This window comes from Uloborus diversus, chromosome 1, assembly GCF_026930045.1.
Source record: "Uloborus diversus isolate 005 chromosome 1, Udiv.v.3.1, whole genome shotgun sequence".
NCBI classification, from domain to species: Eukaryota; Metazoa; Arthropoda; class Arachnida; order Araneae; family Uloboridae; genus Uloborus; species Uloborus diversus.
Genome location: NC_072731.1, coordinates 173,292,679 through 173,364,767, shown reverse-complemented (window position 1 = coordinate 173,364,767; position 72,089 = coordinate 173,292,679). Strand labels below are relative to the sequence as shown.

Below are 72,089 nucleotides of genomic sequence, written 5' to 3'. Positions count from 1 at the left end.
TATATATATATATATATATATATATTATATATACATATATGTGTTTGTGTGTGTGTGTGTGTATAAAAGAAGTAACCCCCCCCCCGAAAGTCGCGTCTAGCTACGCCCCTGATTTAAATTTAATCTCCGAGTGCTTTCTCCTGCGTTAAAATTGCTTTGAATGTAATACCCCCAATAGCTGTACTATGATACAATACTATAACTTTAATTAATGTGTTTGTTTACCGATTGTCGAATATCTAAATTTGTTTACAATTAGAGCGCCTAATATTAAAGTACCGTCAATAACTCGAAGTCCCAAGAGACGGGCTGAATGGTTCGAGTTATTGATAGTTCGAGCTATGGGAAGTTTTTTTTTTCATGAGGTAATGAATAGTGGTTCTTTATTTTAATCACACAAATCAAACTGTTTGAAACTCGTCAAAACACTGGAAACTTTCAGCTTTGCAGGAAGCAAATAAAAAATTGTTCAGGTTGAGTTTTTCTAATAAATCAATTTAATATAGATCAATATAGATCTTCACACATTACAGTAAAAATACAAAGCTGATGAAATTAAGGTGATTGTTTCCAGCTCGTAAATACCTCGCACAAAGTGTGTTTACTACATAATATTCATTAAGATTCAATCCTTTCGCTTTAAAGCATTGGCTTTGATTCGACGATCAGGACCTTTAGAAATTTGAACATCTTTATTTCTGACATCTTATTTGCTCCTGTCCTCATGCTGTACCCGAAAGCAGAACAACCCCCTTCTTTTTACGAAAATTTTGTGCCTTTGAAATTCATGATTAATTTAAAAAATTCAATCAAATTACAGATACGTAAACAGAGCAATGGACAGTATTCACCTGACGTCACTGCGGGTAAAAACCCCTCACTTGCAGTGCATTGTGGGAACTGTAGCAGACGAAAATCCGGAACTACAGCGTATAATAACACTTGCTTTTGTGTGGCTTATAAACTCTTCTTTCTATTTAAAAATGGGAGGTTTTTTACGTTTTTAACTAAGAAACGTTGTAAAAGAATGATGGATACAAATAAGACTTCCGCCGGAAGTTTTGAGTGACCCCGTGCAGCCCTAGTGTTCAAAAGAGTAAGCGTGGCTTGGAATTCGGTGAATAGATTCTTTAGTTCTAAAAAATGTCTCCAACATTTTAAATTATATTCAATCTCTCAAACGCGGGAGAGGGGGGGGGGACATTTGTGCCAGCTGACAGCCTGCTGAAGAGTGACACCCAAAATGTATTTTAGAATTTCTGAAAAATATAAATGCTGAAATCCAACAATTCCATTTTCCTCCTCACTTTGCTGCCATCGGCCCTACACGCGTCTAAAAGGCGAGTTAGATAAAAAGCTTACAAAACTTTTATTTATTTTTTGTGCATTAGCCAAACTTAAAATTTCGTAAAACACAAATGTAGTTGTTTCTGAAAATTTTATAAATTCCATGATCACATAGAACATTGAAACCTTTTTTTTTTTTTCTGCGTTTGCGGGGGAGGGTTATTTCATAAATTACCCTCCTGGTGTCACAAATGCTAGGTACGCCACTGGTGTACATATGTAAAATACGGGCGATGCCCATGCCCCCCCCCCATGGTATTATACCCACTCTTTCCAAAAAAGAAAATAATATCCCTTCAAATACTCGCAAAGCAAGTTGATGGCACAATCTGCACCATTGACCTCCCCTCTCTCCAATAGGCGGCTCGTATCAAGGAGGAGGGCATCTGTTCCCACACTTTTCAAAGTTAAAAATTGATGACTAATTGAAAATTAGATCTCATACAGGGTCGATTGAGTTTTTTTTTTTTTTTTCAATTGATAATTCAAAATAAGTGGACTTTTTTAAATGTCATTCATGTGAATTGAACTTTGAATTTTTGGAGGGTCTAGAGGTGCCTATCTCCTCTAAGAGCAACTGTGAACTCCCCTCCCCCACCCCCAAATACCACAATGACCTCAACAGAAGAATGAGAGCGAGAGCTCCCCAAAAAAGAAAAATATACTCCTATTAAAAGCACCCCCTAAAAATTTCAATAGTAGTCTGCTCCATGCCCCCCCCCCCGGATGGGCACCCCTGAGAGTGTCTACGGTCGCCATGCGTCCCAATTTTTGAGGTCAATTAATCAGTAATGTTAAAATCTTATTATGTCTCCAAATATTTTTTTTTAATGGGGGCGCTCCCCTATACTCCCATTTTTTGTTCCCCTATTGTGACCACCTCTAATGATATCCATGATGATATATTTTCAATCTTAGATAAAGATGCTTCACAGAATTATTTCCAGTGATTAGCATAAAACCCCAAAATACGCATACATTGTGTTGTAGTAACTAAAGGCCACCCGAGTTTTGTCGGATCACTTTTCATCAAACAAAATGAACCACGTGTCGACAATTTTTGGCATATTTATATTTTTGACATTGTTTATATTTTTTAACTAGTCGCCTGCGGCGACCAGCTGGTCCACCTTTTTACGCCATTCGCCGTTTTGCGCCAGAGTTGCCGCCTTCGGCGACTGCTTAGACAATTTAGCGACGGTATTAATCAATGTTTTTCTCTTTTTTCTCAATATTATCATTCGTCTTTTTACACCGATGTTGCCGCCTTCGGCGGCTGCTTAAACAAATTTCGTGGCGGTATCAATCAATCTATATCTATGTATATCATTAGTAGTTTGAATAAAATATTTTCTAGATCTATCTCCAGTTCCGTCGTTTGGAATATTTTTAAAGGAGGGGGTACGACGTACTCTTCATGCAAATTTTGTCGAAAAATAACAAAAAGCACTTCCACTTTTATGTGAAAGCATTGTTTTTTCAAAGTCATGGTGTGTGTGGGGAGGGGGGCACTGACACTCCGTTGAAATTCCTTAAATGACGGGCATGCCTATTTCTTGCTGTCCATCTGCTATATCGAACTCTATATTTGTCTATCTATCAATCTATACGATCTGCGCATATCTACCTCCCGACAGTACAATCTTTTTTTATTTATATAAGTATTAATTCGAAAACAAAAACATTTTATGTCCACTCAACCTCTATCTATCTCTGTATCTACCTAACCTAACCGCCAATTCGTAACAGAAACGAAGATCATGCAAAAAATCGCGGACTTTATTTATTTAATCAAAATAGCTCTCAAAAATAAAAGCTCTATGTTCCCCGTAGTGTTCAAAAAGTAGCGCTTGCAAAAAAAAAAAAAAAAAAAGTGAAAGGCAAACGATTTCAGTTGGATCACGTGATGAGGTAAACTCGGAACTCAGCCGGCAAGCGAACAGCGCGCGTTGTGTTCTGCCATTAAAAAAATTGTAAAAAAAACTATTGCGTATTTTTCAAAACTTTTTTCTTCTGAAGGGGGCGGAATGTTTTTACTATTACCAACTAAAATTTTAAAATTGAGGGTTCAATACTTGTCGCAGGATGGGCAGTGGCGGATCATGTGATTGTGAGGCCCCAGGCGCAGCCTGATCCTGAGGCCCTCACAACAAAAACGATACAGTCTTACTAATATTAACAATGCTGGAAATCATAACTTTTTTATTTTTTGAATAAACGAACAAACTTTTTTTTTTGGGGGGGGGGACAGTTACATTTTTATTTAAAAGGGAAAAAACAACATTTCTGACCCCCTCCCCCCCAAAAAAAAATTACAGTGAAAAATTTTGCCTACTATATTTGTATGTAATTTAGTCAGTACAGGGGGAGAGATCCTCCGAGCCCCGCTTTCTGGCATTTACAGGGGTCGGAGTGGTGATTTCAAAAATTTTAGGATACAATTTTGATAAAATTTTAAGACAACAGATATCAAGTTTTTTTTTTTTTTTAACTTAAACGTAATGTATAAGCTTGATTTTCGCAGTGGATGATAAAACGTTTCAAATTCAATCTTGAAAATTACAATACAATGCATTCAATCTTTTATTCTTTAAACACAGTGATCAGTATGAAATAAAAATAAATGTACATATGTCCGATTGCTTCTTTACTTGCTTTGTTGTTGTTGAAAAAATGTCCTTAATAAGGAGGGTTTAAAAGCAGAGTGCAAGGTGCAAGTCCAAAATTCATTGCATTTTTCTTTTTATCAGATAATCTGATACTTTTTGATACCTCAAAATCATCAAAAATACCCCTATAAATTCCAGATAAATCATTTAAAGACGCAAATGAATAATTGTTTTTTATGGCCACTAAAACTATAAGAAAACCTCCGCTTACGAAATTTTATCTTGGAGTGAAATTGAAACAAAAACTTTGGATTGCTTCATTATAACCAATATGTTTTCAGTAAAAGACAAAGAACATGGAATTTAAAATACGGCTTGATTTTTCAAGCTACTTGTCAACCTCTTATGTCTCGCCGCATCAGCATGAGACAATATCTGTGAAAATAAAATTCTTTAAATTCATCCCTGTCTGCATGGCACCATGTGCTAATTTTGCACCTATTTCTCTCTGCCTTTTCAACCACAGGGAAGAGAATTTCGTTTCCCATGTCATTTAAATAAAACAAACTGTTATTCACATTTTTAAAACAAAAAGTTAGTGACTAAATTTAAAAATTATATGTGCAAGAAATAATCCAACTTCACTGAACAGAAACACAAATAAAAGCAAACTGAGTCTTTGTATTGGAAGAACAAGCTAATGCTCAAACTATAACGCAAGATAAGCATTATAAAAATAAATATTACTTCCCACCTGGGGACGAACCATTTAACTTTTGTTCTAAATAAGCTTTTTGAACCAAGTGCTTACATTTGGGTTCTTATTTTGTTGTATAGCTTTTTTGTAGAAGAGGAATGACTGCAAGATTTAGAAAGTATAGATAAAACAGTTTTATATTGAGCATTTGTTTTTGTTAACTGCACCCCCCCCCCTTCTCTAGAAAAAAAGTAGCAGCCGCATAAGTTTTTCTCTTTCTTTAAAAAAAAAAAAATTAAGGTCTACGAAGTTTATTTTGTCTTAAAATACAGGCATATCAGAATGAAAAGTTTTATTTTTCTACACAAGTAAGGAATATAGTGTGCACATTGTAGAAATTTTAGGAATTTTAGGACAATTCCTAACCCTGGGCATTTAGCAAAATCCGAGTTTTCCTCAGCTTACCAATGCAAGTATAATTCAGTTGTGCAATCAGAAAAAAGTCTAAGGAGGGTGATGCACTTAGCAAAAAGAAGAGAGAGAAAACTTGTAATCTGATAAGGAAAGGGGGGTTCGGGAGTTCTCCCCGGGAAAATTTTTGAAACTTGGAAGGTTTAAAAACGCCATTTTAGACTTTCTTTGCTGATGTTTATGGACAAAAAGGTGAAGTTGTCTCAGCTGAAAGTGGTAGAAATTGAAACCTTAAAAACGCGATTATAGGCCTTTTTATTAACGTTAGGGTAAGGGATGGAGCCCAGGGAGTGCCCCCAATATATTTTTTTTTAAGTAGATCGAAATAAATTCTCTGCCCCCCCCCCCTTTCCAATTTCAAAATTGAACTTTCAAAAACACTATTGCTGACAAAATTTACATGATAAACAATTTTTACGGGAAAGAGGTGCTGGGGCTCTTCCATGAAATTTTTTTTTCAAAATTATGGTCCTAAAAACTTCAGCAACATTTTATATTCAGGGGCTATACCATTTTAATTTTTTCTAAGTGTATTTTAAAAAATTTAATTTTTTATGATATTAAAGAAAGTCTGTTCGGGGACCTTTGCTCGAATATTTTCTGAAATTCAAAGAGTTCATCGGCTTTCGGAGTCCTGGTGGTAATCCTAAGGCGTACGCTAAGAAGTGGGGTGATAAGGAGAAAAGTATAATGAGTTCGCGCGCGCGCGCATGCGCAACTATGAACAAATCCAAGTGAAATTCTTACTCTCATATTTTACTTTTCCTGAAATTATTTATATACTTCTGAAATTCAAAATTCGTAATTTAATTTCCTTTAATGTTTGAAAATCCTAACTCTTCAGAGAAGTTTTCAAGCAAATCTTAAAGCCTATGTTTTTTTTATATATAATCATTACCATCATTTTTTTTTTTTTTTTGAAGCCGTAAAACATGCTTTTTAGTACATGGCAAATGTTGATGTACTCCTGAAAATAAAACTGAAACACTTCAATAGTTGGGGAGAAACTAACCTGGCAGCATTAAGAAAGCTACGCAGATTTTAATTATAGCATTACGACGCTGTCAGGTTAGGTTTGCCACAACTAGAGTTTTTATATAAAACGTTTGTCTTTAATAAGTAAATCAATCTTAATGAAGTTGAAAATGTAAAATATATTACAACAAATGGCACCAGTGAAAGAAGGAGAACACTCAAGGCATTTAAAATTTTATAGTAATTTTATAAAGCGTATTTGTAATGAATTGACAAATGGTTCTTTTCTCTGTAATGGAAATATGATTTAAAGAAGAATTAACAGTGTATTCTTTTTTTCAAAAGCAATACCTTTGTACAACTTTAATTGTAGCCTATTATATTTCAAAATTTAAACACCAAGATTGCAGCATAATTCTAAAAATAAAATAGTTATTAAAACATATTCAACTTATCTCAAAAGGAATGACGGTCTTGTCGTTGATTGGAGACACAGAGCAAAAGCACGAGCACGAGTGAATCCATAGGCGTCGGAACGGGGGGGAGCTGAGGGAGCTTGAGCTTCCCCTGGAATATTTCAGACCGGCTTAGCTCCCCCGGAAAATTCTTGCACTGCTGCTTTTTGCCGTACATTGTTTACCTCAAACCTGATTTCAAAAATGTGATCTGCCTTTTTTGGGAATTTCGGAATTGCTACCCAATGAGCAACAAAAGCAGTGAGCAGACGGAATAGTCAGTGGACTTGAATTAACCTTACATTTTTTTTTCACTGTTTAAACACTCTTGATTGCCGAAATGCGAGAAAGTGGACTCCACTCCGCGGTCTGCGAAAATCAGTACCAGTCAGAGGCGTAGCATAACCAAACATTTTTTTTGGGGGGGGGGGCACCAGAGCCATCACCAAGAAGGGTTTTGCTACCCCCCGCCCAGTTTTTCAGAAATGGCGTAACCAATTTCATATTAGTAATGAAAAAAAAAAAAAAAAAGCAGAAAGGAAACCTTTACGATTTTAAGAACATGTAATAGAAATGATAAGTGAACAAATAGAATAAAAGTGTCGAAAAGAGTTTTTTCTGCAAAATTTGAAAGCAAATGCAATCTCTGAGTGTTATTTAGGAACATCCAAGCAAGGTTGTGCATTATGATTTACCTCCGAGGAGCGCTGAAACGAACGTTTCGAACATTTTTTAACGAAGAGAAAGTATTCAGTGTTTAGTACAAATCTATGACAAGCGTCAGTCAAGTAAAAAATGAATACGTAAATAAACATAACTTCATAGGGGCTGCTGGCATTTTTAAAATTTTTTTTTCTTTTCTTTTCTTTTCTTTTTTTTTTGTAAAAATATCATGAAAATAGTGATTAAGTAGAGAAAATTATACGTGCCACCAAAATACATTTTAATTAGAGAAAAAGTTGAAACAGAGTAAGGCGAGATTAAAAAATGTCATGACTAGTCACACCACTGCTAGTGTGCTAGTTCTAAGTGTTTAAATACAAAAGGCGAAATTAAACGAAAATTTTATCGCGATGTTCTGGAGACATGACATCTAAAACAAAAGAAAGTGAAAGTGTAAAAACTAATATAAGTTTGAAATACCAAAAAATTCAAAATGTTTTTTTTTATTGACGGGGGCCGCAAACGCTTGTATTTCAAACAAATAAAAATATAAGGCTAGAAATTGAAAATTTCATTATGGAAAAACCATACCACTCAAATAATTTTGGAAATGAATAGCACCTGAAAGCGAAGACACATTGGCTTGGTTGGATAAAGCAGCGTGCTAATGAGGAAAAGGGTGGGAGTTCAAATCTGGGCCGAAAAATATCGTTTTAATGGGTTTTTGTTTTTCACCAGAATTTTAATCCAAGTTTCGAAAATTTTATTAATGAGCTTCAGCCCCCCCCCTCCACCTCCGCCAATATAATTTAAAATAATCTTAAATTTCGTTTAAGGTCTTACCTTTCAAAATAATTACTGGGGTAAAGCACCCGAAAACTCACCCCTAACATCATTAAAAGTCAAATAAAATTGTTTTTGGAGCTCCAATTTGGAAAAATTTCCAGTCTTCATAACGATATCAAAGATGGCACACAGCTGCGTTTCTTAGATTGTTCATTTTCGACAAATTTCTGGAAGGGGGGCCCCGGATTTCTCCTCTAATTAACATCTCCGAATAATGTCTAAAACTGCGTTTTCAGAACAACAATTTTGAAAAATTTCCAGGAAGAATCCTAAAATACCAACCTCCTTAACGTAATTAGAGAAAAAATATAAAATTTTTCAAGTTTCAATTTCGAAAAATGCCGAGGAAAACGCTCCCAGGCCACTTTTCCACCCTAGCATTAACAAAGATTATCTAGAATACATTTTTAAGACCACACAAATTAGAAAAAACATCCTATTTTTTATTTCTAATTTCTTTATAATTCTGGAACAAAAGATTAAGTGTCTAGCAAGCTGGGAGTGATGAGTCAGTTTGGCATTTAAATATGAATAGCATGGGTACTCCAGACATAACTAAAAAAGATTGCTAAGGTTGTTTGTACTTGTTCAAATAATTTCAACTTTCCAAAAACTTATCTCATTTTAAGTTATCTGAGCCCTCAGATTATACTTTACGAAGTTACAATTATTCTTGTTTTTTTTTGCTTTCTAAATTACGGTTTTTTCGTCACTTACAGATATATTTTCATGACAAAATTGTTACTTTTCATCTACTATTGCAGAAAAAAACCCCAACAATATTATTATATTAATATTTTATAGTTTCTATCAAAGACTTTTACAAAAACTTATCTGAACAATAAAATATATAACGAACACTTCATTTTAACACATTTTCAACGTTCTGTTTCTCCGCCCTCCTGTTTCATCTATTCGCCTTTTTCTAGTTCTCAGAAAATAAGAAATTCTTCTACATGCTACGCTGTCGAAGCCTCCCCTTTCCTCCAAAATTATTACAGAGCACCTCAAATTTTCTTTTCAAGGCTCCGATTCCTTCAAAATTATCGGAAGAGAGTCCCTGCATACCTTGCCATCCAACAACATGGGAGATTATGTAATGTTCCGTTTTTGGGACTTCAACTTAAAAAAATTGCTGGGCCCCTAACACCAACAAATATGATCCACAGTCGCGTGTTTTAGCGATTACAATTTCGAAAAAAATAACGAGAAGGAACCTCTGAACCTTTTCTGATAACACCATTGAAAAACGCTCTCTAGTAAGACTTCAAGTTTAAAAGTTTCCAAAGTAGAGCCCTTGTACAGTCTTTTCCTCTGACATCATTGAAGGTTGTCTACAATTACGTTTAAGACTTCAAAATCGAAATATTGGGCGGGAGATGTAAATCGATTCGAAAAATCGATCGAGGACAATCCTTCGAGTCATATTTTCACTAAAGTCAACAAATATGATATACAATCGCGTTTTTAAGGCATTAATTTCGAAAAATTTTCAGGGAAGGTATTCAAAACTTTTCTCCCCTTAACATTACCAAAGATCGCCTAAAAATTCATTTTTAGAACAAGACTTCTGAAAATTTTCTGGGGGAGGATCCCCGAAACTCCTCTATTTCTACGTGCTCATCATCGAGTACTGACTGATCTTCTTTCAAAACCAGAAGTTTTATCACCTCATTCTCTCCGCAAACAATTGATACAAGATAAAAAAAAGAGATGGAAGGTTCGAAGCTAATTTCATATGTAGAAAAAAAAATTAAAGTCCCCCCCCCCCACCAATTATTTTAAGGGGCCACTGCTTCTGCCCCTTACATAAAAGACACTTCTCATAATGTGTCCCAGCTCCCCCTATTTCTACAAAGTTCCTACGCCTCTGCCGTCAATAACACCTTCTGGGGGAAAATATAGCGGTTAACAAGTGTTTAAAGTTATATGTGTGTATAGAGTGGTTTTTGAAATCCTTCGAGGTTTTATAGTGTGTTTTTGCGTATCACGGCATAACATTTGAAGTTGTTTTTGAATATCAATACATATATATATATATATATATATATATATATTTTTTTTTTTCTTTGTTTTTTTACTTCGACAATCTGTCATTCTTCTGAAAGGGCGATAAGTTAAAATCTCATGTTCTGTATGGTCCCTTAAAACTTTGAAATGGAATACCTCCTTGAGTTTTGGTCGCACAAATGTCAAGTTTTTTGTCTCGGTAATAGTTTTCAATGGAGATTATTTCTCTTATTATTAGTTAGGGACCTAGGGCCCGTATAAAAAGTTAAATCTTGTATTCTTTGACTCATTTTTATTTTTGCTTCAAACTTTCAAGGTCTTAAATCTGCGTCTGCTTTTCAACATTTCTGCAATTGGAAGTATACATCTAGGACTAACGCTTGCAAAAATAAAGGTCTTGCAGGTTAAAACGGAACACCCTGTATATGTTTTTCTAAAACTCCAACATGGCCAAATATTTCTTAGGCATTTTATTAAAACACATGCAAATCAGTATCTTAAATATCTATATAATAAGTATTTTTTAAAATCACCTTCGGCTCTCGAATCTCGACGAGATATCTCGTCTGTTTAACATGTACGATCTGGGAGTACCCAGGGGGCGTATGTAATTTGAATTCAAATTCATCTGTGAAATTTGGCAATTGAACCTGCAGCTTTGTTTGGCCCTCTTGGCTTCCATAAGAGGTTTTCCATCTCCAGCTCAGTCACTTTCCTATGCCGGGCTGTTGAGTGCTAATAAGCACAAAACTGCTGTCCTCGGCTGGAAATGACTGAGTTGGCGGTGTATTTCATGTAAGGTACTACCTAGTGTGACCTCTCAATGATTCAATTCTTGTTCTTAATCGTACGGTTTTGCAAGTTTATTTTTTAACAGAACGCATAAGAATAATGTTCGAGCACATTCTGATTTAAAAAAAAAAACTTAGCGAGATACAAATACCTTCTGCAATAAAGAAAATGTCCTTCGTGTTTTCTGTACTGTCTGAGTTTTAAACTTGACTGAACATTTTGTAACATTGTAATTGAACATTAAGCACATAAAAGAGCTGGCTTAATTGTTTCCGTAATTAATTTATTAATGGTCAATTGCAGAAGTTATTTATTACATAATTGTTTCACCAAAGTTTTTTTTGTTACTGTAATTATCGTTAATGTGATCAATCCGTTGTTGCGGGTGCGACATTTTTACTCATGTAATTGAGCTTCAATCCAGCAATTTTAAAATTTGGCTTTTAATTTTCAAAAATGTAAATAGTTGTAACTTTTATGTATGTTAAGATGAAATATCAAATTTCTAAAAACATGTCTGCACTTAAAAAATAATAACTTGTACATGTTGCGGGTAAGACATAAAAAAGACATACTTTTTATTCCTTTTGAATGAAAACATCCAACTTTCTGTAAATTATTATGATGGAAGTGTGGGGTAGAATTTCTATTGAACAAAAATGCATAAAATATCATCTTAAAAAAATAGTAGCCATGTTATAATATTTTTTTAATAAAAGTTAAACCCTACGTTGCATGAATCGCATTAATTTACAGTAATTGCTATCTACACTATTAATTTCTGTTCGCGTCTGTCTGTGTGTCTGTAACAATATCTCCACTGGACTGGAAATGTCTCCTTCAGGCCATTACTGGTACCATTGGATTCAGGATATTCGAATAGGCCATTCTAATATCCTCCTCCTCTAAACCTTTACGAGCCGGAGATATAAATGGAAAACTATAACATTAAAATCCTTAAATGTTATACCGGTATCGTCGAATTTGGTAACATGTACCCGTTTCGGCCATCAAACTGGGCGAGAAATTATCAGCACTGTCGCCAAGTGACAAGCGTTATGCCCAACCACCGCAGGCAGTGAGGCGAAGCCCTCGATCAGCACCACCGAAGGCGGATCGGTGAGCAAAACGAGCAGGAAGTGAAGCCCCTTGTTAAATGAAAATTTAATTGTAGAAGAAAGCAATTTGGGACCGTGGTAGTTCGATCGGTAAAGTGTCGGATTCGGGGGGTCCTGAGTTCGAACCTCGATGGGCGAAGACCCACCGTCGTCATTAAAGGGGACTGGGCGACGTTAAATATGCTCGTGGTCTCAATGTCCTCCAAGTGAAACGATACCTCTGGGGATGAACTAGACCAGGTAGCTATTAGCTCCTGGTCTAGTTCTAAATTCTCATTAACTTTTCGATCCGGTGATGGTGCTGCCATCTATCAGTATAAAAAATAATGGAGGCAAGGCACTTAGTATGCAGTCCTCGACATAAATACAGTTGTAGTCAGTTGTGAATCGGAATCGGAATCAGAAGAAAGCAATTTGAATATTATACTTTAAGAATTACATTTTCAATCTTCAATTTATAATGCTTGTGTTTGTTATTATTTTTAAGGGATAATTTTTGAATTTTCAAGATTTCTCTGTTTTTTCTGACAAAACATAAACCATGGCCCCACTGAATAAGCGCCAGCGCATTCAGTGGGGCCATGCATAAACACAATAAGAAATTTGCTTCAGGTAGTGTAATTCAAACTCTTGACCATCAGAGTTTTTGTAGTAAAATATTTTTTTTTTCCTTTAAGACGAGATAATAACGCCTCCACAAAATGTCCTTGTCAATTTCATCTTTCTCACACTTTTCGTTTCATTCAACAAGTGTTGACCTTGTAGTTTTTCTTCTTTTTTATTTCATTAAACTTTATAATTTAGACATCAACAACTATCCTCCGGATATGTAGTAACTGATGTGATGTAGTGCGTGTTGTGGATGCATTTTGGACCGGTCTTATTTTCATCCCCCCACTCTTCAAACCTTTCAAGGACTAGGTCTTTCAATAGATTTTATATTTGGGAGAATAGAAAACCTGTAACTTTTTCTGTATACACTTTGCAATATCTGAAGCTGTTTTTGCGGCAGATTTTCAAACCACTGCTGTGGGAGAAGTTTCTTTGCGGTTGCGCCTACTCCACTAGTGCTTCCTTAACCATGTGATGCGGAAAGAAGGGTTTTATTAAATGCAGTAATTTGTTTGGAAGTGAATTTCTGAAGATGCACCGGCTCCATTGTTTATCACGTCTTGATATAGTAATACACAATGTCGGCAGTGCACCCCCAGAAAAACAAAAATACATTAATGCTTTATTATTAGCACATATAATTACAATAAAATTCTTAGTTATATCTGTGAAAAAACTCGAATAACTATAAATAATACAGGCAGTTTCTTTACGGAAGATCTGCCGCGCGACGCGTATGCAACATGCAGAGTTTCCAAGATTATTTAAAATAAATTCTTACAACGTGAAAATTTTTTCGGAAATGGGATTCCAATGCTGTAGTTTTACACCTAAAAATACGGGGAAAATTTGTAAAACAAACTCCTAGGGGGAAAAAAGATCGTTTTTTGATGGTCTTTTGAATATTTAAGGAAAGAAATATTACCATGAGTTTTCAATTTTGCTGTAAATGTTCGTGCTTTCGAAATGTTCTCCTCCTCAGCCCTTCAGAAAAATGCTGATGATTAAGATAATGCTCCCTTCCTCTCCAATGAAAATTGAAAGAAAAAAAAAAAAAAGAAAAGACGGATGGGGGGGGGGTCTATTTCTAAATGATGAGGGGTGATAGGGGAGTAAACCAGAAATGAAACCGTAAAACGGGGCAACTTCGGGAGTTGGTGGCTAACTTTTGGCAGCGAGTAATTTTAAGTTTACGGAGTTCTCTGTGGGATACTGCTTTGGTTCAGTCTGAAATCACTTTTGTTGAGTAGACCTGTATCACGGCAGTAATCGATCTTTTGTTTCAGGAAGGGTTTTATCAAACACATTTCTCTTGAAATCTATATTATCAATCAAAATTGGTTTCATTCGAATATTTTATTAATATTTTCTAAATCGATTATTTACATAAGGGGAGATATTTCTGCTTTATGGGCATTAACATGAGCAAATGTAGCAGATGTTGTACGTATTTTAAAAATATAGAAACAAATATACTTTGCAAAAAACAAGAAACTGCACTCAGAGGGTTTCTTTCTTTTGGAAAAATGATGATAGGGAGTGACAGTGAAGAGAATGTCAACAATAGAAATTTTCGTCCTTAATAATAAGTTTTGAATTTCTTCTGACGATTCAGTACCAAAAGAATATCTAAAGTCTATTTCAGAAAATGTACAATATGCAAATGTAATAATTACAAAATAATTTATGTTTGTGAAAATGCCAATAAGGAAGAACTTAAAAGAAATAAACAGTGTATAATATTTTTAATAGTAAATAGCTCATGAAACAACTGAGATTCCTCAAAAAAGAAGGCACAGATACAGCAATAGTGTGTACAATTTTTCAATAAAAATAATTTCAGTTTCCGAGTGAAATTGAAAATGACCTTCATATACATAATAGCCAATGATCGAGTAACGCTCCTGACGTCATCAACAATGAAACTCGCGCCACGACATGATAATTTTATTACATGTTTTGGTGTTAATGTTTAACATGCAGGGAAAAGCTTTATTGTGACAAGGCTGAACTGGATCCGGTAACTTAACTGTTCTACTGGTAAGATTGTCATTTAAGGAGAATGAAAAAACGAAAAAGTGGTCCACAATGAACGCCATCTACTAGAGTTTAGGGTTAATCCACTGAAGTTAAGGTTAAAACTTCAACTATCGACATATCACCAAACATCAAAGAGGCAATTTTTTCGTTCAAATCTAGAAGCAAATTTTCACCCGTCGTACCTTGACGGGAGATTTTCTAGTAACAATAATAATAATTTCAGATTTTTTTTTCTGTTTTGTAATAGTTTTCAAAATTTTCGGTGGAGACTTGAACCCTAAAAAATCTCCCCCCTTGCATACGGCATTGACATGTATTCTACTTCTACCAGTCAGCAGTTTTCAGAATCCTAGTCCACTGCATTTACTGTGACAGCAAAGATATTCTCGCTATTGATTTTTCAAAATTCTTATTTTGGTGCAACTTTCACTTGTGCCTCAAGAACTGCGCACACGAAATTACATTCAGTCTGTATACACATTGATGCACACCCCCTCAAGTGATTGATACAGAAGTAATCATGTTCTTATAAGTTTATGTTTCATGAAATCTCTTCATTGCAAATTTCCATCTTTTCAGGGGTAACCTTGAGTTGAGCCTGAGAAATTTTCAAAATTAAAGAGCTGCAAATTTACAAAACCTGAACTTTACAAAGTGTTTAAATAACATTAGTTACGCTATATGTTTGTTTAGCAATATTCAAAGCACAATTTGAAATAATATCTGTAATCTCTAGTTTTACCCATTTAGTAGAATGCACTGTTCTTATGACCTACTAAATATAGTATCCTAGGATTGATTTAAATTCCTTTCTCTTGTTGTTTCTAATGTAGATAATGAACTTATGTAATAATAATGCGGTGCCATCGGTACAAAGTCATGTCACCTACTGTTGTTCATGGGTATGAAGCACTGTACCCAATGTTACCCCAATCAATGATTTAAAATTGACCCAAATTAGGGATTTTTATGAAATACCGTAGAAAACAGAGGTATTCTTTGGACATATCTTTTAAGAGGAAAACTCAGCAGACATATTGGTGATTTTTTGAGATTTCTACTTTGAAAATAAAGATGGGAACAGAGTGAAACTTTAAAAAGGGTCCCAAAGTTTTAACCCGGGAGAACTTGCGGTACTTTTCGTCACACGAACGCTCGCGGGGGGCTCCGTAGGCCCGGAGTGGTTATTTCAGTAAATTAAGTTTGCAAAATAGAAAAAAAACTGTGTTTTCAACACTGAATTATAAATTGATAAACAGCCTCTATAATATGTTTTAAAAAGTAAAGTTTAAGAAAGTTTTATGATACATAAATCTAAATCTTCTTCTAAACATTACTGATGATCGCTTTACTGTTCTGTGTCAACTTCTTCTTCATCATCTTCATTAAGGGAGTTGTCATCAGTTGAAACCTCAACCAACAAGGTCTGCAACCTCTTCATTTCATCTTTGTAGCTTAAATAGCGATGCATTTCACAACCTCTTCCTTTACATTCACAATCTGAAATGAAAAACGTGAGCGCTCGCTCCGGGCCTCTGAGGCCCAAACCGGAATTTTCTGGGGAAAAGTGGGAATGTACATTCCTGAAAAGCATGTGGTCAGTATGTAGGTCACCTCGAACGCTGCTACTGTGGACCTCATTCATTTCCGTTTAAGGGGTGATTTTTGGCAGCGTAGTTTTGTAATGACCGGGCCTGAGAGGCCCGATGCGAGTTCTCCCGGATTAAAGGAAAAAAAAAATCATTCAAATAATATTTTTTGTTTAATGGAGACACGAACTCACGACCTAATCATAATTAGCCCGACGTTCTAATCGACTGAGCCAAACGGTCTGCATTTCGGGATGCTATACATAAAAGTAATGCAGAATGATATTTAAATAATAATAATAATAATAAATTCGTTTCTTTGATAAATCAACTAAACTGTGAACTTTCCTTTTGTTTTCAAAGAAAGTGGTGAAAAAAAATCTTTAAAATGATGCCTTGCTTAAGAAGTTTGATGAAGTTTCAAATAAGTTATGGCGAATGGCGTTCTCACAAAAAAGCACCTTTGTGAAATAATATGCACGATGTTATGGAGCTTATACGCACACACACGTACAATAAGTATTCAAAATGAAAGATGATTTTTTTTATTTAAATTTTCTCAGTACATAAACAAAGACAGTTATTTGAAACTTTCGATTATACTATTGCATGTTCCATTCCTGAATAGTTGAGATATTGCGTTTGCCAACACATTGCTGTTTATGAATGTCCTCAAAGATATATGAGCATAGCGTATTATTCTTGGGTGCGAAGCAACATATTTCCGTAATTTTACCCACTAATTGTGCGGATTTTAAAACAATCCGCTTTCATCAGAGAGAAACTTTTTTACTTCAGCCACAAAATCTTTCTGTCTTTCAAGCATTAAAAGGTGCGTAGTATCATCAAAAGTTATTATCCGAGCTTTCGGGTTATGTTTGAGGACTGCTTGAAATTTCAGGTCACTAAAGGGAAGAAAAAACAAAATGGCATGAATTATACACTAGTTGGAGCAGTACATATTTCATGATAATAAAGCAAAGAAACACCACTGAAAAGCATCACTCCAAGTTTTGACCCTGTATTTTTTAAAAAGTTTCTTAACTTTTTAAAGTAACTTTATAAACGTGACTAAAAATCAATTTTAAAGTTATAACTCCAGTTTCTTGGTCCCTCACTGATTTATTGGACTAAGTACAATGACCCGGATAAGATATTTACACAAAAAACGCTCAAAGTTGGTCTTACTGCCCACAAAATTTGCTTCATCCCGAAAAAATCAAATAAAAGCATCACTTGAAATGCATGAACATTTTTTAAAACATAAACTAAACAGCCAAAACTTATGATACAATAGAAATAAGAGTTTGTTTGAAAAACCTTAAATTATAGTCATGAATATAGCATAATTATTTTACACATATAAATTAGAGATAAAGTTCTCAAAATATTTTTTATGTTTAACAAACAGCAAATCTGGCTGCGCAGAGTTGATTAGGTCTTGACGGGACACCTTGTGTATGCTTATAAAACTGCTGATCTTTGGTTTAATTTCAAAAAAGGTGAATTACACCTTATTTTGCAGATGGAATACTTTCAAACGACGCTATATTTTATTTGGAGGGAGTGAACCGCAAAATAAGAAATAACTCTGAAATCAGAGAACAACTGAAAGTGTAATGCAAAGGCAAAACGGATGCCACTTACGATATCCTTAATGAGTCTTTACACCTGATGATAAGTATATCGTGATTAGACGAACCTCGGTGAGGCACGGTAAAAGCTCCTTCTTTATATCTGTCGATTAAGAATTGGATGTCCGTTTTCCATTTGAATTTGTTGCCTTCTTTAGTCAAATCATGGGCCACTTTCTCCAGAAAAAGGGTTTGCTGGAAAATAAATTATTTTTAATGATACTCAGGCTGAAACATGTATGTTCATATTGTTTACTTCAAAGTTGTTGATTTATATTTGATGCATCAAGCACAAGAACTGTTTAATGGTGGGAGAAGAACTACGTTGGGGCTATTCCCAGATATTCTCCGCTCTGTCTAAATAGGTGCAGTCCACGCCATGACCCCGTCTAGCTGGGCACCCCTGCCATAAGCAAACAGTAACTCTGTAACATGGTAATTTTTTAGTTGTATATACATTAACACATTAACTACGTCGTCGACAGTCTATATATGGACTCCCTGCGCTAAGCTAATTATTTGAAACAATTTGAAGGAAAACAGTTTCATTGGACTTTTTCATGAATAATACAGCATACAAAACAAATTCTATATATGTTTTTCTAGAAATTTTCCACACTGATATTTTTCAAAGCAAGTTACAACACATAAGGTAGGTTTGGACGCAATTGTTTTGCATTGATAACGCGTTTCTTTTCGAATGTTCAGAGAATGGCAGACGACGACACATTTCCTTACATATACTTATATGTAAAACATATACTTACGTTTGCTCATTTTATGTTTTTATTTACTCCACAGACTACAGCACAAAAAACTCGCGCGCTATCTCGTTTGATCGCGTGCACGCCTGCTTGCATCAAAAAATGTTTTCACAGCAAACGCAGAATGACGCCATCTTGTGTTCTCTTTTTAAACCTTGTCTAAATGTTCGTCTATGCGCGGCAGAACAGCCTGGAAGGCCAATGGAACTCGCTGAAAAAATATAGCAACGTGTTGGCTGGAGGACGAGTTATCTCGTCCCTAGCAGTCAATGTGTTAAAGGGTAAGAGAAAGCAGTTTCTAAAACAGCGAACGCTTGATAAAAAGCAGTTGCCACGACAAAGATTCTTTACCTGGAGATTTCACGGAGTTCTTCCGTAAAATAACTTGGATTTTTATTTCTTCAAAATATTTGGTATTTGATTTCATGTAGGATGAATTTCAGAGATAAATGTTTTCAGCGAGATAAAAAAGAATTACTATGCCGTGACCAGGATTCGAACCTGGGTTATTGCGGCCACAACGCAATGTACTAACCACTATACGATCACGGCTTCTATCAGAAACAATCAGAGTAAAAACTCAAGAAATCTTCCATTTTAACGACCGACTTCCAAATTCCAGAATAAGAATCATTGAAGCATAAAGAAAATTCCGCTAAGGTAAGTACTGTTTTTTGTCCCTAGATGTCACCACTACAAAAATTTCTACCTGTGGAGAATGAAGGAAATTTTACTGTGATGGGCAAAAAAATGCTTTCGTGTATTGCTGCATCTCAAAAACAAAGCGCATTTCGTCAAACGGAGGTCTCTACAACATTTCTGCACATGAGCACGGCGTGAACTCCCCCCCCCCCGCCTCCTGCCCTAAATGAAGGTTTCCAGGATATGCTTCTCTCCTCCTCCTTATATTAAATGACTAGAGCCCCCGAAAACGAAATACATCTGGATGCCGCAGTCTTCAAATTTTGAATGTTTTAAACTTGTTCCATAGATAATGAAAGGATGGAAAATCTTCAACCTTTGTTACCTTACGAATAACTGTAATGAGGAAATGTTAGCGAAATGATTTTTTAAATCATTAAAAAAAAAGCTAGTAACAGCACTACCTATACGTTTCTTGGTGGTCTCAACTTGCGAAAATAAATTTTGAAGCATCACGTACTTTCCTACCTTTTTCATCAACACACATAAGTAATGAGTGAAAATAGAATGAACATAAAATTTTAAGTTGAAACAAAATTTGTTTTTTTGAGCAATCACATTGCTTATTGTTCTCATTTGACTGTTTTGAATACCAATGGTTTTATTTTTCTCTCGCCTCCCTCTGCAGCACCACCGTCGACCGGCCTCCCGATGCTGCTCCTCTAGCGAAAATCGTCTCCATGTTGCGTCACTTACTTGCCTACACTTACACATACACCTACACACACATACACCTACACACACATACACCTACACACACAAACACATACACACACGCATATATTCAGACACCTACACATACACACACAAACACATACACACACACCTACACATGCATACAACTACTCACACATACACATACCCCGCACACAAACACACATACATTTACCCTCCACACACAAACAATACCCCCCGCACACAAACAACACCCCCCACACACAAACAATACCCCACACACACACTCAAACATACACGCCTACATACACACACACACACTCGTGACTGCGAAAAACGTAATTTGAATTCAAGATGTCAAAACTGAATTTTTTATTATTATTATTATTATTATTTATTTTTTATTTTACTTACACCTTTGGTTGCTCCTTTGGAAAGATCGAGAATTTTTCTTTTTGCATCAACTAAAGATAATGAAGGGTCCAAAGATTTCAGGAAGCGATTTTGTGCAAGAAACTGTGGATTCACATTGTCCCTGAAGAAGGTGATTGTGGGATCACTAAACGGTGGATGATCTATCATTACGATTTTTTCAACAACTTCGGGCTAAGAGGAGGAAAAAAGGATCATTAATGGCTGCGTAAACAGGCAAGAGGGAAAACAATGTTAAAATTTGAGCATGTTACTTCTTTAGAAAAAATATTTTTTGTTAGTTTCACATCCAGTTTTTTTGTATTTGTTAACTTTGCATTTGTCTTTGTTAACTTTGCGCCACTTCAATTTCTTCTTTTTTTTTCCTATATACTTAGAAACAAATCCCCCAGTACTTTACTTTCCTTTCACGGTTATGAAATAAGTTTTTTACTCTTTCATTTTACAAGAAAAAATCAACAATACTACATAATGCATTTATTTGCACATTCAATTTGCAATAGCACATATAGCTCATTGTATCTCTCAATTATTCTAAAGTTATGCTATTTGGAAGCTATTTGTGGAGTTGAAATCGCTCTTCTTGCATCATAGTTCTTTGCAATATTTAGCTGCGGAAGGCGACTCTATTATATATATATAATAGAGTCGCCTTCCGCAGCTAAATGGTTCGAGTTTTTTATGCCATTCACCTTTTTACTATATCTCTCTCTGTGTCTATCTCGATACTTAGCTATCTGGGGTATCTGTCTATATTTATCAATATCTACCAAGCTATAAAAATATTATTTCCAGAAAAATATTTTCTATTATCTTTAACTACTAATCTGAGTATATCAAACTTTAGATTACTTCTATAGTTATCTATTTATCTATATCTATCCGTCTATCTACAAGGTGGCGCAAAAATAATGTCATAATTTGAATCGGCTGACTTTTAACTATAAATGAAAAAAATAGAGCTCTGTTGTCATCAAAAGTTTATTTTGATAGTGCAAAATTGGTGACATTACTTGGAAAAAATTATATCGCTCAAATGGCTACCTCCCGAGTTGATGCATGATTGCGCTTGTTTTAAGGCCCTTTATCAATTGTTGCTCACAAAACATCCGGCTCCAAATTGGCAATTTCTTCTTCAATGCTAGCTTTCAAGACTTCCAAGGTTCACGGTTTGTTATGGTAAACCCCTTTATTGTTCGAGCACATGGAACACGATGACAGGGATAACGACGACGAAATTCACGTTGCGTTAAAACAAGAGACTTAAAATTATCCAAATAAGCAGTAACAATAAATCCACGTTCTTGAGGTGTGTATCGCTCCATGACTTGTCGGCAACTAATTCACTATGTATCTACATCATAAATATCAAAGCACAGTGTCATTTGGCGCCATCTGAAGAAATAGTGGTCAATTCAAATTATGACATTACTTTTGCGCCACCCTGTATATTTATCCATCTATCTTTGTAACTATCTAATGAATCTATCCATCTAGCTATATTTATCTAACTATATGTGTATGTATAGAAACCTATCCTTCTATCTATATTTATCTGTCAACCTATATTTATCTAACTAGCTATATCTATATTTATATCTACCCGTCTATCGATATTTATATATATATATATATATATATATATATATATATATATTTCTGTCTGTCTCTATTTACTTATCAATCTACATCTATGTATCTATCCGTCTATCTATATTTATTTATCTATCTACATCGATGTAATCTATATTTATCCACTTATCTCTCAGTGAAAATCTCTTAGACTGTTCCAAATTTGTAACTTCCTATTGCAAAACAGTCAAACCTACTTAAAAGGAAATCAAATAAACATTTAAAATCAATTCGTCTGAACCGTAGTTTGCCTGTCCGAACAACAGTTAAAAAAAGAACGGGGATCGCGATGTATTTTGTCTTAGCAGTAATTCGTTTTTAGCGTGTTTGAATTAACGATGTTTGACTGCATTCAGCCGACGATATGAGGGATAGTTTAATATGGGCAAATTGCGGATCTCTGATCGAATGTGGTTTAGAGGATTAATTGCTGCACTTACATGCTCCAAAGCTATCAAGTATCCAATAGTGCAGGATAAGCTGTGACAAACAAAGGTGACTTTAGACAATCCTTCATCTCGAAGAAACACTTTGACATCTTCGACCATCAAATAAAGATCGCAGTCATCTGAAGATGGGGTCTCTCCATGGTTCCGAAGATCCAAACTGTATACCTATGCAATTTAAGACAAGAAAGAGAAATATGAAAAATGTTTTTTTTCTTGTAAAGACTATTTTTAGGAGCTATGCTCGCATTAAAAAGTATGAAGTAAAATAAGCATATGATTTCTTGATTACACCATTCAAAAATTGCAGTTAATCTTCATGTGGTTAATCATATCCAATCAACCATGCAACTTTTCCTCAATTCCTTCAAACGCATTCAACCATCTGATTGAACTGCTTTGAAAAAATTATTTGTTTATTTAAATTTGAAGAAAAAATGTATTGATTTTCACTTTGAAATTTTCCACTTGTTCAAAAGAATTATAATGAGAGTTCGTTGGTTTTACACATTACTCCAGAGCTGCTAACTTTTGAAAATCTAAATTCGTAGCACAGTTTTGTGGTGGATGGGGTGGGGGGGGGGGGAGACGCTTTCATAACAAATGTGACAATCGTAATAAATAAGTTACGTTAGTGAAATCTAGAAAGTACCTTCCCCAGACCCTATTTTCAAAACCAAACTGAAAAACTTAAGGATGGGGCGGGGGGGGGGGATCATTATCGAGATTTTTTTTAGTTGATTTTAGTATTAGGATGTTTCTAAGTTTTGTGACAATTTTTAAATAACGTGTTTTCCACATGACGTCAATTTGGAGTTTGTTCATTTTTGTGTACGTTCCGAATTTGATCGTTCCAAATAAGTTCCTTTTGTAACACATATGAACGGGAAAAAAAAGTGCCCTATCATCAAAATGGGCCAAGGCAAATTGGAAGGAATGAATCCCTGGAACTGGCTATTTTTTTTTTTTTTCGCATGATTAAAAAAAAAAAAAATGTGTGGCATTGTTTCTTTTACTTTGTCTTTTTAGAAAAGAAAACCTGCTCATGGAGGGGGGAACTGAAATTCTAAAAACGTTCTGACAAGCAGAGCTGAAATTGTTTGGTGTGTGTGTGGGGGGGGGAGGTATATAATCGTTGGAATGGTTACTTTCGGGATTTCACGATAAATTTACACTAGGACAAGTTCCAGCTAATTTTGAAAAAAATATTTCATTTTTAATTATTATATCATTTAGTATGATAAATTCTTTTTGTTTACTTTTAAGCAAAAATTTGGAACATTAGTTAGCACAAAAGCATCATTAACTAAATGATTACTAATGTGGACAATATCTGTATTGATGGAAAATTTTTTAGGGTTATTAAAAAAGGGGAAATCGTAATTTTTGGACTTGTTTTCGTAGCGTCGTAGTTCAAGGCTGTAGTTCGTAGTTACTACGATTTTTTCGCAGCATTTGGCAGCTCTACAGTCCACAGATTCAAGCAATGATCGTAGTGCTGCCATCTAGGGACAAAGTAATGTTGTACTTCTGCAGAGGATTCTAGTTACGCTCCAATTGTCTTATTTTTTCCTTAAAAATTCGGGAAGAAATTGTTAAAAAGTAACACTTCTTGAGTTTTTGTTCTGATGGCTTATTTACGAAGCCGTGATTGTATAGTGGTTAGTACATTGCGTTGTGGCCGCAATAACCCAGGTTCGAATCCTGGTCACGGCAGTAGTATTTTTTAAAATTTTATGTTTTATTAAATTTTTATTAAATACAATGCATTAAATTAAAAAGTAAGAACTCAAAAGGTTGTTAATAATTCTCTTTTCGCAATAACACATGTTTTAACATGCATAATTTATTTTGAATATTGTTTTTACCGTCTGAGGATGGTTGAGAAATTCGAAAAGAAGAGTTATCGAGGAAAAAATAAAAAAGGAAAGTACTTTTGTTAATTAGAGATGTTAAATATGTGAGAGGATCTAACTAAAGCAGAGTTTTCTCTTCGTAAAATAAATTGTTACCTAACGGCTTTTAAACTTAGAGCAATAACATGTAATAGCAAAGAAAAAATATTTTTTTAACGACAGGAAGGAAGTTCTTTGTCGATTGAGAGATTACTTAATTGAGTTGTTGAATGGGAATACACAGGGTGAGGTTGCACTCAACACGTTTTCTCGCTCAAACTATGAAAACGCTCCATGGACGTCCTTTATAGAAATTAAAAAAGGGAACAACAAATTTAAAAAAAGAAAAAAAAAAAAAAAAAGAAAAAAAAAACAACATCTCCATACTTCTAGCTTCCATCCAGTTCAAACTCATAAAAACTGAAGCATTTATGAATATTCAAGAAATCTACCTAATTTTTAAGTTCAAATGGAACCATAAAGTTATATACCTGAGGACTGGAGGAGGATTATTATCTGCCTAGTGCGTAAAAAAAAAAAAAAAAAGACGTCGTGGAATGTTCTAACTCAGGGGCGGATACAGAAAACAATTGGGGGGGGGGGGGTTATGATGAAGATTTCCCCCCTTCATGCATGAATCTACGGTTTTGAGTGCGAAAAATTTCTTAAACTGCTTTGGGGTCAATAAAAAGCACCAATTTGGCCAGAAATAAGGCATTGAATTGGAGATAAACGTTGCAAATTTAAATTCATAAAACAATGAAACGAAGTAATAGTTCAAAGATTTACTTTCAAAAATAATTAACGAATTGAAAAGATATTCTAATCGTTATCATTTTACGCATAAAAAGTTTGAACGCAATGTGGACGGATACTGTTGTTAACACTTTAGGGGGGATATGACCCCCATGACAGTTCCCTTGTATCCGCCACTGTTCGAACTGACTGTTTTCACAAATGGCTCCAGACAGGTTAATGCACTGGTTAGCCATGTCTTTCATTTTGCTCTTCCAAGAGATTACAAAGGATTCTATTATTAACACTTTTTATTAAATCTTTGCAGATTTTGGCATTGGCTGATGATATTACTCAAGAATTGTTCAAGAAGGCTTTCCCTAGAACCTGAAGCGACTACCACTGCACCTTACCATTAACTAGAATGAAATCAAATATAGTATTTCATATAAAGACTTTCTAATAACGAAAATTTTGCAATAGGAGGAGATGACAGATTTGAAACTCTCTATGGCTGAAATATTTGAGCTTTGAAATAAGAACACTTTTTGATATGACACCAAAAAGTCACTACAGAGTCACAACTAGTAACAAACTTTTCTTTTTCTTTTGGACCACAAGTATTCAAAATCTAATTTCATTTGCAGAAAGACCATACTACTTATGTACAAGACTTTGGATTGTCTTCGAACGAAGAACACGGTTCCAATTATAGTTCAATTAACTTGATTAAATGAAAAAAATACTTCGATTGTACAGAAGAATTATAAAGAGTGTGTTAATTTTACCCTAGTCCACTAAATCAGGCAATTTTCATAGTGGTGCCATCTACGGACGAAGCTATGTACTTCTCGAAGGTTTCGGTTCTGCTCCAATAGTCCTCATTTTTTCCTCAAATTTGGAAAAGAGGTCGCTGAAATGTAACATTCCTTTCATTTGCATCCTCATTGTTTCCTATCGAAGCCGTGATCGTATAGTGGTTAGTACATTGCGTTGTGGCCGCAATAACCCAGGTTCGAATCCTGGTCACGGCAAATGCTTTTAGTGAACTTTCTTTGTTTTTAAAAAGTTCCATTTATTACAGTGTATAAAATTGAATAAATATTTCAAGAGTAATGTTAAATTTTTCAGCCTCAATCACTGTTGTTTAACATCCAAAGTGCATTGAAATATGCACTGAACTTATTGAGGAAATTTGAATAGGCTTGGTTTTTCTATCTAAAAAAGGTATTGTTTGTTTTATGTGTGAGCAGTAAACATCGAAGCAATAACAGAAGTTTCGGAAGGAAACTTTAGAGTAACCAATAAAGGCTTAATGTACGACAGTCACCATTAGTGAACAGGGAGAGTTCTCCAACCAGTCGGCTTTGAACCCGCGATCTTGCAGCCTCTAGTACGGCACTTTTTATTCGGAAAGAGGGAAATTACTGATAGAATCATTGAGAGATTTTAACTTGCTTGAAGATATGATAAAACATGTGTCGATTAGTTTAAGCGAAAGTAAACCACGAGTCGAAATTCAGAATAACTTGACCGAACTTACTGCTTTCCCAAATGGACCCACATAGGGTGATTCTCTCCTTCATCTTATGTTTAGCCATATCCATCATGTTATCCATTAACATATTATGAAAGTGAATCTATTTTAACACTAAAGAAACAGTTTTTAATAAATTTCTACAGATTAATGCATTGCTGATGATATTGCTTTTCTTGCTTGAACCAGGGGTGCCCACCCAGAGGGGTTTGTCATGGCGCAGATTGCGCCATTGAAACTTTTAGGGGAGGGGGTTATTTCGAGAGGTATTTTTCTCGTTTGCGGGGGGGGGGGACTCTTGGTTTTCGGGATCTTCACGATATTTAGGATAGTGCGCCTTTGCTCTTGGGGGGGGGGGGGTCCCCTGCTTGAACTCAAGGAATGTTTGAAACAGGCATTCCCTTCGCTGGGAAATGAAATAGATTCAGTGCAACGCGTCTTAAACCAGAACGAAGTCTTATATGAAAAGGTTCTAATGAAGAAAATTTAGCAAATAGAAGGGGATTAAGGGTTTGAAATTGTGAATAGCTGAAATATTTGGGGTTTAAAGAACCCACATTGATTAAGGCACCAAAATTTTGTAAAAAAGTCAAGACAATTAAAAAACTTCTTTTTTGACAGCAAAAACATTAGAAATCTTGTTCCATTAGCAGAAAGACCAAACTCGTGTACCAGGCTTAGACTAGACTCCCTCTCACTTATGTTACAGAAACATGGGCAATAACTGGGCAGCATTGAGAGACATTTTCTGTACTCGAAAGAAGAATGTTGCTTCAAAATTTAAATCACTTAACTTTATTAAATAAAAAATACTTTGATTGTAACTGAAGAGTTATAGTTCATAGGAGTACAGTCGACGCCCGCTACAACGCGTTCCGACTTACGCGAAATGGCTATAACGCGATTTTTTCACCAGTAAAGAATTTTAGACCTAACGCGAATTCCTCGCCCGCAACATGAAAATTTTCGAAAGGGAATCGCGGTATGTAAGTATCGACCTCCATATTGGCTACTAAAAATGTATTTTTGGTGAATGCACCTTCATCCTTTTAGCATCACTGGCAGCGGAAGTTCCCACACCGTACTAGTCTGAACATCGCTTACACAAATTTCTACTCCTCATTTTCCATTTATTTTTTCAGTCTTATTATAAAAGTTAATGAAATATAGTGACACCTATGAGTTCTGTTTCATCTAAAGTTTGAGAATATAGAAAGAAAAAGAAAAAAAAAATCCGACAATTAAAGAAAACTAAGGATTTTATTTGCTTGAGCAACTTTAAAATGCGTCGAAGATAGCACGACAATTAGGTATGAGTGAATCTTCTATATATATACAATTAAATATAAAAAAAAGGAAATCCGTAACGCGTAGTATCAAGCAAAATGCAAAAATTATAAAAATGGAAGCTGTGCTCTTGTATTGTGAATTTAAGAAACCAGAAAGAGGTGTGTTGCCACAGATGGAAACGTTATAAAAGAACAAGTGATGCAACTCTATTGTGTGTTAAACACTGTATAAGAATAACGTTTTGATCACACAGCATAAATCAACATCATATTCACTTTTTTTAATAAACAAATATCATTACTGGATCTACTATACATTGCAAGTATAGTGCATTTGTTTTTCTTATACATACTTTACGTACCGTGCTGGTTTGATTTAATTTCCCATTGATCATTGAGTTTGTGCATCGTAGCAGTATTTTTTGCGGAATAAAACGATTTTTTTTAATACAAATAAAATTCAGTTTTTTATTCAAGAAACAGTAATGTATAGTTAAGAAATGGTTTTTAACAGTTTGAGGTGGTGTTTACAAGTGTTTAAAATAATTGGGTATGTTTATAATAGTTTTTACACATACCCTTTTCTACAACGCGAAATTTCAACTTACGCGAGGGGTCTTGGATAGATTACCAGAGTCCACCAAATAAGGCAATTTTTGTAGTGGTGCCATCTATCGATGAAGTAATGTACTTCGTTAAAGTTCTGGTTATGCTCCAATACTCTTCTTTTTTTCCTGAAATTAGGAAAGAGGCCACTAAAATGTAACACTTCTTCAGTTTTCACTCAGATAGATTCTTTTCGAAGCCGTGATCTTATAGTGGTTAGTACATTGCGTTGTGGCCGCAATAACCCAGGTTCGAATCCTGGTCACGGCAACTTTTTTTAATGGACTTTCTTCATTAAAAAAAAATCCATTTAGTACGATGTATAAAGCTGAATAGTAAGCAAATGAAATTATTGAACCTCAATAACTTAGGTTTAAAGTTTGAAGTCGATTAAGATTTGGATTGAACTGACTAAAGAAATCTGAATAGGCTTTTTTTTGGGGGCAATCGAACCCAATTCATTGTGACTATTTGAGGACGAGTCAAAGGTAAAAAGAAAAACACATGTATGTTCCAATCTCGGAAAAAATTTCGACAACTGTTAAAACATCTTTTTATCTTGAATTCTGAGCATGCGTACCAGTTTTCTTGAATTTGTAGTTGCTAAATTAGATTCCGATAACAGTTTTATACGGTTACGACTGCGATTGCTTGAAAATCGAATAAAAAACTACGGTCGATTATGATGCGGAAGTCTCAGTTACTTCATACCTTATCCATGCACTACATACAATCAAAGAACCTGAAATTATTTTATCGTAGACCCTCGTTTTACTCAGTTTAAACGCGGTTTCAAATTTGACCCCCTTATTTTATTTTACGAAGATGAGTTCTGTTTTTACGCGGATGCGGCAATGTAAACAGATAAAATTTTCCCCTCTTTCAAAATAGAAACTCCTAAAGATTGCGGGTTACACACAATAAATTGCATTTGACGTGCTAAAAGTCGAGCCTGGGCCACTGGAGACATTTCATGCGATTGTTTTAGAGTTCTTTCCAGAAGTAAAGTCATTGAACTCACACAGTAGAATTCATTGGAAAAAGAGCTTTTAGGAGTGACAAAGGAGGACAAAACCAACGAGGATACCGATATCAATGACACACAACCAAAAACGTGAATATTTTGAGCCATTCCTAGACAATAGCAAATGATCTTTCTGATTTGTTAGCGAAGGAAGATTCTATCATAAAAATAACGCAAGTGATCATGGATTCGTTCAAATGCTCAGCAAAGAACTACAAAGTAAAAATTCTTATTGACTGCCCAGCTCCTCTTTATAAACAGAACAATTAATTTATGTTTTCTTTATGCATGTTGAGCATAAAAGTCGATATAAGTACATATTAAACTAATTATACAACTAGTCACCACTAGCAACCAAGCAAATAGGAGAAATACTATTAAAGTATCAAAAGAGGTTTGTTTTCAATTAATAAATCCTTATTTTTACTATTTTCACAAAAATGCATGAGTTCTTTTGCGCTATGCATAAATTTTTAAAAAATTAGGGGCCCCAGATCCAGGCCTAGCTTAGCCTGTGCGATAATCAGGCCCTGGAAGTTAAAGAGAAAATTGTTTTTCCGTTGTCTGAACTTTTCGAGCTGCAAAGAAGTGCTGAACTAAGATCCTGCAATTGTATTTGCTTCCACCTATCAAAACATTGAGAATTAACATGTCACTTTTATTTTCGATGAATCATCGATAACATGTTATCTTTTGCTGAATTGTTCTTTATCCAGGTACAAGTACAGTGATGATGCTACGATATCAAAAGAAAGGCAGTGATAAAAGTTTTTTCTCATGCAATTCTCATCCAAATATTGTTCGTGGCATTGTAACCAATTTCGAAGTAGATCAATCAGTTGACAACGGTATCTCTTGAGAGATTTTACTGATATCTAAACCTTCAGATAAATATATTTAAAAGTAAAATTTTATCACTGTTGGAAATAATTGAGTCAATTTTAAATGATACTTGAAGTTATTTCATTCTTAAAATTTAAATCAATTAGTTATCAAAAGTTAATAATTTTGCAATCAGATCTTTCCATTGTTTGCTTTGCTCTGTGTCTTTTTGAGTCCTAAAGTTGGGCAAAGTAGATTTGTAGTTTTGTTTTTGATGTAGAGTTGCCTTCATGAAGGATACTAAAGGGTACATCCCTAATTTTCCATATTTTGAGGGAAAAAGAGACAGGGTTCCTAATTTACTTTCACTCAGTCAAATTCACTTCACTCATTTGGGATCAGCCTCTACTTCACCTAGTATGATGAATAAAGCAGCTTGTTGCCACCTGGCTCAAGGGTAAATCTATATTTCCGTCATTGGATGTATTTAATATTTTGTGGACTGCATTGATTATAACAAGCAAATAATTTCTTTGTAATAAAGTTAGGCATTAAATGATAAGGAATGGGATACGCTTGTATCCTTATTACAAATGGAGATTGGGGCGAACCCTTTGGCTCCTTTTGCTGACGTTGGTAAGGCGAAAATTTGCAGTCAATGAAAGAAAAACTTCTACAGCTAAAGTTAGATTAGAATATTATGCTGTGCTGTGGAATGAGAAACGGAGGAACCTGGATGAAAATTAACAATTTATTAACAATAAAAGTTAGGCATTTGATGATAAAAGAATAGGAAACGTTTGTATCTTTGTATAGTCTTTTATCAATGTATAATCATCGATATTTCTTCGTTTGACGCTTGCTGCTTGAGGTTTAGATGCTGCCTGCTATGATGTTTTTCTACTTTTTTATGAATCAGACTAAAAAAAATATCAGAGTTTAGTGCTGCCATCTAATGACAGTGATATAAACAAAAATTGTTTTGAATCTTTTCCTTGTTTTTATGCTTCAATAACGATAGGAAACTATTTTGCTAAAAAAACAGTAAATGTGTCATTAAAAGTAGAACAATTTCATTTGTGGATTTTACTTTCTTGTTCATACACATGGCCGTGATCGTATAGTGGTCAGTACATTGCGTTGTGGCCGCAATAACCCAGGTTCGAATCCTGGTCACGGCATTTTTTTTAATTGTCTCTCTCAGAGTTTTACGAGATTGGGAAGCAGCATGAAGAGTGAAACTTTTAAGCAAGGCAAACTTTTCCTCTTTTAAATATTTATTTTACAAACTGAAACGCCAAGAAACACTCGACATTATTCACTAATCAGTCTTTTACTGTAGATGATTAGAAAAAGTAAATGTTATATGATTTTTTTTTTAATGAAGTTCGTTACGCAGGGGTGCTCACCTACGGGCGTCATGGCGCAGACTGTGCCATTGAAACTTTTAGAGGAGGAGAGGTGTTTTGATGGGTATTTTTCACTTTTTTTTGACTGGGGACTATTGCTTTTGGGGTGGTCTCAGCGATACTTAGGGGGGGGGGTGCCCTTGCCCTTAGGGGAGTGGGTACCCCTGCGTTACGTTTGCATAGTTTATAGTAATTCAAATACCACTTTTTAAGCCCTAAGAGCAACTGCTATTTGAATTTGACAGCATTCTTAAATGTATGTTTTACTTTTGAAAGATGGCTTAAACTTCAGCTTTTATTTTCGTTTGAATTAGTACAAATCCGTTGCAAAAATACTTCAAATATGCTTAAACTTGACAAATTGTTATTAAGATTGTCACAGAAGACGAATAAAGATGCATTGATAGATATTACGGAATCCGAACTTTAGACACAGAGTGGTTCGAAAGTGGACGGACCCCGAATTGATCTCCAATATTATGTCAGTTATAATGGAATGTTTGTCATACACTCTTATCTTGGAGTCTTAAAAGTCATAAACATGGGTAGAGCACCATCCATGTCGTAGCAAAGCTGAATTCTGCGCGCATTGACTAGCAGATGTTTTGCGAAATGTAGGAGGTTTGGAGATGTTTTGCCACAAATCGTCTGCGAGATCAACGCACACAAATTAGTTGTGTTACTACAAGGTTACTAAATGGTCTGCGTTACCCATGTTTAAGGCTTTAAAGACTTCAAGGTAAATGTTTGTCGCAAACATTCATCCATAACTAACATTATGTTGAAAATAAAAGGGGAGTACTTCCCCTTCCGGACCACTCTGTACCTTAACTTTGCCAACGAATACTGATATAGTTTTGTTACTAAAAGTTTTTATCCCCTCCAGTTACTATAGTTACCAAAACAATAAAAAAATTTTTACGGTTTTGGTGTACAGGTTTGATATCTTAAAACACAAACAACGGTTTCATTGAATGAAGTTTCCTAGCAGGAATTTTTAATGATAAATACTGTTTACTGTGTACCAGCTTTGCACACATATGATTGAATTTTTTCAGTTAAAGAATACATTGTAGTAAAATTTACTACACCACTTGAAATGTGTAGAAGTTCTACAACTTTCTTAATGCTTCTTGACTTGCCATAAAATCATAGTTGTTTTTTCAAAAAGAATAATTTAAGCACGTCTATCTGACGGTATCAATTGTATTGGTCCCTTTATGGTATGGAATTTGTTTTTAAATTCTATTATCGGCTGATTTTACATCGCCAAAAACCATGCAAACTCGATCAGATTCTTAAATTAATTACTTTGGGCCTGATTGTACAGTCAAAGAGACACATTTTGGCTTTCGTTGTGCTGGTTGCACGAAATTAAAAGTATACTGCGTGTAGCACATGGATTTGTTGGACTTCAAATCAAGCGAAATACATTGGTAGGTTCGTCATTTAGTGTTTAATAGTTTTGAAAAGTTTGAAAGATAATGCCCATTGAATGACAATCATTCTATCGATGGATTCTGTCTTTAAATAAGTTTGGTAGACGACTTATTGCTAATACATAGGGGCGTAAGAATAGGAGAGCTCATTTACATATTTCGTGATTTTAAAGCTTCTGCCATTCCTAATGTTCAGTTAAGTGCTATTACTTAGCTGATAAATCGTTACTATCCTTTCTCTGAAAAAAATTTAAAATTTATCTCTTTTTTATTATTTTCAAATTCTTCCCATGCGTTCAAATGGTATTAGTTAGTTTAGCTCAATTGTTAATAGTCATTAAGCAGACCATTTAGTTAGCAGCAGCGTTAATACTGGACAGGAGAGATGCTCTTTGAATAAATTAAAAATTCACTAAAATTACGCATTATATATATATATAACAATGCCCCATTGTTAAAAAGTGTTATTCTGAAATTTCAGTGCAGACACATTCATGAGTTATCTAGTTCTATAAAGACGCATGGTGAATTACATGCTATATAACAGACAGCCCGCTTACCTCATCCAGAAACTGCAGTTTAGTTCTAGTTGGAACTCATTAGTCTGCAATAGTGAATAATCGCACAGGAGGCAGATGTCATTGAATTAAAGCTGAGAGCGTCAACAAACTGGTAGATAAAGTAACTTACTGCAAAATATGGTGGATTGTTTGCAACTATTTTCTTTTTGCATGTCACTTTTCTTTTTTGTCACATTTCTGGAATTAAAGGTTACAGCACGGAAAATAACAGTCAAAATGCGTCTGTCTTAAGAAAGCAAGTTTCAATATGTCTCAATATTTTACTGGGGCCGCAATAGATGCGTTTAGGTTAAATGAAAATATCATCAAATAAATAAAACGTTGAAGTATTTCACAAGTGATTCATGTAAGAAGACAATACAAAACTGTTTGCAATACTTTCTTCTTTGCTTGATGCTCAAATGCAATTTTTTCGAGGCGTTGGTATAGTTTTTGTTGTTTTTTGTATTTTATAATTTTAATTCTGCGAAATGAAATGGATCTCCAGGATTTAGTGCTGCCATCTAGTGATTTTACACTTAAAACAGTGGAATTTGATTTCTTTCTCAATTTTTATGCTTCAATGTTGATAGGCTTTTTTCCTTAAAAAACGAAAACGTGTCAGAAAGTAGGAAAGATTTCGTTTCAGATTTTTACTTGCTTGTTCTTGTACGCAGCCGTGATCGTATAGTGGTTAGTACATTGCGTTGTGGCCGCAATAACCCAGGTTCGAATCCTGGTCACGGCAAACTTTTAATTCAAAAGACACAGAACAAAAATATTTTATTTCCAATGTAGGTGCAGTCTGCCCTAGTATCCGTTTTACTAGCTTAGAAACTTTTCATTCGTGAAGCAATCATTTCTTCAGAAGAATATTTTGTTATTAAAAGGAGAAATTGACCTCCGCATATAAACTAGCACTTGAACCTTCTTATAAACTGAGAACTTGATGGGTTTTAATTTAGTATTTAACAAGTTTAGAAACTGTTAAAAGATAACTCCTAACGGTATTTTTTCCATCGAGTGTGATCTGTTATTCCGTGCATTTGGCAGACGATTTTTTACTAAAATATATATACGTAATAAAGGAACGCTCATGTGTATGCTTCGTCATTTTAACGCTTCTGTCCTTTTTAAAGTTAATTTAATTGATTAATAGTTATTGTTTTGTCTTTAATAAAAATGTAAATTAAATTTCTTCCATTTTTATTGATATCAAATTCTTGCAAATCATTAAAATTGTGTGGGTTTATTTTGCATAGTTGTCGGCTGTCGTTTAATTAGCGTTTTCATTTGCAGCATTGTTAGCAAGGAACACGAGAAGAGCTAAAAATTGATGCTCTACTGCTACTATAGTTCAGTGCTTTAAATTGTGATTTATAAATTTTTGTACACGTATATAGAGGGTTATTCATGTTTTATCTAGTTCTCTACCTTGAATTTCATTCTCTAATTTCGTTTTCTTTGCCACGCTTCTTGAATATGAGAGCGAAAAATAAAATTTTAAACACTTTTTCTTACAGCAGCATTTTTTTACATGTCGTAGTCATGGCGGCGATATATGCATTTAGGTTTGGTTTATAAAATTAAAAAATCAAAAAAGCGTTACACATCAATGTATTTCAAATAAGTGATTGACGCAAGATAGACAGAGCAGAACTATTCTCTTTATTCTCTTGGACGCTTGGTCAAGCATCAAAGAAAACCATCTCTTTTTACCCGACTGCGCGTGCGCGACGCGAAGGAGGGTGATGTGTTTATGAGTCTATGTATGGTATGTATGTTTGTTCCTATGTGGCGTTGTAGAGGCAAAACGCCTTGCAAATTTCGATGATTCTTACGTCAATCGATTTGTCTTAACTTTGAGAAAGTCACTAAACACATGACAAGAAATCAAAATTCACCATATCAACAACCAGTCGCGATATTGTCAGTTCGGAATCGTCTTGCGACACAGCGTGCGACAAATGCAGATAGCGTTTTCACTGCGACCGAATTTTTTATTTACTAAGTCTACTAATTCAATTTTCATCTCTAACATGTTGCATTTGTTTTTACCGTGATTCAGGGGACTGAGTTTCGCGACATGTACTTTCTGGACGGGCTTTTTTAGTTTTGCGAGAAAGATTTGATTGACGACGTTTCCGAGATCGCGTCATCATGAGTTAACAGGCTATTTATATAGCCGTGGTTAACTTATGTTCGCGCATTTTCTCTAAAGTTCAAGCTTTTGTAGCTTTAAGTCGAGTTAGGTTCCTGGAGTGACTAATAATCAGTAGTTTAGACCATCGCAAATTATTTAATAATTCTCACGAAAAAAAAAAAAAACTCTCTCAATGAAATAACAAGATTGCGAAATTTACCGTCTTATAATCGTAATAAATAAGTCAATGAAAATTAACTAAAAAGTGTAAAATAAATAATAATTTTTAAATTAAAAAAAAAAAAACCTCCGACTGCGTAAAAACCAAAAAAAAAAAAAAAAAAGAAGCTAAAATTGAAAAAAAGAAGTAAGAACAGTAGTTTAGAATGTTATTAAGTACTACTGAATAACTACACCACTGAAATAGTTTTATAATCGATACACCAGGGCCGTCGACAGGATTTATGGGCCCCTATGCAATTTTCTTACAGGCCCCTAATTTTTTACTTTAACCTTTAACCTAATCTTCGTAGTCTTCGCTTTCACATAAATATCATAAATATTGTCAGTGGATCTAATAAAAAGATTTTTTTTTTCTGAAAGATTTTCTCAATTGATATCTTCTCTTCTTGATTCCTCCTAATCCAAACTGTAACATTTTTTAAAAGAGACTCATGTATTCCCGGTCGGAGATAGACTTAACGAAACTTAAAGTTATTTCAGGTATGGGGCCCCCTTCTTGTAGCTGGGATAACTTTATGTCAACAGCAGAACAGACTAGTTTTTAAGTCCCTTCCTTTTCCGCCCGCCACTATGTGTCTTTTCGTACATCTGTGTCCGCGCGCGTGAATAAAAATGTGTTTTTCCGCACTGTCTTTTTTTAAATACCTTTGGAGAAGGAGGAGTATTAAAAGACTGATGCAAGAACCTCCTTTGAGTTGAAAGTAGAATAATTCCAATTTTAGGGCGTCCGGGATTTAAAAAACACATTAAAAATTTTTGCAGTTTGAGATCTTATACAGGGTAGTTGGAAATATAAAAAACATTAGGGGAAAAAAGGAAAACCAAAAAATTTTTATGATTATACTCTTTTGCAAAGCAAGACAATACACAATAAAAATTGCTCTTGATTCGACAAATCGCTGATATTAATCGACAGAGAGGAAGAGCGAGGGAGGAGAAACGATGACGCATCGTCACTTTCTCACATCGACTTTCGCTATATAGTTAGTTTTTGATCAACCCTTCAACCCACTGACAAACACAACACTGAATTTACTGAAAATTGATCAAGATTAAAAAATGCATAAAATACTTTAAAAGAAATAGTGGAAATATTTGGAAAATAGGTTATGAGAAAATAACGCCCTGACATTCGAACAGTTCATATTTTATACACTTGATAAGAAATAAAATTAAAGCACTTTTCAAGGAGTTTCAGAAACTGTTTAAATTATTTTGAAGGTCTCTAGAACAATTCAAATTATTCAAAGCACATCATTTGTACTTTCCAATCTATGATATGTTAATACTTGATTGTATAGTTTTACATAACTGTTCTAACTTAGTAAGAAACACCTATTATTCTGCTATAATTGTATTTTGTAACAACAAGTAATGCAGAAAACGAAAAAGAATGGATAATAATAACAAAAGAGCTTTCAAAATACGGAATTCATGGTTAAATAAATAGCAAGATTAGAACATGCGAGTCACAAAATTACATCTCAATCAAACAATATGTTACAGAAACGAGATAACCACGCTTTTTACATTTTTGATGCAGAATGTAGCAAAGAGCTGAATTTGGCCCACTTTTGTATCCCCCCCCCCCCCCCATCCTCTTCGTATTTGAAGAAGTGTAAAATTTCCAAAATGTTCAAGGTTTTCAAGCACATGAAAATGAAATATATTTTTTAAAGTACAACTTTTAATTTTTAGGATCGAATCATGCAATTTTTCGAGATTTGGGTGCCCGAAAGAAGCGAGGATCAAAGCTGTAGCTTCTTTAGTTTTTGGGTAAATCCAGCACTGATTCTAATTAATACAGTGACATAACGTGCCCCTTTTAGACATGTAAGGACGTTCTACACACTTTGATAAGGAATACTTCTTTTAAAATGTTCCCCATTGGGCAACCGTTTTTACTCTAGAAACAACACTAGAGTTAGTTTGAGTTTGTATCACTGAACTTAAAACTCAAATCAATGCACATTTTTAAAATCATTTCTTGGAACTGCTCCATTTGCTTACGTTTTGAGTTCCGAACGCTGAAAATACAAGCGCTTATTTTTAGTCTTTTATTTTTTTGTCCCATATCCATTTCCCTAAAGTTCTGCTCAACTTTAAAAAAGACACGAATTTTTTTTAGACTTAGAATTCAAGCCAAAAAAAAAAAAAAAAATCTAATTCCTTTTTGGTTGGTAGCGTCGATAGGAGGTTATGGAAGTAAGGACAAATAGAATTTCTCACTTCAAACTTGATCACTTTCACTGAATTCACTTCTATTGAGAACTCGTAATCTTAACTCTAGGGTAAAGAGTTAATTCAAAAAAAGTAAAAAAAAAAAGGAGGGTGGAGGGATTTTTTTTTCTTTTAAATCTCTCATCGGCCCCTATGAAATGCATAGACTTGCCCCCCCCCCCATCCCCCTCTCGACGGCCCCGTGATACACACAAAAGACAAATCATAAATTCAAAAGCAGAATAGAAGGATCAACAGTCGGGGTTAATTCAAACTTTACGGGGTTCCTTAATTGATGGGTCCCAGCTGTTGATCCTTCTATTCTGATTTCGAGTCACAACTGAATACAACTGTATTTATGTCGAGGACTGCATACTAAGTGCCTTGCCTCCATTAATTTTTATACCGATAGATGGCAGCAGCATCAACGGATCGAACAGTTAATGAGAACTTAGAACTAGTCCAGGAGCTTATAGCTACCTGGTGCTAGCGCCCCCAGAGGTATCGTTTCATTTGGAGGACATTGAGACCACGAGCATATTTAACGTCGCCCAGTCCCCTTTAATGACGACGGTGGGTCTTCGACCATCGAGGTTCGAACTCAGGACCCTCCGTCCTCGAATCCGACACTCTACCGATCGGGCTACCACGGCCCATACTTCTATTCAGCTTTTGAATTTTTAATTTGTTTAATGTATGTATCGATTATAAAACAATTTCAATGGTATAGTTATTCAATAGCACTTAAGAGCATTCTAAACTACTGGGCTTGCATTTTTATCTTTTTAGGTTTTTCTTTTTTTTAGTTTTTACGCCGTCAGGTTTTTTGTTTTTATCTAATAATTATTTTTTATTAGTATTCATTTCAAAATGGAAAATATTACTGGAATTTAGTGCTGCCATCTGGCGATACCAAGCGCAAAGTAGTGACATTTGATATGATTCTCTGGCTTTATGATTCAATGGTAATAGGCTTTTTTCCGTAAAAAAGGAAAATGTGTCAGAAAACAGAACAAATTTGTTTCTGCTTTTTGCATAGTTGTTTATTGACATAGCCGTGATCGTGTAGTGGTTAGTACATTGCGTTGTGGCCGCAATAACCCAGGTTCGAATCCTGGACACGGCAAACCTTTTAAAAGTAAATATAATTTTTTCTCCTTCCAAATCTGCATACAGAATATTTTTAATTTTAAAAGAATGGAAATATTACCTTCTAAAGATATTTGATTGATCATGAAAGAATTTGGCCACTTTAGAAATTATGCATTGACGGAAAAAAAATATTGACAGAAGAGTAATTTAAGAAATTTTTAGAACACACCATAATTCATATTTTCCAGCACAAACTCAGCGAATTGGGCGTCTACACTATGAGGTACCAATATCAAACTAACAGAAATAAAACATAAATTTCTTTTCAACGCTCTTGATAGCCAACCTGAAAATCTGAAAATATTTTCCAATCGCTCAAGCCCTCGAGGAAAAAAAAAAAAAATAAATAAATAAATAAAAAAAAAAAAACCTAGAAGGGAAAAGAAGGAAGTTAAATGATAGAGAATTAATAATTTAAAATTTTATCATGACTTTTTGGTCAAGGGGCTCGAGATTTTCTTTTAAAAGTTACAAGCATCAACAGCTAATATAGGAACATAGTATCCTAAGTTTACAATGAAATTTTATAAGTACACATTATAAATATTGGCAATGTTTACATGGGAAATAAAGTTTTCTTTAGGGGTTGTCCACAAATGATGTTACGTGTTGGGGGGGGGGGGGGACTCGTGAAACGACGACTGTGAGAAGAAAGGGAGGGGGTTGGAAATGTGACATCACGCATTTTTCATAAGGATAGGTAAATAAAAAGTTGCATGACACGTAACAAGGGGTGGGTGGGGTCGGTGTAAGGTGAATGGTGACAGTTTTATAAAGGAGGGGGGAGTGAGTCAAAAATTATGAAAAGAGAGTGCAATCATTTATGTACAGTTTTTGACTTGATTTGAAATAAACACATTGAATTTTGAATGATTCCGAGAAATTGCATTCCAAGAAAAAAAATTTCCCAAGAACAAAATATGTAAAACGTTTCTCACTCTCTCTAATTACACATTTAACTCTCAAGGCATCATTTAAAAAAAGATCCAGTCGAAAACCGTGGAATTTCAAAAAGATATCAAAGTTATAGAAAATCATACTTTTATTACACTCTGAAAGCAGTTGGTTGATCTGAGGTTTTTCCAAAAACCATTAATAATAAATGACTAGATAATTTGGTTCTCCACTGGGCGGTAAAGAGGTACTAAAGTTCTCTCCGTGGACCTACTGGTACTGGTAGAAGTCCAGCCTCTCGAAGCAATGGCAGCCCCATTTAAAAATCAGCTAACAATGTAGATCTAAAAACCAAGTTTCAAGTAGTAGTGTAGATCTAATACAACAGCAACTTGCGCAAATTTAAAGCGGTAAGATTATATCAAAAAATCTGGTTTAAACTAGTCAGGTTTTGGTGACTTTGGGAGGTTTGGTTCATTTGGTCCTTAGAAGGGACCAAACCTCCCAGTGAAGCGACACCGCTAGGGTAAGGCCCCTATAGTGGAGGAGTCGACGCATCCGCCATTTTGGAGCAAACTTGATCCAGTGCTTCGTAGCGATATCATTGCTGCTGATGTTTACATTTCCTTAGCAAGTGTTAAATTGAGTCAAATGGGTGGTTGTTCGGCTGTTAATTGTGTAAACAGCTCCAAAAAAGGATTTCAGCTCTTCAGATTTCCAGCAGATGCAGAAAAGAAAAAAAAAAAGAAGGATAAATAATAGCCCGCGAAGTAACTGGCAGCCTGGAAACTACGCCAACTGTTTCCAAAATTTCGCCAATGTTCACCTTCGCTCTCCGTCTCTATCCTTCCGTTTGGCGAATGATTGCCGATAAAGGTAGCTTTCCTTGTTGTACGCTTGCTCCAAAATGGCGGATGCGTCGGCCTGCTCGTTTCTGGTCTCGATCAAAAAATCAGAGCTGTCTTCAGAGTCCCATCCAACTGGTTAAACCACAAATAGTGGTAGGCTTCGGGGGATCCTGGAGTGAAAAGTGTCATTGGAAGGGGGTGGAAGAAAGAAACCGAAATGTCTAAAAACAGATTTTGAACTTATCAAATGGAGGCATTTATCTACATTCAATTTATCTTAAATTCAAAAAAAAAAAAAAAAGAAATATTTTCTTTTTTGAAAGTTGGAAGAACCGTGGAAAATTTGCCCCATGGATTTGCCGCCCGCAGATAATCGGAAGTTTACTGTAAGTGTAAAACATAAATATATTTCCCAAATTAGTGATTCATAAAAAAGAAATGATGTTGAGCAACAATAAGTATTTCCTTCCTTAATGTTTGATTCTCAAGTGCAGCTTTTTCGAGGAGTGGATACAGCTGTTTTTGTTTTTTCAGTTTAAATTCTGTGGACCCGTGAGCAGAAATTTTTCAGGAGTCTGCGATGCAATTTTCAAAAAATGCCTGCGAGATGAACTGGCATTAGGTTAATCATAATATCTAAATCGACTCCGAAAAACGTTTAAAAGTTAGATGCTAATACAAGCGCATAATACTTGTGGATTTCATATTGCAGAAAATATGATACTAATCTTCATAAGCAGAAAAGTAAGACTTTTTTTACTTTAAAAGCATGGGGTTCTTCAACCCAAATTATGAAACAATCTGTAAACTTTCTCATCACAATCAAGGTATTGATCGCAGTTTCGCGCTGTTTCTGCTTACGGGTTTGCGAAAATATAAAAAGTTTTTGAAACTTTAGTGCTGCCATCTAGCGAAACTAAACAGAATATAAAGAAATTTGTACTTATTCCTTGCTTCAATGGCGATAGATTCTTTTTTTCCTTAAAAATGAGAAATTGTCACAAAAACAGAAAGATTTCACTTGAAACTTTTACTTGCTTGTTTCTTTTCACAGCCGTGATCGTATAGTGGTTAGTACATTGCATTGTGGCCGCAATAACCCAGGTTCGAATCCTGGTCACGGCATTCTTTTTATTAAAAAAATATGTAAATAAATTTAAAAAAAATTAAAATATTAATTTGAATTCTGAAATTTTTAGTTCAAATTATGTTTTTCGCAATCATGACAGGACCCTATTTATTGGAGTTATTGTTTCTAGAAACGGCTCCTGTCCTCCCAAACCTGCCCCTTCTCCTGGCCGGTTCCGTGTGTATAGTTGCATGTGTGTGTGTGTGTGTGAGCAAGCGTGTGTGTGTGTGTGTGTGTTTGAGCAAGCGTGGTGCATGTGTAGGTTTGTGTGTGTGCGTAGAACTGTGTGTATGCATTTGTGTGTGTGTGTAACGGCGCATTTGTGTGAGTGTATATATGTGTGTGAGCGTGTATATGTGTGTGAGAGTGTATATGTGTGAGCGTGCGTGTGTGTAGGACATGGATGCCATCGACCTGGAAAAGCGGATTCCGGGGGACAGTGCTCAGGACCAGAGGAGCCCGTGGGCGGCGGTGCTGCAGATGCCCCTGGTCCAAGCTGAAAAAGGAACCACAACGCCAAGGACGGTCAACTGAGAACAATAAGCAATCGTGATTGCTCAAAAAGTTCACCTGAAACAGGTAAGGCTTTTTATTTATTACAGAAAGGAATAAAAAGTACGAGTTTTATTTTTTTGAATATATCTGACGCAAAAAAGGAGACAATTTCCATTGAAAAAGTTGTATTTTATCTTGTTGAATTTGATTCAACTAATATGTTCTACAAATCTATATTTATATGTTCTTTTTCTTTAAAATAAAAGTATACTTAGACTCTATCAATGTTTCCTAATCAAGACCCTAGAAATCTGAGGCCCCAGGTCATCCCGGCTAAAAATAGTTCCTTGGCGACTAGTTCTTTAGAACGAGAGAGAAAAAAATCCATTAGGAATAAATTTTAGATCTAACATAAATTTCGTTTAATTTTGACTTCAAATTTACAAGCATGTTGATAGATAATAGTATCAAAGTAATATTTACCCTAGTAAAACGTAAAGATTTTCATTCATAAAAATTTTCTACTTTTCTTCTGCGTTACTACATATTAATTACTTATGGGCGCCCAACTGAGGAAAGGGAAGGGGTGTAGACTGTCCCATTGAAAGTTTTAGGGTGGGGAGTAATTTCAGGAGGGAGTCTATTTCAAATTTGGGGGAAAGGGCATGGGCACCTTCGACTAACATCCGCAAATGATATATTTAATATCTTTCGAAACATTTAAAACTAAATCATTCCTTGGTTCTTTACACAAAATATATTTTTCTTAGTTTTTGAAATTTCTGAAGATTTACATAACTTTCAAATACTTGCAGGTAAGATTTTTTTTCATTTTTTTATTTATTTTTTATTTTTTTTAGTATTTTTAAAATTTAAAAAAAAAATTAAAATTTTCTTCACAAAATGATGCGTGCATTAGCCATATGACACGAATTTTCCTCTAAAAGCGATAGATTCTGAAAAATAATGTGTCATGTGTTATTACTGTTTTTGTCGAATTTTGTTCCCAATGTGCACAAATTACACTGAAAAACAGGAACATCTTTGTTGAAAATTTTAAACAATTTCAAATTTTTTTTTTAGCCCTACCTGTGAAAGTAAGAAAATATTCATAAAAAATTGAAGTGGGTTCTTATTTCAATGATATCCTTACTTAAATGTATCAAAAAAGCTATTTTTGGTCCTTAAAATGCATTGTTTTTTTTTTCAGAAAAATGATCATGAAAGGGATTCGTGAGTGCCATTAAGATGGGTTTGGAGTAACCAGGGCCGGATTGAGACTTAACGGGGTTCTAAGCTATTTCAGGTACTGCATTTCAGCAATACCTGATTGCTGACAGCAATACTTGATAATGACAGGCAAGCTATTTCAGCCCTCCTGTAGTTTGAACAACGTTTCTCTCGGTGGTGTAAGAGGCATTTTTTACATTTTCCTCCCTTTTACTATGTGTTGTCTTTTTCCATTGATACATACAGCAGTACTTTTACTTTGTTTATCGTTCTTAATGTGTTTTCCCTGATGTCTGTTTAGATTGACCTTATGAGGAGAATGGTATCAAGATAGAACTCCCCTTTCAGTTGAGTATAGAATAGTCCCAAATGTAGGGAGCCCGGGAGGTCCCCCCCCCCCCCGGAGGAAATTTTGAAAAATAGAGATAAAATTCTGCATTTTGAAGCCTTATAAAATGAAGTTGGAACTACAAAAACGTCAGGATAGAAATCGGCAAACAAAACTTTTTAAAAAGTATTCTCTTTCGAAAATTAAGAATTTTTTTTTTAAATCTAATAGTGTATACATTAAATTTAAATCTTTTAGCATGTGTTTTAATTCGGTAATGTAAGTTTTACATTTTTATTTTAGCGCTTAGCTCTATTGTACTTAGAGAGAATTATTTTATTATTTTTTTGAAATGACTGACCATTCATCTGGTATATTGAGTTAGAACAATTAACTTCGAACTTCTTTAAAAATCATCATTGCATTGTAAAGGTATACGGTATCTCTCTGCTGCAAGAACCACCCAATAATCTCAATGCATTTTTACCAAAATTCTGCAAAAACTGCAAATTTTATTTTGTATTGGACTAGAAAATGTATACGACACCATAAAAGTTCATAGAGAAGAACTGATCAAGAAAGTGTTTGTTAAAATTTCACTTAGTTAACTATTTTGGTAATGAATTCACAATAGCAAAAATCAACATATATGAGTAATATATTCGGGAAATCAAATTATATGGTAGCTTTTTGAAGCGTTTTTATTTAAAACTAGTGGTACCCGCACAGATTTGCCCGTAGTAGAAAATTTAAAGGTCATTTGGTTCGCCTCTATATTTACAAATAATGGATGATGAATTTCTCGCCAATTTGCTATACTCATTTGCTTGCCCATGTTACGGTTCCAGGTTATGATAATTTCGTAATTTACTCGTCCACGTTGTGATAATTTGCTCAGTAAAATGTTCTTAAAATTGGAATAGAAAAAGAAAAAAATCGAATTTTCGAAAAATAGCTTCAAGGTACACACCCCCATGCTACAAACTAATTTTGTACTAAATTTCACGAAAATCGGCCCATCGGTCTAGGCGCTATGCGCGTCAGAGAGATCCTGACAGACAGACAGACTTTCAGCTGTATTATTAGTAAATATTAGTAATGTATGTGTTAGTCTTTGAAAACTTTCAACTTAAAGCTATAACTTATCTATTAAGATAAGCCGTATTAAAGTATCGAAATAATCATGTGATTGGAGTGCTATTGCTGTTTCAGTACAAAATAATATTGTTAGCAGTTCAAAATAAGTAAAAACTTCACCTCCATTAACGTTGAAATGCGTTGCAATTTGGAATATTCTAATTTCTAATGTTCTAATGTTTTCTTTTTTAAATATTTTTATTTATACTTTATATAATTATTTTTTATTAATTTATTTTCTGGCTTCTTTTGTGTTCTGTTCAGATAGATCTATACAATTACACTTAGGTATTTCAAATTATTTTGAATGATTTTTCTGTGTTCTTACCTTTCTTCCAGTTTCTTGGCTCAACTCTTCAGCTAGTCCTCGCAAGAGGTATTTATTCCAAAAGAGACCGTGCGTGAGGATGATGGGGCAGCGTTCTTCTTGAATAAACTTTGGCTCAAAGAGGTCATACGAAAGAGGTATTATCTCCATATTTATCTAGGAGCAAAAAAATAATTGGTTCATGCATTTGTCATTTCAAAGCTGAAGTTGGATCTAGCCATGAAATTATATCTATGGCAAACTATTTAACACTTTCCCTTATGTCAACATCGATTTTATAATAACAACAGAATCTCTTTCTCTCTCCATTCATAGCCTCCAAAATATGACTTTGGGAAAGAAAACAATTAAGTTAGTATTCGCAACTCCAATAAACTATAGGGGACGCTGGAGCTACTGTCTAATGGTGGATGAAAAAGGTAAAACAAACAAATGCCGTAACTTATAACTTGCTTTGACGCTTAGTGAATGACAGTAATTTTTCATCGTGTTTATGGGAAGCTTTTTTTTCTATTCTTCGGAAATTACACTACACCACAAACTGTCTGAAGCCTGTAATTTACCCCAAAGAAAACACGTGGAATGGAATGTTTTACCTTTTTCGTCAGTAGTATTAATCACCGCAAGGTAGCGTATTCGAGCTCTGGAGTTGCGAATTAAACTATATCAAATTCTTTCTCTCAATTCCTCAGTAGTCATGTTTAAACAATATCCAGCTAAATGCATAAATCGTATGCACATTATAGTCTCTTGCTTCTTAAATTCGGAATGGCTGCTACATTCATAAAAGCGGTGTCTAGATACGGTCATAGAAGAAAGACACTCTCAATTATTTGGCTGTTATTCATGCTAGGAAAAAAAGAAAGGTGTCAGCCAACATGGATTAAAGTCTTCTTTAACCTGCATTAATGAAATTATGATAATACAAAATAAAATGAACACAAATTCAGAATTTTCGAACAGGAACCCCTATTTTTTTTATTATACATTAATGAGTTTTTAAGCCTAAAGGTAGCTAGGGTACCAAATTTTATTGCATTCCGATGAGTAGCACAAACGATATTAGCTAAAATCTATTTAGGAACCTCCACCGCATTAAAATCGTTCTTTCAAGGTCAAGTTTTAGCGATCAATGTAGAACGAGTTCACTAAATTTGCTGCTAAAAATATGAATTATTCTCTTGTGCATATATTTTTGTTGCAATACACATGCTCTGCATTTATCATTAAATAGCACAGGATGGTTTCTTTTACTTTATATGCAGAATGGGCTTTCTTAGACAGTTAAAAAAAAAGTGTGGCTTAACTCCCGGATTTAGCCTTTTTTTTTTGAATTTATATGCAAAGTGTCTTTTAAAAAGTTTGTGTGTTCTAAAAAGAATGGTATATATTATGTTCATGAAAATCAAAACTATATATAGCCAGTTATCTTATTCACACAAAAAGCAATGTAAACTTTACGAAATACTTGTAGATGCTGTTTTTCTACTAAGTATTAATATACGTTCTTTTTGACAGCAAAAATGTTGTTTTATACTAAAAAGGACAATAGAAAATTGAACATGCACCATGAAATATTTCACATATTGTTTTGTACGATGATATCGTATATAAGTTCAGAATTTCTTTCTCAATGAGTTGCACAAGTATTCCAAGAATTTTACTTCATCTTTTTTAAAAAACAATCTTTAAACGTAAACATAGTAGCAAAACACAAAAATCGCAACCGTAAACAGCTGTCTGTTGCCACATCCTGGTGATTTTTGATTTATTTAAGTTTTAATCGCATTTCTGTGTAAAACATATGATTCATTTTTCATACATTTGACTACATATAGACATATCATGCAATACATGAAATGCTTGATAAAAGTTAGATAGTGACAATACTATGGCCAACATTAGAAGTTTCCTTGCCACAAAATGGTACTAAAATTTATTATCGAAGTGAAATATTCTTTCATTAGAACAAACTTAAATGTTCTACTCAAAATAATAGAAGAGTAATTCTTTAAATAGGGTAAAAAGGAACTAAACATGCATGAAATATCCATTTCACAGCCCTCTCCCCTCGATATGTATATGTAAAACCTTACCGAATAAGTACTGGCAAAGTGGAGGCCTTTTATCGGTCTGTGTAAGGCAGAGTGATATTAAATGTACAATTAGCTTCTGCAAAGGTAGCTGTTGACGTAGGCATAGCGCATGGGTGTAACTACTACTACATCATTGTTTAAAAAAAAAAAAAGCGTACGATTTTCCTTCTTATTTCTTTTCCTTATTGGGATTAATTATATTGAAATTTCTACAGTAATCTGTCGTAGCAAATACATGTGTCGGTCGTTAGTGTAGGTCATTAGTAAGATTTTTGCGTTTATGCAAAATTATACATAAGAGCTAGTGTTTTTTGTTTGTTCGGATTTCTTTTTGATGGTGCAAAATTCTAATTAGATCATCATCAAAAAAAGAAAACATATGTTTGCTGTTCTATAAATGTTTATAGCAAGTTAAAACTAAATTCATTCACTCCATATTTGTTTTTAGTTCTCTTTTAAATGAAAAAGAGGAATTAGCAACTAATTTCGTAAAACAATATGAAGGAGTAATGTGTTCATATTCATTGTAACAATAGTAACACTAAACCCATGATTTTGTACAATAATTTATGGTGAAGTTATAATTTCATGTTTTGTATTCTTAATTTTTTATTATGTATTCATACATTTTTAGCTTTGTTTACACCAAATGTTTGTCTTTGAATGTTTACAACTGAATGATTGCCTTTTGTATTTGAGGGACAGGATTAAAAAAAATCTTTTTTTTTTGTAAAAGACATGTGATTTTTAAATTCTATAACGAATGAAATGGGAGTTTAAGACTGAAACAAAATATTTAATAGGCGACAAAAAAAAAAAAAAAAAAATAAAAATAAAAATAAAATAAAAAAAAAGAAATCTCTGTAAAAGATGCGCTTGGTTTTAGTTATATGGAACGATTACACATTAACAGGGGCGTGCACGGGGTGGAGAGGGGGGGGGGTGACCTGTTGGCTCGTGCCCAAACCTGAAGGGGGCCCGAGATTTTTAAAATGAGGGATGAACTATGTGTAGAGACGCAGGGTTAAACAATATCTAGGGAGGCCCGTAAAAGCGATTTGTGAAGGGCCCCATAATTTCTGTGCACGCCCCTGCACATTAATGTCATGCAGGTTGAAAGATTCATATTGCAAAAAAAAAAAAGAAAAAGGAAAAAAAAAGTGGTGGTGGTGGTGGGGGGGGGGAGACTACAGAATTAACGCTTTTATTCACAACTGTTCTTAGGTGAGGGAAACCCCAGCCTCCTGCATTCTTGATTGAAACTTGAGGCTATTTGCTTTGCCTTCATGTCTCTCTTTTAATTAAATAAAGTAATAGATTCTACTCCACAAACACCCAGTGCTGCCATTTGAACTCAACTCGAACAAACACTGACATCTCACCTTTTTTCTTTGCACTTTTAACTTGATTTCGCTATCCACATTTTCGTTACGAGAGTAACGTAAAGTCACTCTTGAATGGTATCATTCTTGACGCTACTATATTTTGTAAAGTTTTACTAACATTAAGCGTCTATTCTGAAATACCCAAATGATATTAATACACTCTAAAAGAAGCTCATCTGACCTAAAAAGAAAAAAAAAGTGATGCATATCAGCACAAAATTCATGAAAAATAATAAAAAAGTGGCCTATTTATTTGCAGTATTTTCTACTACATTACTTAGATGTTTATCAACATCCAACAAATTCTTTTAAAGTAATACGTAGCGCAGACTTAAAAAAAAGAAAGTTCAATGCCAGGGGATTCCACTTTTTATAGTCTTGTGTTTTCAATAATAAATAAATAAATAAATAAATAAATAAATAAAAAACTAAAAATGTAGTACTAATGAGTCATGAAACACCTGGAACAGTCATTTACAACTCATAAATTGGAATGGCAAGATGACTGTCTAAATCTAAGCACTGTCTGTTGTTCGCAAGAAATGAGAAAGAGAGAGAGAGAGAGACAGACAGAGATTCTTAAGTGTCGCCCTCTTATAGTTTAACAATATTAATGACAGATGGCAGCACGAAATATATTTAAAATAGTTATCTTTCTATTTGCAAAGTGGTGGTTTCAAAACACCAGACTTCGGGTTCGAGTCGGTGCCCATCCAACCAAGAACGATGACGCACCACCTCAAAAAATAAATAAATAAATAAATAAAATAAATAAATAAAATAAATAAATAAAAATAAAAATTTAACTTGAATTTTGTCATCTTGAATTCAAATTATGTTTTTCGCGATCACGAGTGTGTGTGTGTGTATGTAGGCGTGTGTGTTTGTGCGTGTGGGGGGTATGTGTGTTTGTGTGTAGGGGATATTTGTATTTGTGTGTAGGCATGTGTGTTTGTGTCTGTGCGCAGGCATGAGTGTGTGGGTAGATGTGTGTATGAGTGTCTGTGTGCGTGGGGGCGGGGTATGTGTATGTGTGTAGGCATATGTGTTTGTGTCTGTGTGCAGGCATGAATGTGTGCGTAGTTGTGTGTATGTGTAGGTGTCTGTATGTATGCGTGCGTGTATGTGTTTATGTATTTGTGTATGTGTGTGTAGGTGTATGTGTGTGTATGTGTGTGTGTGTATGTGTGTGTGTGTGCGTGTGTGTGCGTGTGTGTGTGTGTGTGTGTGTGTGTGCGTGCGTGGAAGTGTAGGATATGGACGCAACCTCGAGATGGCTTTCGCTATAGGAGCAGCATCGTGAAGAGCCGGACGACGGTGATGCTGCGGAGGGTGGCGGTGGGAAAATAAAATGATAGGACGCCAAAAACAGTCAAATAAACGCAATAAACAATCGTGATTGCTCAAAAAAAAGGAACTAAATTAATTTGAATTCTGACATTTTGAATTCAAAATATGTATCTCGCAATCACGCGTTGCGACAGGGCCCTACTCATTGGAGTTATTGTTTCTAGAAATGGCTCCTGTCCCCCCAACTTGCCCCTCCTCCTGGGCGGTTACGTGTGTGTGTATAGTTGTGTGTGTATGTGCATAGGCGCGCGTGCATTCATGTGTAGGCTTGTGTGTGTGCGTAGACCTGTGTGTATGCACGTAGGCGTGTGTATATGTGAGTGTGTATGTGTGAGCATGTGTGTGTACAGGACATGGACGCCTCCGACCAGGAAAAGGGGAATCCGACGCGCCTGCAGAGGCCGGTGGGCGGTGGTGCTGCAGAGGCTCCTGGTCTAAGCTAAAAAAGGAACCACAACGCCAAGGACGGTCAAGTAAGAACAATAAGCAATTGTGATTGCTCAAAAAAAAAAAAAAAAAAAGAAAAAAAAATCGAATGGTCCTGGAAAATAATGGGCAGACAGGGCACTTTTTTTTTCGATTCGAAACACATCTAGCAAAAACCAGGCAAGTTTCCCACTAAAAGTCAGCAACCTACATAGCCATACCATATACCATAGATATGCAAAATACAGTTATCTCGATTGATCCACTAGAGACAGTTATCTCGATTAATACAGTGGTCAATTATATGAATTCAGTTTGTTCCAAAGAGCTTTGATTCAATAAAATGGTTTTGTTCAATAAAGCAAAAATTAGTTAATATTCTTTCAAAAATGTGAAATACTGCTTACAATAAGAGGATTCAATATCATCTCTGTCAAATAAGAAGAAACATCATTATAAGTATCCGTTTGTTCAAAATATTCATTCTTTGATTATTTAAAAAAAAAAAAAATGTCGTAAAACAGTATAAAAAAGCAGTATATCAACTTATTTGTGCTTAGAATTTTTTTTCTATTGTTGATCGCTTAAAAAGAGCAGTAATTAACTCAGAAATCTTTACTTTGATGTCTTCTAAAAATATCAATAGCCCTCATAGTTTGAACCCCGGTACACCAATTTTAAAGCTGTCCGTGACAAAGAGTAGAACAGATAAGTCACGTAACTACAATGTCTCTCTCCGTCTGTCTTTTTATTTTGCTTCTCTCGAGAAAACTGTCACTACAAGTGTGAAGCACCCTGTCTCCCCAAACTTTCACTATTAGTAAAAAAAATATAAAAATAATATCATTTCACGAAAAGTACGCAGCGATCAGAAAAAGGCTTCACGGATGCAATAGGTGTTTGTGGGAAATGTTTAGTTATGTACATTTGATTCATTTACCGAAGCGTTTGATTCAAATACGCGAAAGTTTTTCTTATTTTTCTGCAATCATTGCAAAGCTGCAATACTTAGGGCTTTAACAATGCGCAGAGGCTGTATTTTGCCCTTGTTTAGGAATCAGGCAATCCAGTGGATAAATAATAAAAACGCTGAATATATTTTCATACTGGTAGCTAAAACTGTTTTTCACAACAGTAAAAACTTTGTTCATGAAACTTGTAGTGATTCAAGAAGCGTCTTAGCTGTCATACATTCTTTTCACAGGAAACCGGTGGAAAACTAAAATCCACTAACGTAGCCCGATAATAAGATGTGACGTTTCAGAATTTTCTGTCAGTGTCACAGGTGACACTTCTGCGTCTATTTCAAAGCATAAGCTGGCAATTTTTTTCAGGAAAGTTTTTTTAACAGTCATGTTTGAATACTTGCTTAAATACGAAAACAGAGTCGACCATTTGACTGTAAACTTCTAGTCAACAGCCCACGTCATAGCTTTATTTTATACTTATCAGGCTCTCCATACGTACATTTGATTTGAATTTTTGATCACTGAAATTAAGTTTTTATAACTAGGTTTTTTCTTTTTCTTCACTTTTCAAAAAGTAGATTTTTTTCTTGACGAGGTTGAAATATTAGTTCTACTACGTAAAATAAATATTTTAGTTTCCCATTAAACGAATGTTTGCCCGTAGACAAGCTGCTATTATTTTCCCTGACCTTAATTAGGTGTATAAATATGTTTGGCTCTTCAAACAAATAACAATTTACGAGATCTGAAAGAAAAAGTATATATATATATATATATATATATATATATATATATATATATATATATATATATATATATTATTTAAAGTATCACTCGTAGGTAGCACAATGGCAAGTGTACGAAACAAAAACAACAAGAAACACATCGATTTTAAAAGAAATGTCCAAAAAATTAGCGGAAAGTATGGACAGACTTTTGACTTCGAAAATTTGTTTTGTAACATTCCTATTGATGATTTATATAAAACTCTATTAAAACTTTTTGATACGTTTCATATTGATGAGGTGCTTGGAATTGATAGGAATTTTTTCGACAGTATCTGCCATTTCTGTTTTTTCAACAATTTCGTTACTTTCAATGATTTTGCTTTCAAACAGGTTCATGGAATTGAAATGGGCACAAATTACTCTAGTACGGCTGCAAATCTATCTCTATTTTTCTACGAACTCAAATACGCGGTTCAGCATAACAAAAAACACAATATTTTTAGGTATATCGACGGCATCCTGATCTTCAATAATAACTTGGAAGAGAATTTCAATATAATTTACCCACAAAGCTTACAATTAAACAAAGCCAATGAAGACATACATTCCGCTACTTTTTTGGACATTTCTTTTGAAATTGATAATTCGGGGCTTATCACTGATATCTACGATAAGAAAGATTATTTCAATTTTTTCACTAATAGTATGCCACATTGGTTTAGCAATCTACATAAGAAAGTTTTTATTAATATAATAATTAGACAGCTAAGCAGATTTTTCAAGATTTGTAATAACAACGTTTATTTCAGCAAACAATGTTTTACATTTGCTGCAAATTTGTACTACTAAAATTTTTATTTTGCCAATTTCACCTTCTTTTATTTCGATTTATTCAAGAAATCTTTTATAAGGGAGGCGTTTACTTGGATGCTGAGCCTTCGGTCAACTGTCGGAACTGGAATGGAACTGGCTTTTGTGTAACTAGATGAATGATTTCTTGGTGTTTTTTGTTCTTCTATCAAAATGGGTAAGTTATCTGCTTTCTCTTTTTTTGCAGGTCAGAGCTGGGGGGTTGGACAGTACATGTCAGCATTTTTAAAAAAACTCGTCAATTTTTATAAAAACTTGTCACAGTTTAATTAAACAAGTAAATTCTTGCTAATTTGATAAAAATGCAAATACACTATGACATGTACGTTACCGACCTCTATAGAAACCTGCAAATTAATATATTATGCCAACTGCTCCAGCTCTTTGATAACGTAGCAGTCACTGCCCATTCTATAGTTCATATTGTTTAACTTCTCATAGTTTTTCAATTTACATTGTTATTATTCTTTTGTGTTTCTTGTTGTTTTTGTTTCGTACACTTGCCATTGTGCTACCTACAAGTGAGACTTTAAATAATATATATAATATACATTTAACACTTTAGCTGCATTTACGCTGTCTAAATGTAATATATTTTACTTTAAGTTCTAAGAATTATATATATTATGCTTCACTGTTTTGCTTAATTAAATGCAGCATTTTATAAAAATTTACGTTTTTAAAATGAATCAACTTTCCGCATATTGCTTTACATTTTCTTATTTACGTGAAAGTTCATAGAAGTTTACCAAAAGTTAATCAACTCAATGTAGCATAAGAATATGTTAATTTTTACGTTCAGTGATCTTAAGATTTGTTAAATTTCAGTTTTGGCTACCCATATATTTATTTCCTCATGAAGTTTTCTTTTACCTTCCCTCCCCTTCCCGCCATCAAACGTTAAACTAATTTATGCTGGAGAAGAGGTTAATGTAGTGCTTTCCAAACTTTTGTACTCGTGTCCCCTTTTTCATTAATACACAGTTTTGATCCCCTCCCTTCAAGACAATCTTTTCAAAAACACTCAACTTTAGTACCGCTATCTTGAAGTTACAATTTATTAGTTCACAAGACAATATTAAATTTAAAATAGTTTTTACGAGTCAAAACATATTTGTTTTTTTATTGTATTGTAATATGGGAATTGATAAATTTATTACATTGAAATAAATTCATAAAACTCATGAAAAATTACAGAGAAGTAGATATTTAAAACACAAAATTAGAGGAGTATTAATACAATGTTAATGCGATGGGTACACTTAAAATTGCGACTTGTATATGGTACCTTTTCAGGTGAAACATTGTAGCACCTGCGGTACTTCATAAGGGTACCACTTGGCTCCTTTAAAGGTGCCATTTAGTTCCGTTTTGCACCCTAGTGCACTTCCGAGGCTGCCATTAGGCTCCCTTTGGCAACCTTAAGGGTGCCATCGGGAGGCAAAAGGCACCCTTAAGGGGGGGGGTGCCGCTGGTGCTACAAAGTTACACCGTTAAAGGTGACAAGGATAATTCGCAGTTTCAATAGGGTAGATTTGCATTTGAGAGCAAATTTCCTAAAACCGATTGTCATTGAAAATGTATTGACGCTCTTAGTATGAGCGCTCCAACTCGAAAGCATGCTCAATGTAGGGGAGAGTGGGAAATTGGCAGTCACCTAAGGGAAATTGAATATAAAACTTTTGAGCCTTAATTAATCTTACCTTTTAGAAAAATAAAAAATATTGCAAAATCAGCTTTGACCAGTATTTGATCTGTTTTGCTTTTCAAATCCAAAAAGGTGCATTTTAAAAGGTTAATTTTCAGCTTTGAGCATCTTCCTAGATGCGAGTTTCGGTGCCCTTTAGTTATACTTTTTTAATGCTACAAATTGACATTTTCATCATATTTTTTTCTATTTTTGCTAAATCAAATACTTTTATTACAATATTATATGTCTGGTAAATAATCCTTAAATGGCTTGGACATAGGACAAATTAACCCGTAGTTTTGATGCTTAAAGAGGAAAATGTTGTTTCCTATTGTACGTTCATTAAAAGGAAAATTGTATATAGTAACAGTAATGATGAACAACTTTAGTTGCTGATAAATAATCTTTTCATTTCATTGATTATTCTGGATTATTACTATAAGATTATTATTATTATTTATAGTTATTGTTGCTGTTGTTATTATTATTATTATTATTATTATTATTATTATTGTTTGTGACTAACGAATGTTTGATTCAGATTTGAAATTATACTGTACTCCCGATTATCCGTGCTAATTAATGCAAGGTGTACGTACACATAATAGAAAAACACGGATAATCTGAAAATGACAAGCACGCAGAAAAGTGCGTATTCGGAGGCTATAAGTAAACTACACGGTGGTTTATAAAATACTTCGGGTTTAATTGCGATACTCTACTAATACAAAAAGTAATATATTAGTACTGGTAATGAAATATGTAATAAAATTCGGCATAATTTTTAGGTTTAAGTAATTTTAAAATTTTTAATTTAAATTTTTGGCTGCACGGATAATCCTCACCCGGATAATCAGGAGTACAGTGCATTTCGAGCGGTTTATCCTCAATAAAGCTCAAAGTTTGTCTGGATATCTGTCCGGATATCTCTCTGTGACGCGCATAGCCCCTAAACCATTCGGCAAATTTTCACGAAATATGGCTCAGAATTAGTTTGTAGCATGGGGGTGTGCACCTCAAAGCGATTTTTCGAAAATTCGATTTTGTTCTCTTTCGATTCCAATTTTAAGAACATTTTAGAGAGCAAATTATCGTAACGTGGACGAGTAAATTACCAAATTATGATAACGTGAAACCGCAACACGGGCGAGCAAATTAACATAGCAAATTGGCGAGTAATTCATCATCCATTATTTGTAAAAATACAGGCGAACCAAATGACCTTTTAATTTTATACTACGGGCAAAGCCGTGTGGGTACGCTGGTCAATTAATAAATAAATAAGTTTCATTAAAACAAACATTTTATTTGTTTTTACTTCCTTCTACATAGTAAAAGAAGTATTGTATTCGCAAAAAAAATTCACTCAAAAATCGGCCTTAATTTCCATTTTGCTCGCCCTCGATTGAATATTGAGTTTTTTTTTCAATCCGACCACACGTGGATATATGCCTAAGAACGTATAGACACCAGAAATATCCATTTTGACGATCCCCGAGTTAATTACAACGAGTTTTCTCGCGACGTCCGTATGTACGTATGTATGTGCATATGTATGTCGCATAACTCATGAACGGTATGTCTTAGAAAGTTGAAATTTGGTTCGTAGACTCCTAGTGGGATCTTGTTGCGCACTCCTCCTTTTGGTTGCATTCGGATGTTCCTATGGGGGTCTTTTACATCTTTTTTTTTGGGGGGGGGGGGGATCACTGTTAATTTCAATGCAACCTCAAGTGGTGTTATAATTTGGCAAACACTTCGCGATATATCGCCAAGCTTTTGGTCGCCAAGTTTTGTCGCCAACATGGCGGATTTTTTTTTTTCAAATCTGGTTTTAATTTGGCCATATTTAGAGAGTTAACCATTGAATCACATTAAAATTGCCAACATTAGGAAAATTTTCTTTGTATAAAACTTTTTTTTTTTTTTTTTGCGCTTCAGTTCGCAACTAACTTGGGATGAAAATTTTTAAAGTGTTTCTTTGCTTACTCCAAGGCACTATTATCATTAAATTGACGTAAAAAGAAGTTATGTGATGCACACATCAGCTCGTTTTCTTTTAATTTACTAAAGTAAAAATTAAAAAAAACTTTTGAGTTTTATTATTTCTTTATTTTTTTTAAATGTTTTTCTTTCTTTGAGTTATTTATGTTTCCAGTATCTTCTGTCACGCTACGAAATCATAAGTGAATTTCCATTTAACGTAAGAAAACTTAAAAAAAAAAGCTTTACAGTTCCACCCACTTGTAATGAGATATGATATATTTAGAAAGTATTAACGAGACACTGCGAAGGAATCTTTTTTTTTTTTTTTAAATCGTTATGAAGATATGAATATGCGAAGCAAATGACTTGAACGCTACCATGAAGCTTTGATTTATACCCACCTAGACGGAAAACAATGTCACATAAGAGAGTCTCAGCTATATAACTGGACCCGATTTTATTTCTGAATGCATTTTTATTGCCTCTAAAGAGCATAATAAAAGCCCTAACATCGGATATTGGCGATGAACCATTTCCAATTAACCTCGATACGATTGGTCGCGAATGAAGCTTTGACACAAACATAAATCAAGACACATGAGTCATGTTTTAAGTTCATAGCGCATGTTTTCTCGGAATCTACAGATTTGCTTTGGAAGTTTGATTACAAATTCTCATTGGACAACATCGAAATGAAAAAAGCGTAATTAACGACTCAACGGATCGGAAATCAATGTTACATCGACGAATTAACAGAACATTTTTTTTAGATCCATCTTTTACAGACAAGAATTGCTTTCAGTATGTTGACTAATAAAGCACGGAGAAATATCAAATTGTTTCTGACACCATTCCTGCTGATTCTTATGCACAATGACTCTTCGAATCTAAATATGACCACCGTTTTCCACCATCAAACTCCATTCCGATAGTTTCACGGATATTTGTATTCGGACAGGAAGGGAGCATTTTTTTACCATCAATATTCTCCTGGAGGGTAGAGAGGGGAGAAGTCCAAAAGCACTTCTTGGATAAACAATGAGGGAGGCCAGTGGTTGGAAAATCTAGTTTTTTTGTAGTGAACTACAACTACAACTACTTTTGTCAAAATGTAGCAATTACAAACTATACTTTTGAAAAGTAGTCACTACTTCGCTACCTTCTAAAAAATAAATTAATGAAAAGCATACACATACACACCATTTGAGGATTGAACGAGAAAACTTCAAAAAGTGGTTTAAATTAATAAAGTGGCTCATTTGAAAATGGAATATATATTACTAAGCATTATTTATTCTTCCTTAACTTTACTGAATAAATTTGTCATTCCAAACATTTTTTATGATTTTTCCCATTATTCGCTGCAAGAAATCAAAAGTTGAAAGTTGGATTTAAAAGTTAAAAGAAATCAACCTTCAAATTTTTAATCCTTTCCTGATTGAATATTTAATTGAAGATGTACAACTCCGCAATTTGAAAATGTAAATAGATGCAAGCGTAATTTGATTTAAATTTTAGATAGGCACAGAGGCGTGCGCAGAACTTTCAGATGGGGGTAACACTTCACTATAAAGAGAAAACTTTGGTTTCCATTATAAAGTGGAGGAGGCGGGCCGTGATTTGTGGAATTATAAATTGATTTTGAATTCAATTATTTTTGGACCAAACTATCTATTTCTTAGCCAGGATTCTGGAAATAAAAACATTAATCAATTTTCCGAATAACTCAATAATTAAATATTTAACAATTGAGTTTAATATTTAATGTTCAAAATTCAATCGGCAAAAGTCTAAAAATTGCATTTAGACTGTGTCAAAAACAAATTTCTATTTTTTTTTTTTTAAAAATTTTTAAAATGCAGTTATTATCTCCGATTATGTTGAGAAGTAAGGGAAGGGGTTACGGGAAAATCCCCAAGAAATCGCTCGAAATCAACAATGCAATTTTAGACGATATTTGATGATGTGGGGAGGAAAGATTCCAGGGATCTCCCTCGGAAAGCTTTGGAATTGATCAAAGATCTTTAAACGAACTTTGAAACGATCTTGAACGATGTTGGTGAAAGGGTGACGGTTCCAAAATTTTCGTTAGCTTTTAAAACGCAGTTTTGAGGATCTTTGGTAATCTTAGGGGAGTTCACGAACATTCATGGGTTTTTCAAACTTTGAAATTCCAGAAATGCGAGGGGGGGGGAGTTCTCGAACCCTCACTGGGTATTTTCCAAATTTGAAATTCCAGAAATGCGATTGTAAGGTAATCTTCAATGATTAGGGGCGGACTGGCTGGACGGCCCGCGGGCCGATGCGCCCTCCAGCCTGAACACCTTTTTAATTTTCTTTTTAAATAAATTTTATTATTTTATTTTTTGGTTCAACTTCCTTATTTATTTATTTATTTATTTATTGCGCTAACAAGCCGTGCGACTTCACTTCAAAAAAAAAAATTCTTTTTTCTTTTCTTTAAACCCGTTAACCTGAGTATCATCTTACTTTCTTTCTTCTTTTTATTTATTTCTTTCTTTTTTAAAAGTTTGCACTTTTTTTTTTTTTTTTGCGCCCGTTTAAGGCCAAGATTGGCGCCCTCTTGCGGGTACCGGACCGCCCCTGTCAATGATGCTATCAGGTAGTTCGTCACTCCCCTGGAAAATTTTTCAAAATTGAATATTCTAATCTAATGTAGAAATTTTAGATGATCTTTGATGATATTAAGTTGAAGGCTGGTTCGGGGCTCCCCGAAAAATTTAAAAAATTGAGGTTCAAATAATGAAATTTTAGACCATCATTAATGATGAACAGGGTGCGTTCTCGTGGGTTTAGGTTGGGTGTTTCTCGGGGATTTAAGAGAGAGCGTTGTCTTAGAAGCTTTTCGGAAATGACGTCCTAAATATGTCATCTCTGATGAAGATAGCTGGAAGGATCTGGAATGGAAACTCTCAAACGGAATTCTTCTATAATCAAAGTTTCAAAAAACTTTTCCCGGTTAACTTTGGTAACGTTACATAAAGAAATCAGTTTCGGGGACTTCCCTTTCTTTACTGTGTCTCTATCTTCATTTTTGTTTTAATTATTGATAAAAATATTGTGTAAACCCCTTCGAGAGTTTTTCTTTTACAAAAGCATTTATGTCCTTTGGTTTTAAATAGTGAAATTTTTTAATTTCCAGCCTTATATTTTTATATGTTTGAAATACGAGCGTTTGCGTACTTTTGACATTTTAGACTGATGACCTTCTGACCTTTTAGAGAAGAAACTTTTTTACAATGGAGTTATAAGGAAAAAGGAGATAGTCCCTAATGTCCTCCTCGCTCCCCCTCCCCCCCCCCAAAAAAGAAGAATTTTGCTTGCATGGCGCATTTTCTGGGTCTGCTTAATACACTGGCCTCAAAAAGTTAAGGTACGACTGGTTTTTTGGGTCTAATTTGCAAATGAATGGATGTAGAAACAAAAAATTTGGAGGATATGGGCATTAAATAGTTTTTTTATTGAATGCGTCATAGAAATTTGTATAAGTGTATTGCAAAAACGATTTATAGCACAAAAAGCATTTTTTGAGGAAAAGTCCATTCTTGAAGAAAACAGAACATCACAGTGTTATGTCGTAAAATGTCATAGAAATAATAAAAAATGGGTTCTAATAAGGAATGTGTCCCCCCAACTTAAATGCACTGGCGGCATCGATTTCCCATGCTTTTTATGAAGTTTTCGGACACTGGAATAAGAAGCGAAGATCAGACACAGAGTAAGCCTTGTTCCAGCTCTTGTAACAACCTTGGAGGAGGATTTAAAGCAACAACCTGTCTGCCAAGATAGACTCAACGATGTTCTATCAGATTCAGGTCCGGAGATTGAGCTGGCGTTCTCCAACCGTGCTCGCCAACGATCGTTCCAAACCGTGATCCCCAGATACTCCTCAACAATCCGAGTTCGGTGAAGTCGTTCATTACCATCCATCAGAATAAAGTCATTACCATAGCACTAGCATATGGGCGGACATATGGATCAAGGATCCCATCCCAGTATCTCAGACCAGTCAGAGTTCCTCCATGGAACACATGCAGGTCAGTGTGACCACCGAGCGAGATCCCTGCCCAAAACATGATTCCACCACCTCTATAACTGTGTCTTTCAACAATGTTGGATTGATGGTATCTAGTGCGCTGTTCTCTGCAGGATCAGTAGATGCCCTGAATCACTCTCCAATGTAAATCTGAACTAGTTTGCGAACAGCACAGAAGCTCATTGTTGCTGGGTTCAGGAAACGATGTTCTTTTGCACAGCATAAGCGGATCCTTTATTGCGGTCCATTAAGGGGAACACACATAACTGGTCTCTTGCATAGAGACCTGCATTGTGAAGACGATTTCGCACCGTAGTAGTAGAGATTCTTCTTCCTGATGCTACAAAGTGGCCTACAACGAGTTTCGGCACAATAGTGGTTCTTCTCCTTCATAACGAAAGAACTAGAAAACGGTCTTCTGTAGGTGTTGTAGCTTATGGTTGGCCTGGAAAAGGTCTTATAGACACAGAATCTTCTGCCTGGTATTGATCCCAAAGTCGCTGAACAACACTACGAGACACATTGAGGCGTCTAGCAGCATCAGCCTGCGATAATCCCATTCTCATCCATCCAACTGCCAGCCAACTTTACGAATCGGGTAAACGACGTGTCTGAGACATTTTCTAAACTCTAATTGTCACCGAAACTGCCTACAACAGTTGAAAATCAACGCAACTTACATACAAAAGTACGAAAGCTTGACGTTTGCATATTTTTTTCTCACTCATAAAGATATGTTATTTTCATTAAAATAAAAGTGGTAGCTATCGTTTTTTTTATAAATGGCTTTAAAGTTCATCATTATCATACATGCAAATTATGCATTTTATTGCTATTGCAATTTTTTTTATAGTGAGCTTTGAAAAAAAAGTTGTACCTTAACTTTTTGAGGCTAGTGTACTTCTACATTGCAGTGGCAAATCTGGGAGGGGTGAAGGACAATGGAAAAGAAATATTTTGAAACATTTTTTAAATATATAGTGAAACCTGTGTAAGTTGACCACTTGCGGTGCAGTAATTTGGTGGTCAACTTAGACAGGTGGTCAACTTATAAAGGGGGTAATGATTTTTTTTTGTCATTTTTTGCACCATGTATTCATTTTTTGACTAATTGACACTTACTATTTCTGTTCAACTCACTTTCATTGTTTAGTATTACTTTGAAACAATAATTTAAAATGTTATTCAAATATTTTTAGAGATTATTTTCCCAGAATGACGTATAATGTGTCACGCAAATTTAAAATTTCAGTAAATTGATCAAAAAAAAAAATCTTATTGTTTATGAAAAGTTACTCATTTGATATTAATAGTTCCTAAAAATTCATAGCTAATCAAAAATTACAAATTTTTCGCTTTATTTTTTTTTTTCATATACATTTATAACCCCATGATGATATAATTTTCAACAAAATAACTCCTTATTGAAGTTTGGCGCACTTATTAGACCAGTTTTGGAAATTCCATATGTCTCCCAGCTAATTTTCTCTGGATTTCTCTCTTTTCAATTAATTTTAATATTTCATACTTTTTATCAATCTCAAGTTCAACTAACTTTCTTTTTGAAGCCATTTTATGTAAAACTATAACACAAAGAGCAACAAGTTGGACTCTCATAGTTCAAAAAGGCAGTTGAAAATGAAAATGTCCTATCTCTTAATCCCTTGCACCAAAAATACTGCAATGCAAGTAACTTTACTCTTTAGCACAATTCCATTGTTGCCAAAATATTGCAACTAGAAAAAAATACTTTGTGTTTTTCTATTGACACATGTTTTCATTGAACATAGAGTACAAAAGTCAGTCTCAAATAAAGCAACAAAAGAAAAACAAGTTTGGAGAAAAAAAGGGTTCTTAGTAGTTTTTACATGTGGTTAAACTCAAAAGGAGGTTTAGTTATGCTGCTGTTTCATTTAGTTGGTTAAATGCTGATCTGGTATCAAAAATATTCTTGGAAAGCTATAAAAAAATAATAATAAAATAATAATTTGCTAAATAAAATTTTAAAAAATAAATCAAGTGGTCAACTTACAAAGGGTATTTTACAATGCTCCAAATCAAATTTGGTGTTCATTAGTGGTCAAGATAGACAGTGGTCAAGATAGAGAGGTGGTCAAGTTACAGAGGTTTTCCTTCATTATATAAGATAGGACTAATTCCGTTCCTAACAAAAGCGGTCAACATAGACAGGTGGTCAACTTACAAAGGTGGTCAACTTTACAGGTTTTACTGTACTATATATATTACAAATTAAAAGGGAAGGAACCTCCTCCCAGAAATATTACAAAAGATCGATCTGCGTGTTTAAAGCGACAACTTCAAATTTGCGGAGGAGCGTCGGGAGAGAAGAGTCTCGCCAAAAACATTCAAGATCGTCTTAAATTTTGGCTTCCATTTCGTAAATGTTTCGAGTGTGAATCCCTGAAAGCTCTCCCCCCCCCCCGCACATTATTGGAAGTCGACTAACATAACATTTTTGGCACTTCAATTTCGAAAAGTTTCCTGAGAGGGCCTTGAATTTCTTCTCCCTCAAACATCCCTTGAAAAAGTCTAAAACTGCGTTTTTCGAACTTTAATTTCAAAATTTACTGGGGGGAGGGGGAACCCCCAGTAGCCATTTTCTCTAAAATAGTAGAAGATAATCTTCATTTGTGTTTTTTAAAAAAATAATTTCAAAATCTGCCGGGAGAGGGAATTAAACCTCTCCTCTTCAAGACCTACCGCTATCGAAGATCTAAAACTGCATTTTTACAACTACAATTCATAGACTTTTCTAGAAGAGAAATCTCCAGATCCCCTTCTTCTGCATGAAAATTTTACTTACGATTAGGTTCTAATGTTTCATAATGAATTGCTAATGTTATTTTTATTAGTTAATTTCAATGAAATTTTATGGAGGGAGAGCGCCATCCTCAAAGTTCAACAGGGACGTTAGACCCCATAGGAAACATATCCCCACCAGCAGCTCAGGGGAAAGACCCCCACTGAGCTCCTTAAATTTTCAAAAGACCAATGGTCTTGTGAAAATGATCACTATCTTTACTTTTCCTTCAAGAAAAGCATGATTATTCCTTGATATTTTTACAAAGTGATAAAATGTTATGAACTTCATTCGTGTAAAAAGGGGGTAAAAATCCATTCGAATGGTGCCCTAAATAGCTCCCATTTAAATTTAGAAACTGACTTCATTTAGCGAAACATAATTTCTTCCTCTCTGCAACACCGTTTCATAAAAGTATATTTTTTAAAACTATCATAACATAAATGTAATGCTTCTACAAGAAGAAGTGATGAAATCTAGGTGTGTGATGTAGAAGCAGGTTAGGAGAAGCTACCTTGCCAGTCAGCCACAGACACCTCAGTCTCATTTCAGCCGCCTGCACATCACAGCAAAACATAATGGTGCTCTGGACTTTTGATTTCGTCGCTGTTTTTTCTTTTTCTTTCTTTCTTTTTTTTTTTGAGCTAATGGGGGTACCGCGGCTGACCCGTGCGCACGCCTCTGGATAGGCATACGTATACATGAAACTGATTCAGATGATGAAAAACATGTTTTAAACAAAAGAGAAAAACTTTAATTTCCATTATAGAAGTTGATTTTATAGGAACTTATATTTTGTAGGAACCAATAAATTGATTTTGAGCTTCAAGTTACGGTCTGGACATAGACACTATCTCCTTTCTTACGCCACTGATAAAATGAAATAAAAACATTATTCAATTTTACCGAATAACCTCAATAACTTACAATATTTAACAATTGACTTTTAATATGTTAATGTGTCAAAATTCAATCAGTACAAAAGAAAATAAATAAAGAAATAGGAAAAATATCCCAAACGGTATTAGCATTAAAAATCAAATATTAATAAATATCCGAAAGACGAAACTTAACTAAGAATGTTTACTTTACTTCTATGTGCAATTTTAAACTGCAGTGGACTAGCGTTGCAGCGTGATTCGAAAAACGCGAGATAGCTATATTGCGAGTTTTTCTCGAAGAACGAACTTTGGAGCTAAAGCGAGGTACTCACCTGCAACACGAAAATTTTCGGAACTGAATCGCGGGGCTTAAGTATTGCCTCTTCTTTATTGGGTACTAAATTTTAGTTTCGTGAATGGACTTTTTCTTTAACATCAATGAAAGCGGAAGTTCCTCACATCGTACTAGTCGAAATATCGCTTTTTTTTACGTACAAATCGCCACTGTGCATCTTTTTCATTCTAAATATGACGTTGATGAAACATAATTTCGCATAAGTGAGCTATTTATCTAAAATTTGAAAATGAAACAAAGAATATAAATTTTCTGACAAGTATAGAAATTTTAAGATTTTTGAAATGCTAAAAATGCGTCGAATATAATTATTACATTTATTGTACAGTACTATTGTAGTGCTGCATTTTATTATTCCTACACACTATACGTACCATACTGTTTCATCTTATACCATTCTCTCCCATTGATTTGTGCATCCTAATAACAGTATTTTTATTTAATAACACAACTTTTTCTACCAATGCGAGGAGTCTTTTGGAACGCATCCCTCGCTTAAGTTGATATTCGACTGTATATACGGATGACATTGATACCGAAAATGACGGGCAAAGTTTGCATGAAACAGAAAAATTAGCGTTATCATACATTTCTATAACACTAATATTTATTGTTAACCGGTCAGGGCCTGAAAATTTTTAAAAAGTTCATCCACGGGACATTTTTTGCTGCCAGAAAGCACAAACGCTGCACTAAATTGACAATTATCGCTTATTCTTTTATTTCTATGCATGCTCTATTCAAGGGGAACATTTCGGTGCCAAACAAACTAATGGCGTCAAACAGAAAAAACGTACGGTGGCAAAATAATATGCCTGAGGTCAACTCGTATTTTTCAGTCTTACGAATCTGATTGGTGCAACTTTTACTCGCTTAAACTTGCACAGTCAGATTCTCGTTTGAAACCTCGTTTCTTTTCTTTTCTTTCTTTCTTTCTTTTTTTTTTTAACTTTATTTAAAAGTAGTTTTTCGAAATTGCTACAAACTACTTTTTTTTCTATCAAACTACTCGCTACTCTACTTTTTTTCAAAAGTAGTGCGCTATACTACAAACTACTAAAAAAATATACCTGCTATAGTAGTGTCGCTACTTGTAGCGAGCTATTTCCGACCACTGAGGGAGGCACAACCCCAGAAATGTATAGATACAATGATGCCTGAATGTGAATTGTGTATGTGAATGTAACTTGAATAAATATTAATAATACGGGAAGTTTCTTAACTAAAGATATGCGGTGCGACTCACATGCAACATGAAGCGTTTCTAAAATAACAAAGGAAAAAAAAACATACAACGTGAAAATCTTTTCAGGATTGGTGTCCATAGGAATGTGTCCGATACTCTGTTTTTACGCCGAAAAATAAGTGAAAAAATTATTAGACAAACCCCTGGAATTAAAAGGTTGTGTTTGACGATTTAAAAAATATTTTAGGGAGGAATACCTTCATGAGTCCCCCAACTTGCTACACATGTTCAATCTTTTTAACTTTTCTCGTCTCCAGCCTCTCAGAAGAATGCTAATGGTTAATATTATGCCTCCTTCTCCCCCAAATGGATGTGAAGCTGTTGAAAACAGAAATAAAAAAAAAAAGTTTTCGCCATTTCAAAAAAGTGAGGGAAGGGAAGATTATGGAGGGAAAGCGGTGTTCATACATAAACTCAGGGTGTGATTTTGCATAAGAATCAGCAAGAAAGGTGTCAGAAATATTTTGTAGATTTTTTCCCTCTATTTCTCTCTCTTTTTTTTTTTTTTTTTGCCGTGCAGTGTTATTAATTAAAATTAAGTACTCCAGCCTAGCGTCATAGACGGTAGAGCACAAAGATTCCGATGTTATTGATCATGGACAAGGTCCAACAAATCCAGTGTGCCAAGTCGCCAATTCAACTAAAAAAATATCTTTGAGTTTTCTCAGGAAAAGAATGTTTTTAGAAGACACATGAAACTGAATTTTCTTATAAACTCTGAGAAATAATTTGTGTGGAACCTAATTTTTTTTTCCTGGGTGTCTGGGATTTTCCAGTTTTTGTCAGTCTCTGGTAATATGAATTTATTAATTACTATTAATAACAATATGGAGTTAATTTTTTTTGGTCGGTCTCTGATTATGGATCACTTGGTCCAATTACGTCCTAGTCGTTCAAACTCAAATGTAAGCTACTCAAGTATTGCGACCACAAGAGGGTTGATCGTTAAATTGCAAACATCCTCAGGGTGCTTGTTAAAGTGCTTGTTTCTAGTGCAGCGAGGATAAAACGAAAAACAGAAAGAGTAATTAACGACTTGAATAATAGTCACTTGAAATCTTCTACAAATAGGAATCCTTTATAGATTGATAATCAACTAAGTACAACAGTTATTGCCACCTAGTGGCATTGGCGGTGGAACATAGGTTTCGCTCATGACGATGCCTATAATTTCATAGTTGTGGCTAATACAGTAAAACCTGTCTACAACGATACTGTTGGGACACCAAAAAAATATCGTAATAGACAGGTTATCGTTATAGACAGTTTTATTATACATGCTGACATTTTGCTGGGGCCAAAAAAAAAAAAAACAATATATATATATATATATATATATATATATATATGTATTGTTATAGACAGGTTATCATTATAGACAGTATCGTTATACACAGGTTTCACTGTATTTCATATAGTTTACAGTATTGCGTAGTTTTCCTGCATGCTTAGTACTCTATTAATAGATAGAAACACTTCGAAAAAAGAAATAACTGAGGAATAGCTGGAAATCAGCAAAATAAATTATTTTATAGGTATGTAGTAAGATTTCGTTTGTTGGAAGTACGAGTCTTTTTGATAAAGGCAACGATTTCTAAATGAAAATTTGACTTTTCTTTTTAACCTTGAGAAATCAAAATACTATGATACTCACACACACACACACACACACACTTTCCATTGCTTTTCTTTTTCTCAATAATTTTCGAAACAGAAAACCGAAAGTCGCAACTTTTCGCGGAATTTATGAATGGAAAATTTGCGGTGCAAATATCTTTTTCATATGCCATCTGCTTCCTGATTCGAAGGAACCGCTCGGTTTGCAAACGACACGCTTGCCTTCCCTCTCCCGCCATCGCTGGCCGAGAGGAGGATTTTCATTGGTCCCTGAGGACGTGACGTGAATGCTGGAAACACCTGGAGGACGAGCACCGTAAGGGATACTGGAAAATGAGATTGAATAGTAAAGCAAACGAAACAGGCCCTGCGTACTTTGATGTCTTTACTGCTTCTAGTAGATGTATGAAACTTCAAAACATAAATTTAAAATTCAGCACAAGCTCGAGATTCTTATTCAAGGTAGTTTTGCACTGCGAAAGAAAATTAATTTAAAGAAGAAGAAGAAAAAAAACTTTACATTTAAACAGTTTTTTTTTGAGCAATCACGATTGCTTATTGCTTTCATTTGACTGTCCTTGACGTTACGGTTCCTTTTTCAGCTTGGACCAGGGCTGCAGCACCACCGTCCACCGGCGGCGGCGCGGCTGGTCCTGAGCACTGTCCCCCGGAATCCACTTTTGCTGGGCGGTGGCGTCCATGTCCTACACACGCATGATCATATACACTCCCCTACGTGCGCACGCCTTTACACACATACACACGCCTACGTGCACACACGTAAGCCTACACACACAACTATACACACGTAACCACCCAGGAAGAGGGACATGCTTGGGGGGGGGGGGAGCCGTTTCTAGAAACCATAACTCTAATCAGTAGGGTCTTGTCGCAACTCGTGATTGCGAAAAACATAATTTGAATTCAAAGTTTCGGAATTCAAATTAGAATTAATTGGGGGAAGTAGGTCACAGATTTTACTTTTTATATATATATATATTTTTATCCTTATCGTAAGAAGTTTATTTTTCCAAGACTACTTCTATGTATGGCTCTTTCGTTGTTCTGAAAAAATCTAGATTAGACGATTTTCAACTTTGCGGCTGCCACTAGCGCAGCCTGAGTTTACCTTCTGGGGGGGGGGGGAGGGGTAAGGGTTTGAGTATTTGTATGGGGAAAAAGAACTGGAATATATAGAGAGGGTCGATTTTAACTTTTGGTAAAAATTGAAATCGTCTGTAGTGGGAAAAGTTGTGTATTGGCAAAAATGTTCATGTAAATTTTTTTTTTTTTTTTTGAAAATTAAAATATATTTAGATCCCCCGCCTGCCCCTTGAAGTTTCACCAAGTATGTAAAAAATCCTCACGGCGCTCCTGGAATTTTTTCTTTCACACAGCTTGCAACTTTCAGTTTCTTATGTCAGTGCCACCCATTTGCCTTTAGCTAATATTGTACTAATGAGGGAAAAAACATTGATGAGATTAGGATCAAAATAAAAAAGAGTTATACCAAAATCTTACATAGTTTTTTTAAAAATAATTCTTCGTTAGGGCTTTAAAAAACAATCTGTTCTTTTAATGACGAGACGATGTGAACCATAGCTGAAAACTTCGGAGCAAGAAGATAACAGCTAAACCTTTCGAAAACTTTTATGAATAAAATAAATAAATAAATTAATTTTTTGAAATAAAAAAAATATAAATAAAATAAAGAAGAAAAAAGACATTACGTTTAATATTATGTTAGATATTGCTTCAAAGAAACTAATTTTTATCACCGAACACTTAAATGAAAGACAACACGACCCATGTGTAATTAATTGTTAGTGTTACGTATTGGAGATTTCCCGGTATTGTTCCAAATACATATAATAATCCAAACACATTTTGAATTTTTACTAATAATTGAAATAATATTTGGATCTACTACAAAAAAAAAAAAAAAAAAAAAAAAGAAAAGCAAGACGGTGAGAAAAATCATTTAGCTTCAAAATAATACAGTAAAATCTGCCTACAACGATACTGTTGAGACCAAAAAAAAATATCGTAATAGACATGTTATCGTTATAGACAGTTTGATTATTCATGCTGACATTTTGCTGGGGCCAAAAAAAAATATTGTTATAGACAGGTTATCGTTATAGACAGTATCGTTATACACAGGTTTCACTGTATTACACGACGAGTAACGTTTCTCTGCCAGTTGCTCCTGAAATGAAATCTATTAAAGCTTTTTTCCTATAATATCTTATGAAGTATTGATAGAAGATATGTCTCTCTCGTTACAGAATGAATTTTTTTTTTCGTGCATTTAAATTTAAAGCAAAAAATCGACAAAAAGTGGATACTTGTCCCTTTCGTGAACTTTTTCCGAAGACTTTCATACGTTCAAAAATAAAAACTCTTGCGCAGTTCAAGACCCAAAAGAAAGAAAGAAAGAGACACTCGTTTCTCTATATAATGTGGAACTTTTATCGTTTGGGACATGGAATTATTGTACTACATCAGGGTCCGACGAATCCCGGGTGATTAAAAATAATACTTTTGTGATTAATTCTTTTGGAACAGTAGTCTTTTAAAAGCCCGTCTACACTGAATTTTTCTATAAGCTCTGAGAAATAATACATGTCTTTCAACAATTTGTATTCGGGGCCAAACGTTTTTTCAAGTTTTATCGGTATCGGTCACTACACGTCACACGCAACCTTGTAGTTTATAAGAACCATTTTTTTAGTAAGAAATTCATGCAGTTCGTTTTAATAATAAAGGTTTGTAGAAATTTAATTATTTTTGCATCATTATTTTTGAAATATGAAATGGCTATCGTGCTATATCTTTGTGGCTTCTTTAATATCTATCAAAAAAAAAAAAAAAAAGTTACTAGCTTTATACTACATAAATTAAGTATTGACAACTGAAAAAGGATTAGTTTTAATTTATTTTAACTGCAGCACTTTTACAAAATCCTGCAACAAATGAGTAGACTAGATAGACTGCAAAATTGCAACAATTTTAGAACTACAAACAAGCTGGACGGGCAAACTTCGTCGTTATCATCATTGTAATCATCAGTCAGCCTCCACTGGTTGCATTAAAATTTTCTTCAGCTCTTAAAGGCTACGATATGTGTTTGATTTCTAATTTAAAAAAATCATTCGTTAGATTTTTTTTCCGACTGGGTACGTTTAATGTAGCACTTGATGCAATGAGAGAGTGAAGATATTGCATTACTTTAACTTTATACGTACAGTAGAAACTCGCAAATTCGAACCCCGTTAGTCCGGATCTCCGGATAATCCGGATTAATCTTTTTTTTTTTTTTTTTTAATTTTAGGAGCGATCGTCAAATTTCCATAACATTAATTTATTTACCCCTCTTACCGGCAAGACCGTGGTATGTCCTTGATTAAGTTCCCTTTTCCCTTTTCTTGGCAATGCAACTTTTGAATCATTTTTTCTTTCCTCAATTACTTCATTATTATAAAGATTACAGACTTTATAATAACAAAGTAAAGATGTTTACCGTTTATGTGTTATTGTATGTGTTTCATATAAAGATGATTTTCAGTAAAGAGTATGTTTTATTTCATTTTTTTTTTCATCCTTCGGATAATCCAGATTTTCGATATTCCGGATTGAGT

At 34.5% G+C, this 72,089-nt stretch overlaps 1 protein-coding gene and 7 non-coding genes across 8 annotated transcripts; 6 read left to right on the top strand and 2 right to left on the bottom strand.

Annotated features, from left to right (window-relative positions):
- Window positions 1-16,766: 16,766 nt before the first annotated feature.
- LOC129223108 (uncharacterized) lies at window positions 16,767-22,517 on the bottom strand. Its single transcript, XM_054857678.1, has 4 exons — window positions 22,504-22,517; window positions 20,414-20,605; window positions 17,872-18,053; window positions 16,767-17,129 (listed from the first exon to the last, which is right to left on the bottom strand). The coding sequence occupies exons 2-4, from the start codon at window positions 20,579-20,581 to the stop codon at window positions 16,979-16,981; spliced, it is 501 nt and encodes a 166-aa protein (XP_054713653.1). The 5' UTR covers window positions 20,582-20,605; window positions 22,504-22,517; the 3' UTR covers window positions 16,767-16,978.
- On the bottom strand, window positions 19,103-19,174 carry Trnah-gug (transfer RNA histidin (anticodon GUG)). Its single transcript has one exon. It is a non-coding gene; the product is annotated as a tRNA-His (tRNA).
- A 1,636-nt stretch (window positions 22,518-24,153) lies between the features above and the next one.
- Window positions 24,154-24,225, top strand: Trnah-gug (transfer RNA histidin (anticodon GUG)). The gene has a single exon. It is a non-coding gene; the product is annotated as a tRNA-His (tRNA).
- A 1,876-nt stretch (window positions 24,226-26,101) lies between these two features.
- On the top strand, window positions 26,102-26,173 carry Trnah-gug (transfer RNA histidin (anticodon GUG)). The gene has a single exon. It is a non-coding gene; the product is annotated as a tRNA-His (tRNA).
- A 2,596-nt stretch (window positions 26,174-28,769) lies between these two features.
- Window positions 28,770-28,841, top strand: Trnah-gug (transfer RNA histidin (anticodon GUG)). The gene has a single exon. It is a non-coding gene; the product is annotated as a tRNA-His (tRNA).
- Window positions 28,842-31,526: 2,685 nt separating this feature from the next.
- Window positions 31,527-31,598, top strand: Trnah-gug (transfer RNA histidin (anticodon GUG)). The gene has a single exon. It is a non-coding gene; the product is annotated as a tRNA-His (tRNA).
- Window positions 31,599-34,501: 2,903 nt separating this feature from the next.
- Trnah-gug (transfer RNA histidin (anticodon GUG)) lies at window positions 34,502-34,573 on the top strand. The gene has a single exon. It is a non-coding gene; the product is annotated as a tRNA-His (tRNA).
- Window positions 34,574-42,378: 7,805 nt separating this feature from the next.
- Window positions 42,379-42,450, top strand: Trnah-gug (transfer RNA histidin (anticodon GUG)). The gene has a single exon. It is a non-coding gene; the product is annotated as a tRNA-His (tRNA).
- The last annotated feature ends 29,639 nt before the right edge of the window (window positions 42,451-72,089 follow it).

Coding starts and splice junctions, on each gene's coding strand:
- LOC129223108 (XM_054857678.1), bottom strand. CDS start 20,581: ATGATAGATCATCCACCGTTTAGTGATCCCACAATCACCTTCTTCAGG. Junction 18,054..20,413: donor CCAAAGGAGCAACCAAAGGT/GTAAGTAAAATA, acceptor TTTATTTTCCAG/CAAACCCTTTTTCTGGAGAA. Junction 17,130..17,871: donor AAAGACTCATTAAGGATATC/GTAAGTGGCATC, acceptor TCTTCCCTTTAG/TGACCTGAAATTTCAAGCAG.